General features: G+C 44.6%; 7 protein-coding genes across 8 annotated transcripts in view; 3 read left to right on the top strand and 4 right to left on the bottom strand.

Moving 5' to 3' along the window:
* The first annotated feature begins 14,848 nt into the window (after positions 1 to 14,848).
* On the top strand, positions 14,849 to 28,075 carry sh2d3cb (SH2 domain containing 3Cb). The gene is made up of 13 exons (XM_078086394.1): positions 14,849 to 14,923; positions 15,383 to 15,604; positions 17,128 to 17,782; positions 19,289 to 19,328; positions 19,871 to 19,999; positions 20,321 to 20,712; positions 20,991 to 21,073; positions 25,275 to 25,582; positions 25,812 to 25,927; positions 26,112 to 26,283; positions 26,387 to 26,498; positions 26,576 to 26,782; positions 26,960 to 28,075. The coding sequence occupies exons 2-13, from the start codon at positions 15,484 to 15,486 to the stop codon at positions 27,127 to 27,129; spliced, it is 2,505 nt and encodes an 834-aa protein (XP_077942520.1). The 5' UTR covers positions 14,849 to 14,923; positions 15,383 to 15,483; the 3' UTR covers positions 27,130 to 28,075.
* Positions 21,590 to 25,276, bottom strand: LOC120830157 (UDP-glucuronosyltransferase 2B31). 2 transcript variants are annotated; one of them, XM_040194659.2, is made up of 2 exons: positions 24,768 to 25,276; positions 21,590 to 23,646 (listed from the first exon to the last, which is right to left on the bottom strand). In XM_040194659.2, the coding sequence occupies exon 2, from the start codon at positions 23,630 to 23,632 to the stop codon at positions 22,052 to 22,054; it is 1,581 nt and encodes a 526-aa protein (XP_040050593.2). In that variant the 5' UTR covers positions 23,633 to 23,646; positions 24,768 to 25,276; the 3' UTR covers positions 21,590 to 22,051. The 2 variants fall into 2 exon arrangements, with proteins under 2 accessions (XP_040050593.2, XP_040050594.2); XM_040194660.2 differs by lacking the exon at positions 24,768 to 25,276 and adding an exon at positions 24,178 to 24,423.
* Positions 28,076 to 28,121: 46 nt separating the features above from the next.
* tor2a (torsin family 2, member A) lies at positions 28,122 to 32,011 on the top strand. The gene is made up of 5 exons (XM_040194673.2): positions 28,122 to 28,400; positions 29,006 to 29,271; positions 29,393 to 29,568; positions 30,022 to 30,149; positions 30,629 to 32,011. The coding sequence occupies exons 1-5, from the start codon at positions 28,244 to 28,246 to the stop codon at positions 30,871 to 30,873; spliced, it is 972 nt and encodes a 323-aa protein (XP_040050607.2). The 5' UTR covers positions 28,122 to 28,243; the 3' UTR covers positions 30,874 to 32,011.
* A 9,586-nt stretch (positions 32,012 to 41,597) lies between these two features.
* Positions 41,598 to 47,441, bottom strand: ptrh1 (peptidyl-tRNA hydrolase 1 homolog). The gene is made up of 5 exons (XM_040194677.2): positions 47,035 to 47,441; positions 45,702 to 45,921; positions 45,000 to 45,099; positions 44,110 to 44,155; positions 41,598 to 43,989 (listed from the first exon to the last, which is right to left on the bottom strand). Exons 1-5 carry the CDS (start codon positions 47,290 to 47,292, stop codon positions 43,780 to 43,782), a joined length of 834 nt encoding a protein of 277 aa, XP_040050611.2. The 5' UTR covers positions 47,293 to 47,441; the 3' UTR covers positions 41,598 to 43,779.
* Positions 47,442 to 47,914: 473 nt separating this feature from the next.
* On the bottom strand, positions 47,915 to 50,565 carry LOC120830163 (natterin-3). Its single transcript, XM_040194668.2, has 3 exons — positions 50,517 to 50,565; positions 49,474 to 49,576; positions 47,915 to 49,335 (listed from the first exon to the last, which is right to left on the bottom strand). The coding sequence occupies exons 2-3, from the start codon at positions 49,574 to 49,576 to the stop codon at positions 48,245 to 48,247; spliced, it is 1,194 nt and encodes a 397-aa protein (XP_040050602.2). The 5' UTR covers positions 50,517 to 50,565; the 3' UTR covers positions 47,915 to 48,244.
* A 1,827-nt stretch (positions 50,566 to 52,392) lies between these two features.
* Positions 52,393 to 54,888, bottom strand: LOC120830164 (natterin-3). The gene is made up of 3 exons (XM_040194669.2): positions 54,327 to 54,888; positions 53,717 to 53,810; positions 52,393 to 53,553 (listed from the first exon to the last, which is right to left on the bottom strand). The coding sequence occupies exons 2-3, from the start codon at positions 53,808 to 53,810 to the stop codon at positions 52,466 to 52,468; spliced, it is 1,182 nt and encodes a 393-aa protein (XP_040050603.1). The 5' UTR covers positions 54,327 to 54,888; the 3' UTR covers positions 52,393 to 52,465.
* A 15,040-nt stretch (positions 54,889 to 69,928) lies between these two features.
* Positions 69,929 to 70,158, top strand: part of LOC120813839 (ecto-ADP-ribosyltransferase 5-like) — a 1,357-nt gene continuing 1,127 nt past the window's right edge. The window contains exon 1 of the mRNA XM_040169479.2: positions 69,929 to 70,088. Within this exon, the coding sequence (XP_040025413.2) occupies positions 70,008 to 70,088 (81 nt within the window). The 5' untranslated portion in view covers positions 69,929 to 70,007. The remainder of the gene's footprint in view (positions 70,089 to 70,158) is intronic.

Raw genomic sequence — 70,158 nt, 5'->3', positions numbered from 1 at the left:
TGCCAGGAAAACAAAAGGAGTGATCTTCATAGGGAACCAGTGGGAGGATGAATGGTGAAAAAAAAATATTCAAAAAAATATTCAAAAAGATATTCAAAAAAATATTCAAAAAAATAATAAAAAAATATTCACGGAAACATTCACGGAAATATTCATGAAAATATTCAAGAAATATTCAAAGGAATGTTTCATTACAAAGAGTATTACATTTGATAAGGGGGTAAGGAAACCTGTGTTTGCCACATATCTTGCGTTCTACAACATTGCCAGGAAAACAAAAGGAGTGATCTTCATAGGGAACCAGTGGGAGGATGGATGGTGAAAAAAAAATATTTAAAAAAATATTCAAAAAAATAATCAAAAAACATTCAGGGAAATATTCAGGGAAATATTCATGAAAAGATTCAAGAAATATTCGAAGGAATGTTTGATTACAAAGAGTATTACATTTGATAAGGGGGGAAGGAAACCTGTGTTTGCCACATTTCTTGCGTTCTACAACATTGCCAGGAAAACAAAAGGAGTGATCTTCATCGGGAACCAGTGGGAGGATGGATGGTGAAAAAAAAATATTCAAAAAAATAATGAAAAAAATATTCCCGGAAACATTCACGGAAATATTCACGGAAATATTCATGAAAATATTCAAGAAATATTCAAAGGAATGTTTGATTACAAAGAGTATTACATTTGATAAGGGGGGGAAGGAAACCTGTGTTTGCCACATTTCTTGCGTTCTACAACATTGCCAGGAAAACAAAAGGAGTGATCTTCATAGGGAACCAGTGGGAGGATGAATGGTGAAAAAAAAATATTCAAAAAAATAATAAAAAAATATTCACGGAAACATTCACGGAAATATTCATGAAAATATTCAAGAAATATTCAAAGGAATGTTTCATTACAAAGAGTATTACATTTGATAAGGGGGTAAGGAAACCTGTGTTTGCCACATATCTTGCGTTCTACAACATTGCCAGGAAAACAAAAGGAGTGATCTTCATAGGGAACCAGTAGGAGGATGTATGGTGAAAAAAATATATTAAAAAAAATATTCAAAAAAATAATCAAAAAATATTCAGGGAAATATTCAGGGAAATATTCATGAAAATATTCAAGAAATTATCGAAGGAATGTTTGATTACAAAGAGTATTACATTTGATAAGGGGAAAAGGAAACCTGTGTTTGCCACATATCTTGCATTCTACAACATTGCCAGGAAAACAAAAGGAGTGATCTTCATAGGGAACCAGTGGGAGGATGGATGGTGAAAAAAAAATATTCAAAAAAATAATCAAAAAATATTCAGGGAAATATTCAGGGAAATATTCATGAAAATATTCAAGACATATTCGAAGGAATGTTTGATTACAAAGAGTATTACATTTGATAAGGGGGAAAGGAAACCTGTGTTTGCCACATATCTTGCGTTCTACAACATTACCAGGAAAACAAAAGGAGTGATCTTCATAGGGAACCAGTGGGAGGATGGATGGTGAAAAAAAAATATTCAAAAAAATAATCAAAAAATATTCACGGAAATATTCACGGAAATATTCATGAAAATATTCAAGAAATATTCGAAGGAATGTTTGATTACAAAGAGTATTACATTTGATAAGGGGGGAAGGAAACCTGTGTTTGCCACATTTCTTGCGTTCTACAACATTGCCAGGAAAACAAAAGGAGTGATCTTCATAGGGAACCAGTGGGAGGATGAATGGTGAAAAAAAAATATTCAAAAAAATATTCAAAAAGATATTCAAAAAAATATTCAAAAAAAGAATAAAAAAATATTCACGGAAACATTCACGGAAATATTCACGGAAATATTCATGAAAATATTCAAGAAATTTTCAAAGGAATGTTTGATTACAAAGAGTATTACATTTGATAAGGGGGAAAGGAAACCTGTGTTTGCCACATATCTTGCGTTCTACAACATTGCCAGGAAAACAAAAGGAGTGATCTTCATAGGGAACCAGTGGGAGGATGGATGGTGAAAAAAAAATATTCAAAAAAATAATCAAAAAAATATTCAGGGAAATATTCAGGGAAATATTCATGAAAATATTCAAGAAATATTCAAAGGAATGTTTCATTACAAAGAGTATTACATTTGATAAGGGGGGAAGGAAACCTGTGTTTGCCACATATCTTGCGTTCTACAACATTGCCAGGAAAACAAAAGGAGTGATCTTCATAGGGAACCAGTGGGAGGATGGATGGTGAAAAAAAAATATTCAAAAAAATATTCAAAAAAATAATCAAAAAATATTCAGGGAAATATTCATGAAAATATTCAAGAAATATTCGAAGGAATGTTTGATTACAAAGAGTATTACATTTGATAAGGGGGTAAGGAAACCTGTGTTTGCCACATATCTTGCGTTCTACAACATTGCCAGGAAAACAAAAGGAGTGATCTTAATAGGGAACCAGTGGGAGGATGGATGGTGAAAAAAAATATTCAAAAAAATATTCAAAAAAATAATAAAAAAATATTCACGGAAACATTCACGAAAATATTCACGGAAATATTCATGAAAATATTCAAGAAATATTCAAAGGAATGTTTCATTACAAAGAGTATTACATTTGATAAGGGGGAAAGGAAACCTGTGTTTGCCACATATCTTGCGTTCTACAACATTGCCAGGAAAACAAAAGGAGTGATCTTCATTGGGAACCAGTGGGAGGATGGATGGTGAAAAAAAAATATTCAAAAAAATATTCAAAAAAATAATCAAAAAATATTCAGGGAAATATTCAGGGAAATATTCATGAAAATATTCAAGAAATATTCGAAGAAATGTTTGATTACAAAGAGTATTACATTTGATAAGGGGGGAAGGAAACCTGTGTTTGCCACATATCTTGCGTTCTACAACATTGCCAGGAAAACAAAAGGAGTGATCTTCATAGGGAACCAGTGGGAGGATGGATGGTGAAAAAAAAATATTCAAAAAAATATTCAAAAAAATAATCAAAAAATATTCAGGGAAATATTCATGAAAATATTCAAGAAATATTCGAAGGAATGTTTGATTACAAAGAGTATTACATTTGATAAGGGGGTAAGGAAACCTGTGTTTGCCACATATCTTGCGTTCTACAACATTGCCAGGAAAACAAAAGGAGTGATCTTAATAGGGAACCAGTGGGAGGATGGATGGTGAAAAAAAATATTCAAAAAAATATTCAAAAAAATAATAAAAAAATATTCACGGAAACATTCACGAAAATATTCACGGAAATATTCATGAAAATATTCAAGAAATATTCAAAGGAATGTTTCATTACAAAGAGTATTACATTTGATAAGGGGGAAAGGAAACCTGTGTTTGCCACATATCTTGCGTTCTACAACATTGCCAGGAAAACAAAAGGAGTGATCTTCATTGGGAACCAGTGGGAGGATGGATGGTGAAAAAAAAATATTCAAAAAAATATTCAAAAAAATAATCAAAAAATATTCAGGGAAATATTCAGGGAAATATTCATGAAAATATTCAAGAAATATTCGAAGAAATGTTTGATTACAAAGAGTATTACATTTGATAAGGGGGGAAGGAAACCTGTGTTTGCTACATATCTTGCGTTCTACAACATTGCCAGGAAAACAAAAGGAGTGATCTTCATCGGGAACCAGTGGGAGGATGGATGGTGAAAAAAAAATATTCAAAAAAATAATAGAAAATATTCAGGGAAATATTCAGGGAAATATTCATGAAAATATTCAAAAAATATTCGAAGGAATGTTTGATTACAAAGAGTATTACATTTGATAAGGGGGGAAGGAAACCTGTGTTTGCCACATTTCTTGCGTTCTACAACATTGCCAGGAAAACAAAAGGAGTGATCTTCATCGGGAACCAGTGGGAGGATGGATGGTGAAAAAAAAATATTCAAAAAAATAATAAAAAAATATTCCCGGAAACATTCACGGAAATATTCACGGAAATATTCATGAAAATATTCAAGAAATATTCAAAGGAATGTTTGATTACAAAGAGTATTACATTTGATAAGGGGGGGAAGGAAACCTGTGTTTGCCACATTTCTTGCGTTCTACAACATTGCCAGGAAAACAAAAGGAGTGATCTTCATAGGGAACCAGTGGGAGGATGGATGGTGAAAAAAAAATATTCAAAAAAATAATCAAAAAATATTCACGGAAATATTCACGGAAATATTCATGAAAATATTCAAGAAATATTCGAAGGAATGTTTGATTACAAAGAGTATTACATTTGATAAGGGGGGAAGGAAACCTGTGTTTGCCACATTTCTTGCGTTCTACAACATTGCCAGGAAAACAAAAGGAGTGATCTTCATAGGGAACCAGTGGGAGGATGAATGGTGAAAAAAAAATATTCAAAAAAATATTCAAAAAGATATTCAAAAAAATATTCAAAAAAATAATAAAAAAATATTCACGGAAACATTCACGGAAATATTCATGAAAATATTCAAGAAATATTCAAAGGAATGTTTCATTACAAAGAGTATTACATTTGATAAGGGGGTAAGGAAACCTGTGTTTGCCACATATCTTGCGTTCTACAACATTGCCAGGAAAACAAAAGGAGTGATCTTCATAGGGAACCAGTGGGAGGATGGATGGTGAAAAAAAAATATTTAAAAAAATATTCAAAAAAATAATCAAAAAACATTCAGGGAAATATTCAGGGAAATATTCATGAAAAGATTCAAGAAATATTCGAAGGAATGTTTGATTACAAAGAGTATTACATTTGATAAGGGGGGAAGGAAACCTGTGTTTGCCACATTTCTTGCGTTCTACAACATTGCCAGGAAAACAAAAGGAGTGATCTTCATCGGGAACCAGTGGGAGGATGGATGGTGAAAAAAAAATATTCAAAAAAATAATAAAAAAATATTCCCGGAAACATTCACGGAAATATTCACGGAAATATTCATGAAAATATTCAAGAAATATTCAAAGGAATGTTTGATTACAAAGAGTATTACATTTGATAAGGGGGGGAAGGAAACCTGTGTTTGCCACATTTCTTGCGTTCTACAACATTGCCAGGAAAACAAAAGGAGTGATCTTCATAGGGAACCAGTGGGAGGATGAATGGTGAAAAAAAAATATTCAAAAAAATATTCAAAAAGATATTCAAAAAAATATTCAAAAAAATAATAAAAAAATATTCACGGAAACATTCACGGAAATATTCATGAAAATATTCAAGAAATATTCAAAGGAATGTTTCATTACAAAGAGTATTACATTTGATAAGGGGGTAAGGAAACCTGTGTTTGCCACATATCTTGCGTTCTACAACATTGCCAGGAAAACAAAAGGAGTGATCTTCATAGGGAACCAGTAGGAGGATGTATGGTGAAAAAAATATATTAAAAAAAATATTCAAAAAAATAATCAAAAAATATTCAGGGAAATATTCAGGGAAATATTCATGAAAATATTCAAGAAATATTCGAAGGAATGTTTGATTACAAAGAGTATTACATTTGATGAGGGGGAAAGGAAACCTGTGTTTGCCACATATCTTGCGTTCTACAACATTGCCAGGAAAACAAAAGGAGTGATCTTCATAGGGAACCAGTGGGAGGATGGATGGTGAAAAAAAAATATTCAAAAAAATATTCAAAAAAATAATCAAAAAATATTCAGGGAAATATTCAGGGAAATATTCATGAAAATATTCAAGAAATTATCGAAGGAATGTTTGATTACAAAGAGTATTACATTTGATAAGGGGAAAAGGAAACCTGTGTTTGCCACATATCTTGCATTCTACAACATTGCCAGGAAAACAAAAGGAGTGATCTTCATAGGGAACCAGTGGGAGGATGGATGGTGAAAAAAAAATATTCAAAAAAATAATCAAAAAATATTCAGGGAAATATTCAGGGAAATATTCATGAAAATATTCAAGACATATTCGAAGGAATGTTTGATTACAAAGAGTATTACATTTGATAAGGGGGAAAGGAAACCTGTGTTTGCCACATATCTTGCGTTCTACAACATTACCAGGAAAACAAAAGGAGTGATCTTCATAGGGAACCAGTGGGAGGATGGATGGTGAAAAAAAAATATTCAAAAAAATAATCAAAAAATATTCACGGAAATATTCACGGAAATATTCATGAAAATATTCAAGAAATATTCGAAGGAATGTTTGATTACAAAGAGTATTACATTTGATAAGGGGGGAAGGAAACCTGTGTTTGCCACATTTCTTGCGTTCTACAACATTGCCAGGAAAACAAAAGGAGTGATCTTCATAGGGAACCAGTGGGAGGATGAATGGTGAAAAAAAAATATTCAAAAAAATATTCAAAAAGATATTCAAAAAAATATTCAAAAAAAGAATAAAAAAATATTCACGGAAACATTCACGGAAATATTCACGGAAATATTCATGAAAATATTCAAGAAATTTTCAAAGGAATGTTTGATTACAAAGAGTATTACATTTGATAAGGGGGAAAGGAAACCTGTGTTTGCCACATATCTTGCGTTCTACAACATTGCCAGGAAAACAAAAGGAGTGATCTTCATAGGGAACCAGTGGGAGGATGGATGGTGAAAAAAAAATATTCAAAAAAATAATCAAAAAAATATTCAGGGAAATATTCAGGGAAATATTCATGAAAATATTCAAGAAATATTCAAAGGAATGTTTCATTACAAAGAGTATTACATTTGATAAGGGGGGAAGGAAACCTGTGTTTGCCACATATCTTGCGTTCTACAACATTGCCAGGAAAACAAAAGGAGTGATCTTCATAGGGAACCAGTGGGAGGATGGATGGTGAAAAAAAAATATTCAAAAAAATATTCAAAAAAATAATCAAAAAATATTCAGGGAAATATTCATGAAAATATTCAAGAAATATTCGAAGGAATGTTTGATTACAAAGAGTATTACATTTGATAAGGGGGTAAGGAAACCTGTGTTTGCCACATATCTTGCGTTCTACAACATTGCCAGGAAAACAAAAGGAGTGATCTTAATAGGGAACCAGTGGGAGGATGGATGGTGAAAAAAAATATTCAAAAAAATATTCAAAAAAATAATAAAAAAATATTCACGGAAACATTCACGAAAATATTCACGGAAATATTCATGAAAATATTCAAGAAATATTCAAAGGAATGTTTCATTACAAAGAGTATTACATTTGATAAGGGGGAAAGGAAACCTGTGTTTGCCACATATCTTGCGTTCTACAACATTGCCAGGAAAACAAAAGGAGTGATCTTCATTGGGAACCAGTGGGAGGATGGATGGTGAAAAAAAAATATTCAAAAAAATATTCAAAAAAATAATCAAAAAATATTCAGGGAAATATTCAGGGAAATATTCATGAAAATATTCAAGAAATATTCGAAGAAATGTTTGATTACAAAGAGTATTACATTTGATAAGGGGGGAAGGAAACCTGTGTTTGCCACATATCTTGCGTTCTACAACATTGCCAGGAAAACAAAAGGAGTGATCTTCATCGGGAACCAGTGGGAGGATGGATGGAAAAAAAAAAATATTCAAAAAAATAATAGAAAATATTCAGGGAAATATTCAGGGAAATATTCATGAAAATATTCAAAAAATATTCGAAGGAATGTTTGATTACAAAGAGTATTACATTTGATAAGGGGGGAAGGAAACCTGTGTTTGCCACATTTCTTGCGTTCTACAACATTGCCAGGAAAACAAAAGGAGTGATCTTCATCGGGAACCAGTGGGAGGATGGATGGTGAAAAAAAAATATTCAAAAAAATAATAAAAAAATATTCCCGGAAACATTCACGGAAATATTCACGGAAATATTCATGAAAATATTCAAGAAATATTCAAAGGAATGTTTGATTACAAAGAGTATTACATTTGATAAGGGGGGGAAGGAAACCTGTGTTTGCCACATTTCTTGCGTTCTACAACATTGCCAGGAAAACAAAAGGAGTGATCTTCATAGGGAACCAGTGGGAGGATGAATGGTGAACAAAAAATATTCAAAAAAATATTCAAAAAGATATTCAAAAAAATATTCAAAAAAATAATAAAAAAATATTCACGGAAACATTCACGGAAATATTCATGAAAATATTCAAGAAATATTCAAAGGAATGTTTCATTACAAAGAGTATTACATTTGATAAGGGGGTAAGGAAACCTGTGTTTGCCACATATCTTGCGTTCTACAACATTGCCAGGAAAACAAAAGGAGTGATCTTCATAGGGAACCAGTGGGAGGATGGATGGTGAAAAAAAAATATTTAAAAAAATATTCAAAAAAATAATCAAAAAACATTCAGGGAAATATTCAGGGAAATATTCATGAAAAGATTCAAGAAATATTCGAAGGAATGTTTGATTACAAAGAGTATTACATTTGATAAATGGGAAAGGAAACCTGTGTTTGCCACATATCTTGCGTTCTACAACATTGCCAGGAAAACAAAAGGAGTGATCTTCATAGGGAACCAGTGGGAGGATGGATGGTGAAAAAAAAATATTTAAAAAAATATTCAAAAAAATAATCAAAAAATATTCAGGGAAATATTCAGGGAAATATTCATGAAAAGATTCAAGAAATATTCGAAGGAATGTTTGATTACAAAGAGTATTACATTTGATAAATGGGAAAGGAAACCTGTGTTTGCCACATATCTTGCGTTCTACAACATTGCCAGGAAAACAAAAGGAGTGATCTTCATCGGGAACCAGTGAGAGGATGGATGGTGAAAAAAAAATATTCAAAAAAATATTCAAAAAGATATTCAAAAAAATATTCAAAAAAATAATAAAAAAATATTCACGGAAACATTCACGGAAATATTCACGGAAATATTCATGAAAATATTCAAGAAATATTCAAAGGAATGTTTCATTACAAAGAGTATTACATTTGATAAGGGGGTAAGGAAACCGTTGTTTGCCACATATCTTGCGTTCTACAACATTGCCAGGAAAACAAAAGGAGTGATCTTCATAGGGAACCAGTGGGAGGATGGATGGTGGAAAAAAAATATTCAAAAAAATAATCAAAAAATTTTCACAGAAATATTCATAAAAATATTCAAGAAAAATTCGAAGGAATGATTGATTACAAAGAGTATTACATTCTATAAGGGGGGAAGGAAAGCTGTGTTTGCCACATATCTTGCGTTCTACAACATTGCCAGGAAAACAAAAGGAGTTATCTTCCAAGGGAACCAGTGGGAGGGTGGATGGTGAAATAAAAAATATTGTAGAACGCAAGATATGTGGCAAACACAGCTTTCCTTCCCCCCTTAATCAATCTTTCATATATCATTCCTTTGACTATTTCTTGAATATTGTCTTGAATATTTTAGTGAATATTTCGGTGAATATTTTTTTTTATATTTTTTTTATATTTTTTTATATTTTTTTTTAATATTTATTTTTCACCATCCATCCTCCCAGTGGTTCCCTATGAAGATAACTCCTTTTTGTTTTCCTGGCAATGTTGTAGAACGCAAGATATGTGGCAAACACAGGTTTCCTTCCCCCCTTGCTAAATGTAATACTCTTTGTAATCAATCATTCCTTCGAATATTTCCGTGAGTATTTTTTGATTATTTTTTTGAATATTTTTATTTTACCATCCATCATTCCACTGGTTCCCTATGAAGATCACTCCTTTTGATTTCCTGGCAATATTGTAGAACGCAAGATATGTAGCAAACACAGGTTTCCTTCCCCCCTCATCACATATAACAATCTTTCATATATCATTTCTTTGACTATTTCTTGAATATTGTCATGAATATTTTAGTGAAGATTTTTCGAATATTTTTTTGAATATTTCTTGAATATTTGTTAAATATTTGTTGAATATTTTTTGAATATTTTTTGAATATTTTTTTGAATATTTCTTTTTCACCATCCATCCTCCCACTGCTCCCCTATGAAGATTACTCCTTTTGTTTCCCTGACAGTGTTGTAGAACGCAAGATATGTGGCAAACACAGGTTTCTTTCCCCCTTTATCAAATGTTATACTCTTTGTAATCAATCATTCCTTAGAATATTTCTTGAATATTTTCATAAATACTTCCGTGGATATTTCCGTGAATATTTTTTGATTATTTATTTGAATATTTTTTTAAATGTTTTTTTTTTCACCATCCATCATCCCACTGGTTCCCTATGAAGATCACTCCTTTTGTTTTCATGGCAATGTTGTAGAACACAAGATATGTGGCAAACACAGGTTTCCTTCCCCCCTTATCAAATGTAATACTCTTTGTTATCAATCATTCCTTTGAATATTTCTTGAATATCTTCGTGAACATTTACGTGAATATTTTTTTGAATATTTTTTTTTATTTATTTTTTTCAGCATCCATCATCCCACTGGTTCCCTATGAAGGTCACTCCTTTTGTTTTCTTGGCAATATTGTAGAACGCAAGATATGTGGCAAACACAGGTTTCCTTCCCTCCTTATCAAATGTAATACTCTTTGTAATCAATCATTCCTTTGAATATTTCTTGAATATTTTCGTGAAAATTTTTGAGGGGTTAGAGAAGGTGTGCTGGGAAGCACAAGGTTGGTGGTTCGAGTCCAGGCTGCCCCATGTTCCATGTCGAAGTGTCCCCGAGCAAGACACTTAACCCCTAATTGCTCCCCAGGCAAAAATGTGAAAAAGCCATGGGTTTAAAGTGTAATTTAAGTCGCTTTGGATAAAAGCGTCTGCTAAATGACCTGTAATGTAATATAAAGTCCCTCTGCAGCCAAAATAAAATCTTTTTTCATCCTCTGAATCCTGCTTTTGAGGTCAACCTTCGTTCTGGCTATCACCCCATGACAGATCCAGATTTTTAAAAAAGTAATCCAATCCATATTTTGATGCCAACTGTACTTTTAGTCCACTTTTCAGTCCATTTCGGGAGAAAGGTGGAGAAGGTAGATTTAATAAAGTATAAAGTTGAGGGACTTTTCTTGATTATTTGCACTTTAACTTCTTCAACTTCTCAAGAGAAAATAAACTCACTTCACTCCATTTAATTCATTGAACAACCTTCACATCCACAACACGTTCATCTCTGTAGCAAGACTTTTATGACGAAGCTCTGGAGGGGACATTTGCATCTGAGAGACAAACTTCTTCTTTTTAGTTTTATTAAGTGCTCATTGGTTTTGGGATTCGCTCAAAATGAAAATTGTGAATATCTCCACATCCTCCATCAGCTCTTCAGTGGGACAGTGGACAACCAGCAGGAGGAGCACCTTCTACCAGCCAGTCACTCATCAAGTCACCCAGCACTAAATGATACCCTGTTTGGTGGAAGGTTTTAAAACATTCTATAAAGTATCAGGTGTCATAGTACTTTAAAAGAAATCCATTTTAGCAACCATCAGAGGACATGACACAGAGAGCGTCCTCGTTCACATGATCAGGTTTGTTCTGAACAAGAACCTTTTGAAAGCTTCAGCAAACCTCTAAAAAATAATGACTCAATCAATCAATGACAAATAATATCAGGTAGGTCCATCTGTTTTTATTAACTGTAATATAATAGTACAACATATATTACTTTGGAATATACAGCAATATATTTTCTAATGTTAAGAAATTACTTTTATTATAAACTGTGTCATTAACGGGCGGCATCGTGGCGGTTACCACTGTGGTTTACGGCGGTTGCTGCGCCGGTTCCCGCGGCGGCGCGTTGGTTGCCGCTGCGGCGCGGCGGTTAGCACAGCGGCGTGCTGGTGGTCAGCACTTGGCCCTGGATATTTATCACAAGGACACGACATAGAATCGGGCTCAGAGGACGATGCTGCATCGCTTACGTCCACATCGGGCTCGTGTGGCTGGTTGTCCACAAAGTAGTCCCTTTCAAGCAACGCCTTCAACATCGCTAAACGGCTGCGTTCGTCTGGCAGGATCTCGCACAGCCGCTTGTAGTCCCAACATCGGTTGAGTTCAAAATGCCGGCTGGAGGCCTTCATTCTCTGCAGCTCACTCGTCCTTTCTTCTGCCGTGTTGGATCTCATACACGCCCGTCTAAGATGCACAGCCAGGTTCTCAAACCCCTTATGGCAGTGCACCACAGACCTTCAAGGTGCTAGTGATAGAAATGTGATAGAAATGAACCACATTGAATGAAACGAGTTCTTCACTAAAACATTCAGAAGATTTACTAAAGGGATGTCACGGTTTGGGTCAATGTCTGGTTTTATTTTGTAGGTTCTTGCCTCTGTTCTCCCTGGGTCATGTCACTTCCTGCCTTGTCCTGTCCTCCCCTGTGATTGTCTGTCATGTCATGATTGTTTCCACCTGTGTCCAATCACATGCACCTCCCTAGTGTATTCAAGCAGTGTGTGTCTCTTGTCACTTGTCGCGTCATTGTCAATCGTCCTGGATGTTCGTAGTTCCCGCTTGCCGTTTTTCCTCCAGTTCCTGTGTGTGTGACTGGGTGGGGCTGAATGGGACAATCCAGAGAGTCGGGGTTGGGCCATCAAGGAGGAAGGCTCATCCCTTTTGTCTCTATATTTTAAAAATAACCTTCTATGTCTGGCTAACATTATCTGATTAACTACATCATAAAGCTCAGCTTCAGGCCTTTTCAACGATACCAAACATTTCCTTCTTTTAACGTTTATAGAGACAATTTTAACTTTTAAACAGACCAAACTAAACTCCACTTGTTGATGGCTTAGAGATGCCAATCTTAGTGTTTCTGAGGGCTGCACATGAGCTGTAACAGGCAGTGTGAGTTTACTCAATCCGATCAGCACAGACAGAAAAACAACATTATTTGAAATATAAAAAATACTCACCAAAACATTTGCCTCACTCCGCCACCAACAAAAGAGTTTGTAGCCGCCGAATATCAACAATGAGATGGAGATGGGACCCCCTTAGAGAGGGGGGGTCACCCCCCACTTCTGGAATGTTCTTATTAATTAGCAATTCGCAGAGTAGAATCAACGGCTACTTGATTCCTGAGTCAGCACCTACTGCACCTCCCACATCTCAACGTTGTTCTTTTTGAGAGCCAGATTATATACAGCATGAAGATTGATTATTAATTCATGTTGCATTCCTGTATCAACGCAAAGTGCTTAAAATCCAAAAAGCTAAAACTCACTCATCTAAAAGATTCGGGTAGAATGTGAGAACTGGACTCATCTTGCTGGACCTCAGTGCTGCGTTTGACACCATTTTGTGGAACCAGCTTTCACTTTCAGTCTGGGGGGCAGATTCCGTCAGCTATTTTAAGATAAAGCTTAAAAAAGCTAAAAGCTTTCTGAGGTTAGCCCGGACCAGCGCTTAGTTAAGCTGCTACAGGCTTAGACTGCCGGGGGACTTGAGGACACAGCGAGCTCCTCTCTCACTCTGTAATACCTCACTTCTCATTAATGCACATCACTAACTTTGTTTATTCCACAGAGTATTTGTGCTTTCTTGCCTCACAGGTTTCTAGGGGTGGGAATCTCCTGGCACCTCACGATTCGATTCGCTTGCTCTTAGTCAATGATAAGAAGAAGACTTCAAACACAAAATGCCCTTATTATGGGTAATAAGCAGCATATCCCTGAGACAGAAAATAAGTTACGCTACACAATAATACGCTACTTTATGGCGTTTGCATTTCAACACATTGTACAGCGTTGGTATGGCTGTGTCGGTGAAGTATCGCCAAGAAGGTATTTTGTACTTCGGCTCCAGTGTATTCACCATTCCCCGAAAACCCACCTTCTCCACAACTGCCCACTGCGCAATGTGACGTCAGTGTGACGTCTTTTCTAGGTCATTTTGGACGTCCAATTTTGGTCCACTGAAGGGGTTGTGACGTCTTTTTTTGACGTCTACTGCACGTCTAATGTTCATATCCGTGGGACCTCCATATAAGGGCTATTTATGGTACAAATGTGGTCGTTTTCGATGTCTTTTCAACATCAAATTTAGACTAATTTTAGACGTTAGACTACTTCTATAACTAAGAGGTAGGGGACATGTTTTCTGTACCAGTTAATTTCCTTTTGTTTAGCTAACGCAAAATAAAAATGTGTGTCGTTAAGGCATGCTTTGCCATTCGCTACGATATAGGGCATGGACATAGAATTCACTAGGCTTATCGAACTTACCTTCAATTTAGTGTAAATTCACGCTCAATCGTGCTAAATGTTTGGCATGTTGCCTTGACCGAGTGGCATTTACATGATGTGTGTGCTTCAGCCAATCAGAGTGACGTTGACTGGTTTTCAAATGACATTACATTACAGGTCATTTAGCAGACGCTTTTATCCAAAGCGACTTACATCACACTTTAAACCCATGGCTTTTTCACATTTTTGCCTGGGGAGCAATTAAGGCTTAGGTGTCTTGGCTCAGGGACACTTCGACATGGAACATGGGGCAGCCTGGAATCGAACCACCAACCTTGTGCTTCCCAGCACACCTTCTCTAACCCCTGCACCACGACGACCCATCTCTGGTGGAAATCCAAAGCCCGTCCTCGGCTGTGACTTTTCTGCTGTTGTTGGTTATTTTGAGATCAGTGGTCCCCGCCCGCCGGGCCGCCCGCCAGAGTTTCCCTGGTGGTCCGACCAACGTCTCGGGTAACCCTCCCCCCCACCCCTTGTTTGCTCTAGTGTTGGCCGTCTGGAATTCGGCCTTTGAGGGGGGGGGTACTGTCACGGTGTGGTTCACTTCCTGTCTTATTTTGTAGTTTTCTGCCACTCGTGTCCCCGGGTAACTTCACTTCCTGCCTTGTCCCGTCATCCCCTGTGATCGTCTAATAGTTTCCACCTGTGTCCAATCACCTGCACCTCCCTTGTGTATTTAAGCCGTGTGTCTCTTGTGTCACTTGTCGCGTCATTGTCTATCGTCGTGGATGTTACGTAGGACGTAGTTTCCTGCCTGCTGGGTTTCCCCTGGTTCCTGTGTGTTTTTGCCCCTTGGCCCTTTGCTTTTGCCTTGTGACTATTAAAGTCTTTTGTTTTTTGAGAAGTCTGCATTTGAGTCCTGCCTCCTCCACGCATCCCTGACAGATCTACTTAAGTCAGATTGTATTTTAAAGCTCATATTCAGGCCGTTGTATAAATATCACACTTGCCTAAAAAAATGATGACTTTAATGAAAACCAGTAATATAAACAGACATTGGCCTGTTAAGTCTCTCTGAGAAGACCTGAACCTGAGCTTTGAATGTAGTTTGTCTTTAGTTAATCAGATCATTTTAGCCAGACATAGAAGGTTTCTTTTAAATAAATATTCACCAAACACCCAAGTAAAAGTTTTTTATTTAAAACGTCACTGGTGTAAAAGTTCACATTAAAGAAAGTTTGTAAAAATTTGTCACAACATCACGCTGATTAATCGATGAGTTTTTCCTGTTCTCAGGTCAGTTCCACGATGACTCTTCAAGCTGAAGAAAGTCGCCTGAAACGACCGTGAGCTCCGTCCATTAGTCACGAAATGACTTCTCACCTGATTGCATCACCATGAGCACTTCCTGTCAGCTCTTCAGAGGACAGGAAGTGGAGTTCTCAGCACGCCGCAGAAACTGTTTTCTGTACAAAGGAAACGTCTCACGAAGTCGAACCATGAACAGACGAAAACTGAGTAAGTTCTATTTACTTTGTTTGATTAAAGTATCATGGAGAAAGTACCAATACAGATGTTTCTGTATGTATACACATAGTACACGCAGAGTACTTCTACTCTGAGATCTGATGCTCCAGTTTGAAGTACTTTAGTCAGAAAGTTCAGTTCAGTACTTGAGTATTTTTCCTTCTCCTTCACTACATCTCAGACTCCGATGACGTACATGGACTCAACGGTCTCTTTAAAAACAGCGTCTGAAGCGGTTTTTCATTTGTGTCTCCTCCAAATTGTCTAGTTTCTTTATTTCTTCTTTGGGACAAAATAAAGCTTACAGAAATACTTCATGACTGTGTACTATTTAAACACAGTTACAACACACTGCACACAGTACTTAGTACACATATTTAATTACCTTCCACATTTGGAAAAATTAAGACTTCAAAGATGAGTCAGCAGAAAAGAGACAGATAAAGTTTGTTTGTGTAATCGTATGAAAGACACTGAACTGGTGTGTGTGTGTGTGTGTGTGTGTGTGTGTGTGTGCGCTGGCTCTTCACTTTATGTTTATTGTAAATGAAGCACAGTTGTGTCTCTGTGTCCTCTGGACGCACAGCTGAGAGTTCAACAAACAGACGTCTCCTGAAAGGACAACGGTCTCTTCTTCTGCAGTCTGACTCCGTCGTTGTTCACACGTTACCCATGATGCATCTGGTGTTCGTTGACGTTATGACATTATACTTGATTTACTTCAAATATTCGTTGCATCCATCATCTCCCTCCTCCAAAGCACCAGTTCATGTTCAGCAGAGATAATAAATACCCATTGAGGGGGTTTCAGAGCCTAAGCGGTCGCCCAGGAAGGGGGGGGAGGGATCAGGGGGTGAGGGGTGGGGGTTGTAAGCGACCTCGTTAGGGGGGTGGACAGAATCACAGGTTGTGATCCAAACAGCCCGATAGTCACAGTCAACTGGTCGGGTGTTTTCAGCGTGTCAGTGAAGGCAACACGCCGCCCCGCTTGGAGGAACAGGAAGTGGTTTCGGTCATTTCAGAGTGTCTCAACATTAAGGTCACGACCTGCCTGATGCTCTGCAGGTCTCGCCTGTGCTCCTAAAATCCATCCAGAAGGGAATTTATGAGACAAACACGACATGTTCATGTTTTTGGAGATCTGCTCCGATCGGAGGATGTAAAGTTCCGCAGAATAGTAAAAAAATCACCTTCTTTCTTCTTCAGAAACGCTTATTACAATATTTAAAGAAGAATTCTTATAGAAAGAGACTCCGACTGCACGTAAACTCGTATAACGGAGTGATGGACTTTAAGCTCGTTATGTTACGTAGCTGCTCATCAGATCTCATCATTTAGTGACTAATAATGTCCGAAGCAACTTGAAGACGACTGATTCGACGACTGATTCGACGACTGATTCGACGTCTGATTCGACGTCTGATTCGACGTCTGATTCAACAGCTTCAGAAGTAGAAACAAGTTGCTTTCATTGGTATTTTGCATCGACGAGGGACATTTTTCTGTCTCTGCAGGTCTCCGATGGTTTGGGAGCCTGACCAATCTGTCCATCCGCCGCCCGTCAGAGAAGACCAGCGTCACAGCGACCCCAGAGCATCATGGGAGCCTCGGGGGCGCCAAACAGTCGGTGGACGACGTGGACGCCTGCCTCCGAAGCCCCGGGTACGCCCACTCCAGCCAGATGTACACACATGTGGGCACTGTGCCACGCAGCCAGTCCCAGAAGAAGAGCAGCAGGGGGCTGAAGGAGAAGAAGAGGAAGAAGAAGGAGGAGGAGGAGGAGGAGGAGGAGGATCGGAGCCGGCGGAGGGCGGGGGAGCACGTCCGAGACTCCCCTCTGCTCAGTGCGCTGTCCAGCCTCAGTCTGACCAGACTGGACCAGACCAGACCTCCGCCCACCAACACCACCACCATCACCCCACCCGGCCCGGCTTCACCTCTGACCTCGGCACACGGAAGCCGCTTCGATGATCCTCCCGCGGACCCCTTAAAGAGGAGCGGGGGGGCTTTAGAAAGGGAGCCTGTTAACATGGCGACCAGTGGCCCCAGAGCGGCGTCCTCGCAGGACCTCTACGTGCCCATGGACCCGATAGCCGAAGCAGCTCGCCGCCAAACGCAGAAAACCATGACGGGCGCGAGCGGCCGGCAGGAGGCGGAGCCCGAGGACAGGTGAGCACATTCTGTCGTTAATTTACGGTGACGAGGCCAAAAATGTTAATATTTGTTTCCGACCTGCATAAAAAAGTAGTTTATGGCTCTGAAGCCACGATAATGTGTCACTGCAGTGAGATGAGAAGCAGCCTGAAGAATGTCAGCGTCTTAGTTCTTAAAAGAAAGAGCAAATATACCTTTAATTAATTAAATAATATAGACTTTAAACAATTGAAAAGAATTAATTCTAACTCTAATATGGGAAACAGTTCCCATATCCTTTGGATGCTGTTTTAATTGCTATAGATTTGATTAAACAATATGATCAACATCGTTTAATTTAATTCATGTGCTTCTGCTACAGTTTGTAAGAAACACAATAAATGGTGGAATGAGTTCATAACAATAATTCTAATATTATAAAGGCGCAGGCGCTTTTACCTGCACAGTCAGATTCATTCATTTATACTGTTTATTTTGTGTTGCTTGAAAATAAGCGGGGAGCGGGAGAGAAGGTGAGAAAAAAGTACCCAGAGGAAGTACTTGAAGTACTACAAGTACTTAGAAAGAACTTAACGGCCGGTCGCTGTCAGAGGAGGAATGTGCGGAATGTGGCTCGGTGGGACTCGGTACCGAACACCGGAAACACGTGAGAGAGACGAGGAGACCAGTCAGGGGTTTGGGGGGGTTTGGGGTGGGGGGCAAACAGCATGTTCTCATGTAGATTGGTGGATGTAACCAGCAGATACATTATTTTAATGCAGGAATTTATTTTAAATTAGTATCGGGCCAGTTTGGATGATTTGAAAAGGTCATTTATTATCACACTGCATTTAATTATCACGGCACCAAACTGTAAGTGCAGTAAGTATTACCTGTGAAGGAATATCGCGTCTTACTGAACCTTGTCAGTAAGACGCGATGCAGGACTGCATCGCGCTTTTGAACGCAGTTTTTCTGACTCTCTGGAGTTTCTCATGCATCGGGTTTTACTTGTGTGATCACGTGTGTGTGTTTGTTCGTTGTGTTTGTGTTTGGGAACAGAAGGTCACCGCCCTCGTCGTTGCTCATGGAAACACGACCAACAGAGAAGTTTCACATCCCTCCGGCCACAGAGAAACCACGCAACTGCACTTTCTATTTCTGTTAAGAAAGCATATTTTTAACGTTGCTCTGAAAGTGTGTAGAGGTCTGAGATACTTGGGGGAGGGATGGTGGTGGTGGGGGGGCGATTGGGGGTAAACGTGGCTCCCTGAACAACACGTACATGGTTGTCGTCTTCCCACAGCAGCAGAAGAGCTTCGTCGGGTGGCGTCTGCTGCTGTCACAGAGTTTTCAACCGGACGGAGAGAAAGACTCGAGTGTACTGCTGATACCACTGTTACTGCTACCAGTACTGCTGTAGTATTCTACTCAACCTCAGTACTCCTTTGTGGGGAAACAAAATGTTTGTGTTGCACTGAGAGACAAAGACTGACAGAGTGAAAGTTGATGAATTACTTTGTGTTTTTGTTTGTCTGTCAGTCGGCAGGACGTGACGGACAGCAGTGGAGAATATGTGAAGGTGAACTTCCTCTTTATTAGACTTTCACTGCTTTCTTGTAACATCGTCTCTCAGTCTGCTGCTGATTGTTAACAACAGTCACTTTCCTCAGTGAACCTTAGATGAAAACTCTCCAACAGCAACAGCAACAGCAACTGTTGTGTGCGTTTTTGTTTTTGTGTGAACGTGCGTCCCCCCTGAAACAAAAGCGTCCCGGCGCCTCGTCAACGAAACTCTGGATACAAAGTATTCGCTTGTGTTTGTATGAAGACGCGTCGGGACAAAAGCACCAGTGAGCGACGCCGCCCCTCCGTCCTCGCACACTCACACATAAAACAGCTGACTTACTCACAATGCCCCCCCCCCCCCCCCCCTCCTGCCCCCCTCATGCCCCCAAAGGAATATTTAAAGACTTTTCTTAAGAAAGCGACAGGAGTTTGGTTTGGAAACCAGAAGCAGAAGATTCTACCTGAATGTTCTATGCTGATGTTATTGTTTTCTTTTGCTGTTGTTGTTGTTGTTGTTGTTTGTGTCTGATGGCGCGCCTGCGATGCTATTTTAAGTTCTCCAAGGAGAAGTTCTGGATGGAGGCGCCGCCAGAGGAACTGAGGAAGCAGCTGGAGGAGGAGCTGAAGCTGAGCAGCAGCAACCTGCAGAGTCACGCCTGGTACCACGGACGCGTCCCCTGGAAGGTGACACGCACACGCGCACACACACACGCTCACACACGCACACACGCACACACACGTGTTTGTCAACTAGAAAGCAATAAACCAAATCTAGTCTAGAAAAGCTCGATAGATATTAAAACACAACGTGTCATCAGACGTTGCAGGGTGATTGATTTACACACATTTTGGAAGATGAATCACATCCTGTGTGAATGGAAAATAAATACTTTGAATCATTTCTTCATTATATGATTTAAACCTAAACATGGGAGACGCTTGAGACGTTTGCACCAGTTGGACAACCTTCCTTCGGTCCACATCAACCCCTTCACGTCCCGTCAGGTGTCCGAGAGCCTGGTGGTGAACCACGGCGACTTCCTGCTCAGAGACTCTCAGTCCCGCCGGGGCGACTTCGTCCTCACCGTCCGCTGGGAGCAGAAGACCCTTCACTTCGTCGTCACGGCGACAGCGGCCGTGCGGTCCTCGGAGACGGACCCTGGGGTCCGGTACGGCCTCGGGGCCGAGGCCTTCGACTGCCTGCCGGACCTGGTCGGCTTCTTCGCCGGCAGCGGGGCGGCTCTGAGCCGGTGGAGCGCCGCTCGGATCCTTCGGCCCGTGAACAGGACGCTGCCGCTGGGATACCTGGAGACGGCGTTCGGCGCCGCCGTCAGCCCGCCGTCCTGCCGCAGGGGGCTGAAGGACGGGAGCAGCGAGGAGGAGGTCCGTCCGGGGAGGTGAGGTCTCACCGGCAGGATGTACAGAAGGAGAATAAAATGCAGCATTTATGATGAGTGATGTCTTATTCTGTCTGTCTACATTTCCCATTATTTTCTACATACATTCTCAATAAAAAACAAGCTCAATGTAAATAATAAGAAACGTACACAGACACCAGTGAAACTACTACTGAAACTACAAAAACAGAAAAAGCATTCTTAATATATCATTGAATCAAACCTAAATAATGAAACAAAGCTACTTAATAAATAAGCGTCTCTCTCTCTGCATGCAGTGCTTCCTCTCTCCACCAGAGGGGGGCGGATGTCAGCGAGCTGTCTGCTGGAGGATCCTCGCTCTCTGCGCTGCACATCCACCGTGAGCTTATTCCTCCTCTTTGCTGCGACGCGCTGAACCACTCAAATAGTTTTAGCATTAATTTATATCACTGTTGAATTATTTAATGAAATGAAATTGTTAGCACTCCCATTGAGTTCACTAGGAAGGTCTGTTTTACTTTGGAGGCCTAGTTGGTGCCCAGATGGTTACAGAGGGCGTGAACTGTTATGGTTCAGCTATGGAGGGAATACTTGATATCTTCCCCCAAACCAAATATTACATCGTTACATCATTCGGGACGTGTCTGTAGTGGGTCTTGGGACTTCAGTGCAAATTATGGAGACTTACTTTGGACGTGTGAAACAGTGACTTGGTTCCACCTCAAAAATAGATTTAATGGATTTTAGCTCAAATAAAGCAAAATGGGAATTTATGACAGCGTATTATATCTCAACATACGGTGGCATATGATAATACATACAAATAATCATTCAATGTGTGTAAAAGTACTCCAAAAATAAACCAAATCAATCAATCAACTAACCCATCAACAAATCATTTTGGTACTGTTTATTTACAGCCTGAAATCATTACTTCAAAAACACACATTTGTAGAAACATTTTCAATAATTTCATTGATAATCACAAGATACACGTCGCACTGTTTTTATAAAATGAATCATATTTAATTCCATTAAATTGAGTGCAGTGGTTATTAGGAATTATTATTTATGTGTTTTTTAAATGCCCGCAAAAGGTATATTCCTGTGTATTGAATGAGAACTGATCACCGACCCAACACCAAAATGTCATTGTAAATTATTTACGGATGTTTGAGGTATTCTGCTATCCGACAAACAAAACAAGCAAAAACAACGTAAACGGGACCTCTGGGCTGAAATCGTTGGGTAATATAAGGTTTGTGATTTCTTTTAGCGACACACTGAGGCACGTTAAGTTACTGATGTAAGAACACTCGAGTGTTTTCTTCTATTTAACTGTCCAGCGGCTCATTCTTCATTCCTTTTTGACTTTGCTTCCGGAGAAAACTCTTCGCCACAAAAACATAACTGCACAAACAAAAACGGCAAATACGAGCAGAATAACCGCCAGCAGAAACGCCACCACGTCAATCGAGTGGTACTGGATCGTTGACATCTTGTAGGAGTCCGTCCTCAGGTGTGCCGCCCCCTTGTGCCTCATGACGAACTCGATCCAGAACATGGCCCGGTCCAGCGGCTTCATGGGCTGGTCGCGGTGCAGGCCGGACAGCACCTTCATCTTCTCCATGTAGGTCGGATCGTACAGTACGTCCTTCAGAGCCTCCAGGAAGTTTTCTTTGTTCACGGTCGCGATGTCCAGGACTTTGGCCACGCCTCTCGTCTTCATCCTGAAGAAGTTGTCCGGCTGGTCGAACATGAGGGGCAGGCCGACCAGGGGCACCCCGTGGTAGATGGCCTCCTGGATCCCGTTGGTACCCCCGTGGGCCACGAACACTCTGGTCTTTGGGTGGCCCAGGAGGTCGTTTTGAGGCAGCCAGTCCAGCAGTAAGGTGTTGTTGCCGACGGTGGAGGGTCTTTTGCCTTTGTGCCTCCAAATCACCTTCTGAGGAAGTTGGGCGAAAGCGGCGGCGATTTCCTCCGTGATGTCCTCGGGAAGTTTGGCCACCAGGGTTCCCAATGTCATAACGATGACGCCGTGTTCACCAGAGCTCTGGACAAAGTCCTCTAGTTCTTTAGACAGCGGCTTGGAGGGCTTGCACTGGAATCCTGACATGTAGACGACGTTGGGCATTGTGGGTCGCGGGAACTCAAAGGTGAAATCGTTCCGCATCAGCCAGATGTCCGCCGCCTGAAACAGCTCCATGTAATGCACATCGTCTCCGAAGTAACGGCGGACGAACGGCTTGTAGTTTGAATCCGTGACATACCATGTCTGGAAACAGGTGAAGAAAAAGTAGAGCAGGTTCTTGACCCGTTGGGGAAACGTCATCTTGTCGCTCAGCTCTGCGCCTGGAATTGGGACGTACGACAGCGGCGAAGGCGCAATGGCACGGTGCCCCTCCCCCTGGACAGTCCACCTCACGTTGAAGACGAGAGGAAGACCCAAGCGGTGACCCAGAAGCACCCCCGCACCGATGGCAGGGTCCGTCAGGAACAGGTCGTATTTGGCGTCGGTGAGGCTCTGCATCAGTTTGGTGTTCTCAAACATCTTCCCCACCATCTCAATCACCTCTTTATTCATCTGATAGAACTTCTCCACCAGTTCAAACTCCAGAGAAATGCGAGCCCAGAGCGAGGCGCCTTTCCGCCGCATGTTCATCATTGTGTCTACAAACAACCCGAAGCCTTCCTCGTCGAACCCGGCAGAGGAGTTTACCGTGATGGACCGGTAGTGGGGGGACTCGGGCTTGATGTACCAGCTGTCGGACGACCTCATCACTGTGATCTCGTGGCCTCTGGCGTGGAGCTCCTCGACGAGGACTTTCATGTTGATCCAGTGGCTTCCGTCCACGGGGAACACTAAGATTTTCCCTCCGTTCACCGGGAGTGAGGAGCAGAGCAGCACTGCGAGTGCCGCCAAGGCCGGTCGGTACATCCCTGAAAACGATTCTGGGGAGAGACGCGAGGACGTTAGATTCAAGAGCTCGCATCGACTTAACAACCTTCAAGGGGACGTCTCATTTGAGACATTTGAGCATCCAAAAAAGAAGCAAGACAACGTCCGTTGAAGGCGCGGGGGGCTTATCTAATCAGGTGCATCAGACTGGATAGACGTCTAAATGGACATGGAGACATGTCGCCTGGTGCACGGATGGCGTTTACGACTTTAACTTTGGCCGCTGAGCGGACAGCAGCAAACATATCCAGCGTTTTCTATTTGCACCCAGATAAGAATAGTCACATGGCAGCAATAAAGCATCTGCTTTCTGCCTGCAGGCTCTGATTTAGTAGAGTAGAAGCACACAGAGCAACACGTGTGTGCAGAAGCTCCTGGTTGAATGTGGGACTCGTAGAGTCCCGTGTTTAGCATCTTATTTACTTACTTATTTAATTTAGACCACAAAAGTAATTCTACTACGTAGCCATAAACACTGTGTGCATATCCCACTTAAACATTCTATGTACGAGAAGTTATTTTACCTCTTCAGCAGTCTACAGAAAGGCGACGCACATCACTATGAGGGTTTTCTGCTCTTCAGACTTACATAACTTCAGGTATTTCCGAATTACACAAGTCTCTCCGTGTGAGAACTGATTCCCAGGAGGTTTACAAGCGCTTTGGGATTTACAAGATGTTCCCTGCTCAGGTTTCACAGCTTTTGTTTGTGTTCCCGATGGGTGTGGAGCAATGAAAGGGTTTAAACAGCAGCCCGTCTTCCATGCAGTGGGACAAAGGTCAAACAAGCTTCTACACATGGTGCTAATAAGAGTGAGAAGCTGTGACTCCCTGATGGACTCAGTTCGGAGTCTACCTGGGACAAATGTTCTCTGTATGACCGAGAGAACACACAACCTTCTACAAAATAATACAATGCTCTCGCTTGAATTCTCATTTTGTTGATCGTCTGGTCTTTAAACGAAGCCGACCCGGGGAACGCGCAGCGTTAGAAGACCGAGTGTCTCGTGCCGCTCGCCAGCAAACATCTGCAAGTACTCAGCGTTGAGCTGCAGCCTCGTCCACCACGGGGACACGGACTAACGCGCGGCTCTGCAGCTTTGCAGACACTCACCGATGCGTCCGCAGTCCTCGGGTCCCTCGCGCGTGCAGCCTCCCTCGCAGCAGACGGCCGACTGGCCCGAGCTCCGGCAGCGCGGCGTCACCGCGGGGCCAAAGTTCAGGCCGCGCGTCGCACGCAGGTCGGTTACGCAACGCAGAGCCGGACGACCACCAGATGTAGTACGGAGATAAGAAATGACCCGTGGACTTCGTTTCTTATTCAGGGGCTTTTTAAACACGAGCAGCAAAAGTCAACGTTGGTTTTTAAAACAAAAAATAAAGAAGGACTGGGAGCTAAAAAAATGGATTTGATTTAAATAATAACTGAACAAAAAAACAAAGTAAATGAAATGATCTTCGTCATGTTGGTTCAGCGCCTGCTTATCTGACTGCAAACTACACAAATGATTCACCACGAGAACAATAAATCACCCGTCCAAACGCGCTTCACCCGCAAGCAACTTTACTCGAGAACTAAATGACATTTTCCCTCAAGAGTTTTTATATTCTGCATTTGTAGCCTCAGACTCCAGGAGCCGCGGCCCGAGCCGGGAGGCCCCGCCCCCCGATGACCCGGGGAGCTGCTACACGGAGCTGCAGCCCGGCCCCCGGAGCTACGTGGGGAGGCTGCGGGCGGAGGGCGGGAATGCGTACCAATCGCCGGTGGTGGAGACGGCCTCCTCCTTCGCACCGAGCAGGTACCGCTCGCCGCTGATGCCCGCGGAGAACCGACCCCTGGAGGCGGGGGTCCTGCGGCGGGTGAAGGAGCTGCTGGCCGAGGTCGACGCCCGCACGGCGGCCAGGCACATCACGGCGGCTGACTGCAGGGTACAGTCTGACGGGGTCCCTCTGTGGGGGGGGGGGGGGGGACACGACCTTTCAGGTGCAGCCGGAAGCAGAAACAACGCAGTTCACGACTCGTCAGAGGAGGAAGCGGTAAAGCGGTAGACGAGCGGCACCGACCGTCCAGCTGTGAGAGGACGGTCCGGGCGTCTCTATCTACGGACAGAGACACATTCAGGGGGACAGCAGTGAATATTCGTTTGTGTTTTCCCAGGTGGCCAGAATTCTGGAGGTGACTCCCGAGGCGCAAAGGATGATGGGAGTTAGTTCTGGGATGGAGCTGCTCACGCTGCCACACGGCCAGCGGCTGCGACTGGACCTGCTGGAGAGGTCGGTGACCTTTTACACAACGGGGGGCTTCAGCCCGTCAATATCATCTCTACAAATGTTCTGTTTTTGTTGAGCGGGTGAGACGCGAGCGGGACGCAGAGCGTTATTGCTCCTCCGATAACGTAACGGACCCCCTGGAGCCTCGCAGGACTCCGTGTGATCGCGTCTCTCCGGCCTCCTGCAGGTTCCAGACCATGGCGACCACGCTGGCGGTGGACGTGTTGGGCTGCACGGGGACGACCGAGGAGCGGGCCGGCCTGCTGCACAAAATCATCCAGGTCGCGGCGGAGCTGAAGGGCACCACGGGCGACATGTTCGGCTTCGCCGCCGTCATGAGGGCGCTGGAGCTGCCGCAGGTGAGGCGGCAGAAAGAGAGTTACGAGCCACAGCTTGTGACGTTGACTACAAATGGTTTCCTTTTATAAGAGCAGAGGAAGAAATCTTTGGTCGTCTCCTCAGGTGTCCCGTCTGGAGCAGACCTGGACGGCGCTGCGGCAGCGCCACACCGAGGGCGCCATCCTCTACGAGAAGACGCTGAGGCCCTTCATGAAGAGCCTGAACGACGGCAGAGGTACGTGTCCGCTCGCCACTCAAACTCCTCTCCGATGAAAGACGCCAACCGCGCCTTTTGTCTCCGCCCCCTCCCAGAGAGCTGCCCGCTGGCCGGCACCACCTTCCCCCACGTCCTGCCCCTCCTCTCCCTGCTGGAGAAGGGCGTGACGGTGGGCGAGTGGGCGGAGCCGTGGGAGACGGCGGAGGCCGGGCTGGACGTGGTCATGTTCCACCTGGGGGCCGCCAGGACCATCGCTCAGCTGGGGGGCGTCTACCGCTCCAACGCCGAGAGCAAGCTCCAAGGTGAGAGGCCGCTCCCGCTGCATTGAGTGAATAGGCTGCTCCGCCCTCTGGTGCCCCCCTGTGGTGACCCCCTGTGGTGACCCCCTGTGGTGACCCCCTGTGGCGACCCGCGGATCACAACGTCTCTGGTGTCACCCGGCGGCGTGGTCCTTATCGTTGTTGTTGTTGACGTCGCAGGTTTCCCGGAGCAGCCGGAGGTCCTGGAGCTCTTCCTGACCGACTTCCAGATGAGGCTGCTGTGGGGGAGCAGGGGCGCCGAGGAGAGCCAGGCCCTGCGACACGCCAAGTTCGACCAGGTGCTGACCGCCTTGTCCAACCGGCTGGAGCCGCCTGTGCGGCCGCGCTGACCCCCCCGACCTCTCTCGGTTGTCTCTGTTCGGATGGGCGGACCCCCGGGAGCCTCGGAGCTCACGGTCTGCACGTCTGACTTGATGGTTTGTTGACCATCTGACTTGATCTCGCCGCTACCAAGACCTCCTCCATCCAACTGTGCACCAGGATGGAACATGGAAGTCCTTTGTGTACGTGTGCAGCACCGGGTTCTTTTGCTTTTGGGCTGTGGAAACAAAAGCGGAAGTTGTTTTCTTGTTTTGGTGACGATGAGGCTGAGCCTCCGTGTGCGAGAAATGTCTCTGTGTCTGGAGGCCGGACCGTCCCCTCAACCTGCCGACTTGTCATATTGTTTGACACAATAACAGAATAGATTCCTCATGTGAATAAAGTGATGCTGACGCCTTCATCCTGTTCAGAACTTCAGTTTGATTCCAGGTTAATAATTTATTTACTTATTTCCCGGACTTAACTAAAACCGATTCACCCGCAAGACTGTTTAGAAGGAATGTGGGAATTATTTCCAGAAAACTAGACGGTTGTTTCGGTCCTCTGAGGCCCTTGGTGCTGGATGGCGAGAAGGAAAACGCGTTAGGAACATCGCGACAACCTTTAAAACACAAAGACCACAGACTTGTTCGCTCCTAATTAAAACACGTCTTTCTTAAGTGTTTGTCAAAAGCTTGTATTCCCTCTAAGGTGATGTGTCATGAATGGATAAATAAATAAAACAAAAGCATGCAAAAACCTTCATATTCAGTTTTTACCATCTCAGGCCACTTTCCTATAAATACTCAATACGTTTGATTTTGAATGACCAGTTATTACAAATGTGTACCTAAGTTTATTTTTGTTGAATTACTTACTAATAACACATGTTTTGTATTCAGTGTAACAAACATATGTTCATGATAAACTGTTAGATAAACAGTAACACAATAAAACGGGACTTTTCTTTCCAGACGTTGTGTTTACTGCTTTGTGGACCGTGTTCTTCCAACGCGTCCACACGCGTAACGCCCCATGACAGGAGATGCATGCTGGGAAACGTAGTCCCCTCGCTCGCCTCGTTACGCGTCCCTGGACGGGCTCCCGAGAGGCGGAAGAACTACGGGCTCACCGCGGGTCGCTATGGAGACGATTCCTCCGGCTCTTCTCCCGGCCAACATGCTGGCCGTCCTGTCGGTGCTGCTCCTGTACCCGTATAACCCGGCCAGTGGCGTTTTCCAGAGGCTTTACTGCAGCTTGTCGGACAGCTGCGAGTGCGACTTCAAGCCGAACATCAGAGGTGAGAAGGCGCCGCCGCTGCGTGGCTAACGTTAGCTAGCAGGCTAGCAGGCGCCGCTTCATGCTAACAGCCAGCCGGTGTGACAATTCGAAGAGAGAGTATCGTGTGTATGTTTCTCCAGTAACTGCGAGATATGTATGCGAGATATGTATGTATGTCACATGTATGTTACACTGCAGCTGGCGGTTTTAGTGTAACGTTTCCCCGAGGAGTGTTGTAATCACTGCTTAGCTGTTATGCTAGCTAGCGCCTCACCGGAAGTCCGTTCGCTCAACAGTTGACGGCGTTCTTCTTCTAATGTTTAAAGTGACTCAGTGTGGTGAATGGAAATGATGTAATACCGTTATATCATTTGATGATCTTTGAATAGACACTTGAATATTATACTTTTGTACAACATCTTAGAGGTTAGACATGACAGAACAATAAATAAAAACCCATATAAAGTGCCACACGAATAACAATAATAAGTTATTAAAATGGAAAAAAACATATTTAAAGGTACTTTTTACTCCACTACTTCTGAACTTTAAATCTTAGTGCTGCAAAAGCAAGTTGTGGAGCTGATGGTCGATAACATGAAACTCTCCTTTCCTGCCAACCAGACCTCGAGTGGGACCTCTACAAGAACGTGTTCGGGCAACCTCTGGCCCAGGACATCGTGTCAGAGGAGGTAGCCAGGTTCCTACAAAATAAAAGCCCGGATCGACCCCTGGTGCTGTCCTTCCATGGCTCCTCCGGGACGGGAAAGACGCTGGTCAGCTCCATGTTGGGAAAGCATCTGTTTGGCTCGGCCATGAGCAGCCCTTACGTCCACCAGTTCATCCCCACGCTGCACTTCCCCCGTCCCGACCGGGTGCAGGAGTACAGGGTGAGTCGGGGGGGCGTTGGTAATCTCCATTTAGGCCCTTTAAATTGTATTGTTCGTTTCCCTTGGAGCTGCTGTCGGGACTACATGCCCCCCCCCGCCCCTCTCCCTTTGCTGTTGACAGGAGGAGCTGAAGAGTTGGGTGAAGGGAAACCTGACGGAGTGCGCTCGCTCCGTCTTCCTGTTCGATGAGATGGAGAAGATGCCTCCGGGACTCATTGACGTCCTGGAGCCCTTCCTGGGTCCCTCACACGTGGTGTTTCGCACCAACTACCGCAAGGCCATCTACGTCTTCATCGGGTACACACACACACACACACACACACACACACACACACTGGATCTAAGGATCTGTTTCTTTCATTTATTAAAGAGACCAAATCATCCTGCTGGTGAACTGGGCGAACTGTTTTTCTAGAATGATCCAAATCACACCAATAAAAACAGAAGCTTTGTTTCCATCTGAACTCCTGAAAGCTGGTTACAGTGATTCTAAAGACAAGTGAACACGAGTCACTCCCCGACCACACGGGCCAGTCCCCTTCATACAACCAATGGGGGTTGACCTCTGACCTCTGAAGTCTGATATTATATGAGACTTAATATCTCACCGTGGCTGCAGGTTTGCAGATTTTAATTAGTGACTTTGATTAAAGTATTCCTCTGAATGCTTCTTAATAATGGATGTTTGATGCAAGCTGCTCCACATCACGAACTCGTATTACATGTTTAATGGTGTGTGTGGTCCTGCAGCACCTCTGGAGAGGAGGTGATCAACAGAAAGGCTCTGGAGAGCCGGCAGGCTGGTCGGGACCGAGAGGAGATCACGTGGGCCGACTTACAGGACGACATCGCGCAGGCGATCTACAACAGCACGACTAGTGAGTGTCCTCTGGGGCTGAACCCGTTCAAACTCGCCTAGTAAACGGGGAACGTTTCTCCCCGCTTTTCTTTTTCATGACTTTGAAGAATTTAAGTCTTTGCACAGTCAAAGATATTCAGTTATTATGTAATAATGACGGAGAGATTTATTCACGAAGCTCCTTTAATAACATCAGATGCAGCTTGAGGTGAAGTGAGTCGAATCAGTAAAATACAGATGAAATGGGATAATTGCAGTTGATGGTGGTTGAAGCTCTTTTAAGGTACAAAAACAAGCCGGAGGATGAAGTTCGGTAGGAAATAAAAAGCAGCAGAATGAAGTTTGGTAGGAAATAAAAAGCAGCAGAATGATGACTTTAAACCGACAGACGCAGCTTGTCTGATTTGTTCCAAACACATTGATCTTATCAGAATGACATAACGGCACAGCAGCGACTCTGGGTGGTAAACGAAGCCCTTCCTCCCGTCTGCCCCCCAGGCGGATTCTTCCGGTCCTCCGTGGTGCTCCAGCGGCTCGTCGGGCGCTTCGTGCCCTTCCTGCCGCTCAGCCGGCGCCACGTGGAGCGCTGCGTCCGCGCGCAGCTCTGCCAGCGCGGCAGCTGCGGCCGCGGCGACGTGGTGGAGGCGGTGGCCGGCGGAATGACCTACGCCCCCGTCCCGGGACACTACTTCTCCACCGCCGGCTGCAAGGCCGTCCCCGCCAAAATAAACTTCTTCCTGTGAGGCCGGGCAAGAGAAGTCGTTCAGAGAAGACGGAGAGCGAGTGAGGAGGTTTCGGGGGGGCCTCGGCAATCCAACTTGCAGCTTTGTTCAGCGGCCGGTTCCCTGAAGGCATCGTCGGTCACGTGACCCTCCACCACGACTCCTCCTTCAACTTATGAGAGGCGGTGCTTTCACCTTTCAGTATTTATAGACCTCCACCCGCTTTTACTCTGATGGGGTTCCACTGGTCTGCTCCCAGTACTCCCACAGACTGGGGCAGGAAGGCGGGGCAAGGAGCGGCGCCGCCTCCTTTTGATTGGGCGTTCGACTAAAAGGGATTGACACTTATTTTATTTTTTAGGTTTTTGTTGATTTTAATACATCTGAATGTTTTAATTTGTGGAAAAAAAAGACCATTAAGAAGAATATTTGCTGAGTGAATCAGTTTAATTCCCATTTCATAAGAAATGTGTTTTTGAGCTGAACGATGCTGCAGCAAGTCACTCAACTCACTCAAGAAATATCATCATCGTCGTCATGGCAATAAACCAAATGAATGAATGTAGTTTAACAATATACACTAATTCACATGGACACATTTCTCATTAAAATATCAGCTTTGTACTGAACTACTTGCATTTGAACAAAAAGAAGAGTGTTTTTGTGAGGAAGAATTCTGCAGCAGAAGATGAATTTGACTCGTCCGTCCTCAGTGTCGTCCAGCGCAGACTCATCTCTGCCAGCAGGGGGCACTATCGACTCAGATTGACTGTTTATTGGAGATATTATTAAGTTATTGTAACACAAAGTGCACTTTACTGCCTCAGCCTTTGTGGAGGCAGAGTTTGTGTTGGTTTCAAAAATATAAATGGAAATTATGAAGATTTTAAAATGTGACAAATCAAGTTTTATTGAAGTTAAAAGGGAACAAGAACAGACTGGAGCTCATCACCTTTAATCTTTCATTTCCCCTTTTTTCAAGACTCATCTTGACAGAAGTTTTATTTATTTCTCTGTGTTGAATAAGAGGGTGAGGAAGCCGCTGTACTCGTACACAGTGGTACTTTTACACAGTGGTACTTGTACACAGCATCGGGTGTATTCCTGTTCTGAGGAGAAGCAGTGAGGCCTGTTGGAGGAATAAAAGAATATCACTTCACAGTCTGTTGATCCTTTCGTAGTGTTTATATCTCCATCTCCCTCTTGTGTACCTTGATGACCACTTCTCTCAGCCGCACACATTAAAACTTAAAGTTGAGTATTGTGATCAACAATTTGACCAAACTGATTACTTACAAATTTAAAAGATTAAAGATGTTTCACACCCTGATTAAAAAGATTTACCTTAAACGTAAAAACGGCTTCAATAAGTAACATAAATAGCAGAGCGGTTCGTCACGTCTCGTCTTCCTCTCACGCGTTTCTATGGAATATTTAATCTTAAGCGATGATGTTTGTGAGTAAATTAAACACAGGGTCCTCTTCTGGAAAGTCCCGTAAAAAGGGCTCTGAGAGTCTTCAAACACTCTGACCGAGGACGTGATCTTCTGTGAAGACGTCTCATGAGGTCCTATCAGGGCCGCAGTGGGGACACTTTTCAGGTCCAAGACCGGCACACTTTTTCCATGGAAGTGGAAATTGGATAAACAAAGCAAGAGTTCAGCTCTTACTATCCTGTAGTTTAGTTTTTTTTTATTAATACCATGGTTCAACAAATAATGTTATGGTTAAATAATAATCCACTTAAGCTGAGAAGTTAACAAAAGTATTCCACAAGGATACGTTGATAAATGAACAAAAGCAGAAATAAATAAAGCATTATAAACGTATCCCACTCTTCAACAAAGAGGCATATTGAACTAATGTTTAACTCACAGTTACATTGCGAAAGCATCTACAGCATCAGTAAGCGCCGGAGCAGCTCTGCTTGTATACGTGAGGATTTCCTTCTCTGTGCACATTAACATGGAAGCCTCCAAGTTGTCCTGAATCAATGAGCTTCGTAGACTGTTCTTCACTAATGTTACTCCTTTACTACACCCACTTCTGAGCAAACACTCTGATATCCTCTCTACCCGTCCGTGGCCTCCTCATTGCACAGTTCAGGCTCATCAAGTTCAGCAGGAGGCTCATCTGCTGCTCAGAAGCTACAAAGAAGCATTAAGAGTCATTTTACTGCATACACAGATCAAGTTGGATCCCCCAGGCCTGCGTTCTATGAAGACTTCTCATGGTGAAGACTTCTCCTAATGTTCTATGAAGACTTCTCATGGTGAAGACTTCTCCTAATGTTCTATGAAGACTTCTCATGGTGAAGACTGCTCGTAATGTTCTATGATGACATCTCATAATGTTCTATGAAGACTTGTCATAATGTTCTACAAAGACTTCTCATGATGTTCTATGAAGACTTCTCATAATGTTCTATGAAGACATCTCAATGTTCTATGAAGATTTTTCATGATATTCTATGAAGACTTCTCATAATGTTCTATGAAGACTTCTCATGGTGAAGACTTCTCCTAATGTTCTAGAAGACTTCTCATGGTGAAGACTTCTCATAATGTCCTGTGAAGACTTCTCATGATGTTCTACAAAGACTTTTCATGATGTTCTATGAGGCTATGAACTAAGATGGTGACAGATAACATATCAAACTGCAAGCTCCAACAGCATTCCACCAGCCAGAGGGTGTCATCATGGTGACCTCTTCTCTTCTCATGGTCCATCACATATTAAACTTTTGGTAGTAAACCTCAGGTGGTCCAGAGGTGTTGTACACTTCAGTTTTTATTCCATTGTGATGATTTGAAACACAGAAGTGTGACAACAAATGAATGTTGTTTAATCAGGATATCAATAAAGATCCGACCATCGTTTTCACAGCCGAGTCTTTTAATGAAACCTTGAAAGGTCTTTTGTGGACCTTCAGGTCAAACCCACTGGAAACGCACGACAGAAGCTTTAACTTTCTTTAGCTTTTCTTTTCTCATCTTCTTTCTGTTCTCATCATTCTTCTCCTTCAAATCACTTTAAAGTTAAAAGTTGGTTTTGACTCCGCCCCCGTCGACTCGCTCTCCACGTACCTGCAGGAAGGTGACGTTTCCTGCACCGCATCGCCTCCCTGTCTGCCACATCTCTCTCCGCCACCCTGGCGTGATGACTTCATTGCCCCCCCTAACCCAGCCCCCCACCACCTCACGGGCGGCGTGAGGATGAGGAGGGGTCCAAAGGTCAGTTTAGAGGCCTCTGCAGGCCCAGCTGCAGACGGACGCACACACACGCACATGTATGTACGCACACACGCACACACCTCTCGTGACGAGTGGGCTGTTTTCAGGCTCCCTGCAGAACATCTGGATCAGCCGCTCTGTTGGACTGAATTTTTCTCCTCTGATTCCACAGATCGAGTGAATAAAGACACTTCCACCTCCTTGCTTTACCTCTGCACCTCGTCCCGAGCCCTCGCTTCTTTCCTCCCCTCCATCAGTGGTTGTGTGGGGGGGGGGGACAACAAAGGGACGCTGCCCCTACCCCCCCACCTCCACATCTGTGAGTGCCCCTCCCTCCCTCCATTATTGGGCCTCTTTCACTTGTAAATGTGGCCAGCGATACTTCTGATGGGTCTTTTATGCACACGGCCGGGGTCAGGATAGGACGGGGGGGGTTTGTGTGTGTGGGGGGGCGTATACAATGAGGGGCTGGGTTAGGGTTGATGGGTGAGGGGTGAGGGGGGGCTTAGGGAGTCTTGTGCAGGACCGGAGTGTGAGGGAACAATTGTGACAAAGCGTTAAATCCTTTTTTGTGTGTGCAGTCATTTGGGACGGTTTGGGACCAGCTCTCCGCCTCGCATTCCTGAGCCCCCCCTGCCCCCCCCCCCCCTCCCGGCAGGACGGGGGAGAAACGGGACGACGAGGGGCAGGAAGGACCACGGTGAAAGATCAACAGGCAGATGTTGCGTCGGAGGACAGAGGTGCAACAGGTGATGGACTCCGGTGGTGCTGTGCAGGAGGAGGGGTAGGGGGGGGGGGGGGGGGGGCGTGGGGCAGGGTGTCACGGCCCGGCTGGTGTTCTGTGGGATTATCTGTAATTTTAGCTCCTGCTCTGACCCCCTAACACACACACACACACACACACACACACACACAGAGGGGTGGTCTCAGTGGCAATCGAGTCACCGGGACAACAGGTGGACAAAGGGGACGCAGCGCGGGGAATGTGAGGCGAGGAGGAGGGGGGGGGGAGGGGGGGGGTCTCCTGGAGAGGGCTGATGGGAGGTGATGAGATGGGGTGTGTGTGTGTGGGGGGGGGTTCATGGAGGGGGGGGAGTAGGCTGACCTTGGCCTCTGTTCCGTGGTCAGATGGGGTGCGAAGGCCGTAAAGGAGGATGATGATGATGAGGAGGATGATGAGGATGAAGGCCTCTCGCGCTCTTCAAACCGATTTGATTAATGACTAAACACACTCTCACACACACACACACACACACACACACAGACCCCGGTTGACCCCTCTCAGCCTGCTGCTCAAACAAGCGGCCCCGGGGTCTTTGGCGTGGTCACTTTCCCAACGCCTCTGATTGATGAGCGATTCCTTTCCCACCGCAAATTATGGTAATAACGGCGAAAGAGGCAAAGCGGCTGCAGCCCTGCAGCTGCTCTGCCGCTCGGCCTTCTGGGAGAGTCTACTTGGTCAGCAATCTTTTAAGTTGAGACGCATGCATGTTTGTTTCTCCTTTGTACAGCTGATGTAAATTAGCATTCCTGCTGAATCTGTTCATGTAGTGCATTTCAACTATTGTGGATTCTGGTGGAATCGTATGTTCTATTTAATGCTGAGGTTTTTCACAGGTTCCTGACAACTGTTCTAAAAGTACATCGATGTGAGTGAGGATGAATGAGGTCAGATGTTTAAGAAGTCACAGACGTTAGCACCACCAACTGCTAGTACCACTAGCTGCTAGCACCACCATCTGCTAGTACCATTAGCTGCTAGCACCACCATCTGCTAGTACCACTAGCTGCTAGCACCACCATCTGCTAGTACCATTAGCTGCTAGCACCACCAACTGCTAGTACCACTAGCTGCTAGCACCACCATCTGCTAGTACCACTAGCTGCTAGCACCACCATCTGCTAATACCACCATCTGCTAATACCACTAGCTGCTAGCACCACTATCTGCTAATACCACTAGCTGCTAGCACCACTAGCTGCTAATACCACTAGCTGCTAGCACCACTATCTGCTAGTACCACTAGCTGCTAATACCACTATCTGCTAGTACCATGATCCGCTAGTACCACTAGCTGCTAATACCACTAGCTGCTAGCACCACTAGCTGCTAGCACCACTATCTGCTAGTACCACTAGCTGCTAATACCACTAGCTGCTAGCACCACTAGCTGCTAGCACCACTAGGTGCTAGCACCACTATCTGCTAGTACCACTAGCTGCTAATACCACTAGCTGCTAGCACCACTATCTGCTAGCTGCTAATGCCACTAGCTTCACAGGAAAAAGATAGTTACGGTGAAGAAGAGATCGTTCTTTGTGTTATTTTTCGCAGGAAGACGCCAGCCTGCCGCGTCTGGCTTGTGTCCAAAATGTCCCTAATGTGTCCACGTAGAAAAAAAGACCAAAGTTTCACCGTTTGACCTGCACCTCGTTTGCATGATAGTGTTCAAAATATTGCAAATTTAGGGAGTCGACTGCCTCGTACCCGCCGTGGTGGAGCTCCGCCTCCAAACCAGCATCATTGACCTGCGTTTGACCTCGCCTTGTGTGCTGATGAGTTATGAAGACATCCAACATTTTACCGCAAACCGCCGGGAGACGACGCCTCAAATAAGCAGAAGCAGACGATTGGCCGGGAGGGAGGAGGAGGCGGTGATGTCACAGCGGCCCGGCTGGACCGCAGCTGGCGCCGAATATTGGTGCAGTGTGTGTGTCTGTGTGTGTGTGTGTAAGAGTGTGTGTGTGCATGTGTGTGCGTGTGCATGATATGTGTTTGTGTGTGTGTAATGGGGGATTCTGATCTCAATCATTACAGAGGAGACGCATGTCAGTTTTCGTCAAACATGGCCGATTGTCATGTCTTCGTGTGTGTGTGTGTGTGTCCATGTGTGTGTCTGTGTGATGTTTAACTCGTTTCAGTTTCGGTGGCGAGTCGCCTCCAGCGGTACCCGTGGACAATGTGGAGAATACACATGAGTTTTTTATCCAAACAACACTCACACAAACACACACACACACACACACTTACACGCAAACGCACTTGTGCACACAAACACACACCAATGGCGTCCTCGCTCGTGGCTCATCGAGGCGCCGCGCTGGTGGAGCCGGAAGGTCATTTTCCAGCGACAGATCCTGGTGCAGCTTTCCTAAGATGCTGCTGTGTGTGATGGTAGAGGAGGGATGGAGGAAGGAAGGAAGGAAGGAAGGAAGGAAGGAAAGAAAGAAGGAAGGAAGGTAGGGAGGGAGGTTGTGATGTGATGCCCCCTCCTCACCGCCCACATCCGGTTCCCCTCCCTTTATGTCCTCCTCCATCCTCCCTGTCTTTGCTTTGCGGCGGCGTGCGCGCTCGTGTCATGGTGGCACATGACTGTGGTGGCGGGAGGAGGAGGAGGAAGAGGAGGAGGAGGAGGAGGAGGAGGAGGAAGTGAATGACCTGGAAAGGTCAACATGGAAGCCAAAACAGGAAGTGGAAACTGGGTTTATGAAAGGTTTCAGCGCTGCGTCGACGTCTGTAATCACATCAACAACACCATCAATACCATCAATACGTTCAATACCATTATAACCATCAATACCATTAATACAATCAATACCACCAATGCGTTCAATACCATTATAACCATCAATACACCAATACCATTAATACCATCAATACCATTAATACAATCAATACCACCAATGCGTTCAATACCATTATAACCATCAATACCACTAATACGTTAAATACCATTATAACCATCAATACCACCAACACCATTATAACCATCAATACCACCAATACCTTAAATATCATTATAGCCATTAATACCATCAATACCATTGATTGCTCTCTGACGGACTGAAGAGCAGCTTCACCTCTGAGCTCATGAAACACGTCGTTGTCTTCAATCACAATCCTTTTGTCTTCATACAAACACTATTGTAATTTGGGAGATTTTTAATGAATATTTTTTGGAGTTTTTAAATATAAAATGACTGAACAAAACAAATCACCTCAACTTTGATTTATGTTGAACGGAATAACATCTGCATGCGCGCACACACACACACACACACACACACACACACACACACACATACACACGCACACACATATATATATATATATATATATATATATATATATATATATATATATATATATATTTACACATTTACATATTTGTGTACATATAAAACGGGTTTTGTCTTGATTGTTTTGTTATTTTGTTGCTTAAATATTGTTGTAAGACAGAGGTTCCCAACCTCTGGCTCGGGGCCCTCAGACACTCACTGGGTTAGTTGTTTTATTTAAGACTTTGACTTTCAGGTGAGTTACTGAATAATTCTTTCTTCTCTCTTAATGTTCAAGCCTCTTGGAAAATAAATAACAATATGAGGAGATTGTTTATGTTGTTTTAAACTTTCTGCTCACTTTTATGTTCTACAATGACCAAAAAAGCGATAACCTCTAATAAGATAATAAGAAATAACCGAGTATTCTGATTTGTATGTTGCCATAATTCTTTAAATCAAACCTTTGAAATTATATTTGTGTATTAAAATTTTATGTTCAACAAATGTTCAACATTTTAGATTTTTTGGGGACGTCGTTTGAGTTCTGGATTATTTCGTTCAGTGAGCGCAGACGCGTCTCTTCGTGGTGGTGCGTTCACTGGCACTCCGTCAACAGAAAACCTCTTTACTTGAACCCGCTGAGCCGCTCCTCGGGCGTCGCGCGGAGGACGGATCACAGCAGCAAATCGAGAAGACCCCGAAGCATCCGAGCCCGGCTGAGGCCGCGGTGTAAAAATCAAACAGACCCCTGTGTGGAGCGCGCGGGAGGCCGAAGTCAAAGGGAGGGTTCGGTTTACCGACGAGCCTTCAGATTCCTGCTTCACAAGGACTCCAAACAACATCTAATATCTTCAGGAAAATGTTTCACTTCAAATATATTTAAACTAATTCTAAAAGAAATATGTAAAACACGGAATTTCAATATGACAAATATGGTTTGAACATTTTAAATATCAATCACAATTAATTATCAGGTCGTTTTTTTCCAGTCATATAGTGAATTTTATTTTTCTGAAAACAGATAAAGCAGTTAATTTCAGAGAAAATACGATTTTCTGCATCTTTTGGTCACGTGATTGAAACTCCCAAAAATACTAAACATGCGGCATGTTTCCACAAAGAATTAAAAAAAAGAAATGCAATAATTTAGTTATTTTCAAGCATTTAACCTGCTCAACCTTTCAAGAAATGCACATGCACGATAACAACCCGAACAACAAATACAAAATTAACCGTAAAAAAAAATAAAAAAAAATAAAAGCTGATGATCAAAGATGATTAATTCTTTATTATTCACCAACAGTAGAAACAACACAAACGAATTCCTCTTTATTGGCTTGTAATGGCATCTTCTTTTTATCAAAGGGTCACGAGGCTTGAAAAAAGGTCACGGTTTGTTAAACAAAATTAAAATGATACATTCCTGGAGAATTATGCTAATTATAATCCCCCAAAACGCCAACAAAAGGCGGCAACAAAAGCTCCCCAGTGGAGCGAAATAAACCTGCAGGAAAAGAGTGAATATTAGTCTCACTCCAACAAGTTGTCTCTGCTTGAGGACACTCTTCTGTCCCCGGGTCGCATCCCGATGGCCGTCAGCCAAAGGAGCGCGAACACACCGCGATCACAATAAAAACACCGAAATAGAGAAAAAGATGCTCAAAAGAACTTACTGACGTGCATGTTGCTGCCGGTGGAAGAGGAGCGACCAGCGACAGATGTCCAGGCACAATTCTCGGGTTTGCATTTGAGATTTTACAAGAATTGCGTTTGGACAATCAGCAGCTAGAGCTCAGAAGACCTGGACATCTACAGATCCACAGATCTCCATGTATCTACAGATACATCTACAGATCCACAGATCTCCATGTATCCACAGATACATCTACAGATCCACAGATCTCCATGTATCCACAGATACATCTACAGATCCACAGATCTCCATGTATCTACAGATACATCTACAGATCCACAGATCTCCATGTATCCACAGATACATCTACAGATCCACAGATCTCCATGTATCTACAGATACATCTACAGATCCACAGATCTCCATGTATCCACAGATACATCTACAGATCCACAGATCTCCATGTATCTACAGATACATCTACAGATCCACAGATCTCCATGTATCTACAGATACATCTACAGATCCACAGATCTCCATGTATCTACAGATACATCTACAGATCCACAGATCTACAGATACATCTACAGATCCACAGATCTCCATGTATCTACAGATACATCTACAGATCACACCTATAGCCATGCATACATACACAGTCTCCTCCCGCTTCAGAGGCCTTATTATGCAATCACAGCCGCTAATGAGCCTCCTCTTCACCGGGAAGAGTCCCAACTAATGAGCCTCCTCTTCATCAGGAAGAGTCCCAACTAATGAGCCTCCTCTTCATCAGGAAGAGTCCCAACTAATGAGCCTTCTCTTCATCGGGAAGAGTCCCAACAGGAAAAACACAATCTGAGGACACAACTTTTGAAAAATGAAACGAGGGATCCCGTGAATCAGAGCAGCTGCTCTCCTCCTCTTCGCCACGTTAGGACGCATCTCTCTTCCTCTTGTGAAAAATAAGAAAGAAGGTTCAAATACCGTCTGCAAGCTCCTTTCTGCTGCACGAAGAAGAAGGCGTGCGCGCGCGCGCGTGTGTGTGTGTGTGTGTGTGTTGGGGGGTTGCAGGTCGCGTGGTGGTGCACCTGCTCCTCCGCGCGTAGTTCGTGCTCCTCCTGCGGGAAGACGGTGGTGATGGAGCGCAGGCTGGACGCTTCTCTCTCCGCCCTCCTGGATGGTCGCCGGGGGGGGGGGGGGGGGGCGTCACAACCGCCGCCGCCGGTCCCCTTCTGTCCGCTCCCTGTCCTCCCTCCTCCCTCCCTCCTCCCTCCCTCCTCCCTCCCTCCTCCCGACCTCTCTCTCACTGGCCGATCTTGGGGGGCTTTTTTCTGGGGCTCCTCCGACAACGAGCCCCGGTGCGTCCGTGTCATCGCCCGGGGGACACGCAGTGAGGACGGTCCGCTCTTGGTACTGAGACCTGAATAAGACACGCACACACATTCACACGGGCACGCGCACGCAACCACACCGCGGGGAGGGGGGGGGGGGGGGGGGGGGGGGGGGTGATGATACATGCCCATTGTGCAAGAAGAGAAGTAATGAATCTGCACAGAGACACAGAGAGGACCAACAAACCTTTTAAAGACACAAGGGTCTCATTCTATTTCTCTTTTTTTGTTTTTTCGTCATTTTCAATTACAATCGAAACCCTGTTAACCTACAGACACTGTAATGTTACACACACACACACACACACACACACAGTCGGAGGTGATGATGGCATTCATTTAATATAAACTCACACAAACGAAATTCATTTAAAAAGTAGAAAGCTTTTAATCATTCGTTTAAAGGAAATAGATATTAAAACAAGATGTTCTTGAAGTATTTTTATTGAACTGTTTCAATGTTAAAACACTTTATTTCGTTTTATGATTAGTCGGCATTGAACAAAAGTAATTATTATAAAGTTCAGGTGTGTCATACATGTTCACAGATGAATATCATGTGATGTGAATGAGACATAATTCTTTTATTTAAATGAACCCATTGTTTTTTTTTACTCATAGGATCATAAAAAATAAAAAGTCCTTTAAGAATATATGTCCTTAGAACACTTATTACACAAATTACATAATCATTGTACCACGTGATCATAACTCAAATAAAACTGTGAAATCAATTAACAAGTTACATTAAGTTCAACAATCAGGAAGTCATCTTCTGCATTGCTTAATAAATCCGTTTAAAAAAATATATATATATTGATGAAAAATCCCAATAAAATATGCAGTGAAAACAAAATAATAATAAAAAGGTCAAATCAAAGAATTTACAGGTCTCTGAAATGTGAATTTGTTTCTCTTTCTATGAAGCTAGGCTAGCAGTTCCCCCTGCTTCCAGTGTTTGGGCTAAGATAGGCTAAGCTAGGCTAAACTAGGCTAATCCTGGGTGATAATTCAAAAACAGTAAAATAAATGTTTTTTAATTGGTCAATGATCACAAATCGACCCGCACGATTACCAAGAAAGGTGTGACCAGTTCAGCAGTGCCGCCACACAGGAGGCCCAGATCCCAGAAGGGGGCGTGGCATGAGGAGAGGGGGGGGGCACTGGAGACGCATAAATCATTTTTACATTAACGTTGTAAAAGTACAATCACAAGACGGCTGCGCTGTTTTACGGTTTGCGACAGTACGAGTCCGTCATTTGGAGCTTTGAGCTTTCTTTCGTTTAGTGAGCACGACTGTGGGAAGACCCCCCAACGGGCCCGCCGGGAGGGCGGGGGGGGGCTAAGGTTGGAGGTCCCATTCTTGAATAAATTTTAGGGTCCAGGTGTCCGGCGACCTCTGACCTGCTGTAGAAAAACAGTCATTGAGAGCCGCGTGGTGAAGCTCGCTGACCGGCAAGGAGGAGGTGCTGGGAAAGAGGGGAGGGGGGGGGGGTTTAAGAGTGTGTTTGTGTGAAGGAGTTCCCTTTGTGCCCCCCCCCTCCACCTCGTCTCCACAAGTGTGTCCCCTGCAGCCTTTGTGACTGAGGGACAGAGGGACTCGGACAATGTTTGGCTCCCTTTTGTTTCTGGCCTTTCTTCCTCGAGCTCCATCGCAATCTACGACCTCCTTTGTATCGATGGTCCTCCTTCAGCGGCCTCTTTTCCACTCTTTTATATGCTCTTCCCTTGTGGGGGGGGGGGGGGGGGGGGGGGGGGGGGGGGTTGGTGCCCCCCCACCTGCCCTCCGGTATCCTCTGCTGAGTGAGAGAAAGCACAGCGCCTCTTGACTGGAAGCAACTCATTAAAGACGCCTAATGGATGAGGAGCGTAATTAGTGGGGCAATTGGGAAAAGAGGAGGGGGGACGGGGGGCAATGTGGTTGTTGGGTTTATTTGTTTTTTTAGCCAAAAAAGCCACAATCAAGGAGGATGAGATGGAAAGATGAGGATGAGATGAGGAGGATGAGTTGAGGAGGATGAGATGAGGAGGAGAATGAGATGGAGAGGAGGAGGATGAGTTGAGGAGAGGAGGATGAGATAAAGGAGAGCAGGATGAGCTGGAGGATGAGTTCAGGAGAGAAGGATGAGATGAGGAGGAGAATGAGATGGAGATGAGGAGGATGAGGAGAGGAGGAGAATGAGCTGGAGGATGAGTTGAGGAGAGGAGGATGAGATAAAGGAGAGCAGGATGAGATGAGGAGGAGAATGAGATGAGGAGGATGAGCTGGAGGATGAGTTGAGAGGAGGATGAAGAAAGGAGGAGATGAGGATGAGGAGAGGAGGATGAGCTGGAGGATGAGTTGAGGAGAGGAGGATGAGATAAAGGAGAGCAGGATGAGATGAGGAGGAGAATGAGATGGAAACTATATGTTTTGTTCACAAAAGAGGAGAAATTGAGCCTTGAGTTATAAAATAAATATCTAGAGACTTAATTTCAGTCTCTTTAATTTATGGAGAATAAATGAACAAACAGGTGTTGAGCAAATCCCTGGTTTGTTTCATCAGATGTGCTGCACAGAGGAGACTTTTATTCTGAAATGGTGAAGGTCTTCTCCCTGCCAGAGCTTCACGTCTTGGAGCTCTCCCTCCCGCCCCCTGCTGGCGAGGAGGAGGCGGAGGGAGGGGGGGAGAGCTGGGCGAGGAGGAGGTCCACGCTCTGCTCCAGAACGGACTCCAGGACCTTCCTCTCCTCCGAGGAGAAGCGGCCGAGGACGTGCCGCTCCACCGGCGTCTTCCCCTGCGGGCGCCCGATCCCGACGCGGAGGCGGAGCATCACCTGCGAGGGAGACGGGGACGTTTTAACAACATAAACACACATTAATTAACGTTGTACACAATTAACATAATTGTCTCTTAAACACGCGGCTTCACATCAAACCAGTGGAGCGTCACTCACATCCGTCTGCAGACAGTCGACACAGGAACGGACGCCGTTGTGACCTCTGAGAGACGACATGGGGTCAAAGGTCACTTCACATCCTTACTGGAACCTTTAAACAGCTGAGACATTTTATTGCACAACATGTTACATTAAGAATCCCACTATTTATTACATCTGTGATTATGTTCATCTCTACACCTCACACGATATACAGGAAGCTCAGTCAGGAAGACCGGTTCCCTGGTGGCCTCCTCTCTCCCTGGGGGGTCACGGCCAGCTGATTGGGGGCGGGGCCGGGAAGCACCAGCCAACCAGACGTGGGGGTCGTTACCGTGAACCAACTGCATCGGTGCAGGTAAACGTTAAAAAGCGTTCCCCTCTCGTTTGCTGTCAGTTGTCATGTCAGCACGCAACCCGCCCCCCCTGACACCTCCGACCGACAGCAGAACCTGGCATATGAGGAGCAACTTATCCTTTACCACCAGGGTCTGGACTCCCAAAGGGGGGGACACGCCTCGTCAGGGTCTCGGCATCCCGGCCCCTGGTCCTACGGCAGGATGGAGTCCAAGCCCCAAACAACTTGGCAATATAAATATTTATGCCTGTTATAATAAAGCATTGTTCAAATTTCAACAAGTCTGTCTGGATTGTTGCCGCCGCAAGGCATTGTGGGAATGATCTACTATCCTTTGATTAAGGACAGTCCAGAGTTTCCTATGCTAAAGGAGCGAATAAAGGAAGCATTGAAGCACCTTTCCTTCCTACCTCCTAGTGGAGTCAGACAGCTTTTGTCACAAAGGACACTTAGATACTTCAGCGAGGAACCTTCATGAGATAAAACGGACCCAGAAAAGAAACCTGGCGACAGGAAGCAGGAAACAGGAAGTAGGAAGCAGGAAACCCACCTGGCACTTCCTCCGTGCTTGATGACCACTTTCCCCAGAGGCTTGTCCAGCTCGTCGTGGACCAGCACGATGTCCTCGGGCTTGATACCAAATTTACCAGCTGGGACGCACAAAGGCAGAGTTTAGGTCACATGACATCAGATTCCTTCCAACATCCACCCAGATGTTTCTATAGTCTATCTATAGTCTATTTATAGTTATTTAGTCTAGTCATCGTTATTTATAGTCTATATGTAGTCTATTTATGGTCTATTTATAGTTATTTAGTCTAGTCATCGTTATTTATAGTCTATATGTAGTCTATTTATAGTTATTTATAGTCTATTTATGGTCTATTTATAGTTATTTAGTCTAGTCATAGTTATGTATAGTCTATCTATAGTTTATTTATAGTTATTTATAGTCTATTATAGTTATTTATAGTCTATCTATAGTTATTTATGGTCTATTTATAGTTATTTAGTCTAGTCATAGTTATTTATAGTCTATCTATAGTGTAGTTATTTATAGTCTATCTAAAGTCTATTTATAGTTATTTATAGTCTATTTATAGTCTATGGTCTATCTATAGTCTATTTAGTTATTTATAGTCTATAGTCTATTTACAGTTATAGTCAATCTATAGACCCAGCAGTGGGAGCAGCTTCAGGATATAAATAAACTAAACGAACTGTAAAATAATAATAATAATAATGACCTCACCCGCTTTGGCCACCGACACGCCGTTGACGTTCATCAGCAGCCGCGGGCGGAGCAGCACCACGTGCGTCCGCTCCACCTCTGACACCACCACCTCGCCGGACACGCGCCCGTCGCCGCGCCAACGGTCGGCGGCGCCGAGCCGGGCGGCGAGCGCGCCGAGCACCGCCATGCCGACGCTGTGCCGGGTGCCCTCCATGCCCGGGTTGCCCAACCCCACCACCTGGGACACGAGCAACGTTATTATGCTATGAATACAACATATACATGTAAAATGTACATAACTCACGTACATGACTCAAGATTATTGAGCTCTTCTGGTGATTTAGTCTATTATTTCGTATATTATCTTTGCATTTCTTTTAATGTATCTTTAATACGTATATTGTGTTTTTCTTTGTTTCGACCACATTCTGAGAACCTCGGTGAAGATACACAAATAAATAAATGCAGCATGAAACAATGATTTCATCCACTTTAAAGTCTGACACATGTTGCAGATTTTGTTTTTTGTTCTCCAAACTTTAAATGACGCTTAAAATGCATAAATGTTTTTATTTCTGTTGTGTATTTTTGGTGCAGCGCTGTGAGCTGGTCCGTATAGAACGTTGTCCTCCTCCTTACAGACTCCGTTGTGCTTCTTTTAGCCTCATGAGGTCGACACACATTCAAAGAAAAGCTTCAGGAACGACTGCTTCTACACGGCCAGATGTTCCTCTAAAACAAGAGATGTGCAGCCGCCGCCTGGCACTGACGGTACTGATGGTGCTGATGGCACTGATGGTACTGATGGTGCTGACGGTACTGATGGTGCTGACGGTGCTGTTGCACGCGTCGCGTCAGACTCCATAGCTGCTGACACACTGCACACATTGTGCGCCGCCTCCACACACCACAGCTTGTATTTGTTTGAATGGGACTTAACTAAGAGAATGACAGATTATTAAAAATTGAATGTTATAGTACTTGATTATCATATTTTGTCTGTGGTTGATCCCATTGTGCAAACTGCCCCTTTAAAGATAGTGAGGAGCCGAGAGGAAGAGCCACCAGACTCCATTCTACAACCCATCCATTTAAGGCCGACACAGGACATATGACACGCGCTCAGAATGCAGCCGATGAAACACACGGCCACTATAGACGTGACAGGAGACGGATCCAGGCAGAGCCTTTAAACGTATATTATGGGATGGATACTTTGTCCATCAGGCGTGTGGACGCGTTTGGTCAGGTTGCTGACAGGAGCCACGGAGCAGTGGACCCGATGCAGATGTGAGGAGGTCGATGCAGATGTGTGGAGGTCGATGCAGATGTGGGGAGCTCTCTCACTCACCAGCCTCCGGCGGCCCTCCGTGTGCATCTCCGCCTCGACGCGCATCGCCGGGGCGACCGGCCCGCTCAGCAGAACCCGGTTCAGGACTCTGGTCAAGAGTCGCCGCATCGTGACGAAGCTCCGCAGCTTCTTGATCAGGAGAGAAAAATAACGGCACAAAGTGCTGAAAACGGGGACGTCGTTAGATCGGCCCGTGGACGGACGGCCAGCTGGTGTCGATAGAGTCACATTTGAGACTTTTTCAGCATTTAGCGGCATGAAACGAGGCTTCCGGTCCGAAAGGATTTACTTTAAATGTATTTAATTTATTTAAAATAGAACCGAGTGGGAGTCATTGTGTGAAGGAGCTCCTGCAGGAGAAGAGGAGCCGTTTGCTTGGTTTGTTTGTCACATTGTATTGAAAGTGGTTAACGTGCTAGCCGGCTAGTAGGGTTAGCTTACTGTAGCTTGTCGGCTAGCTCACAGACAACAACAACAACAACAGCAGCTAATTGCGTCCAAACCGGCGCGGCTGACAAACACGCCGATAACAAACAAACGGGGAGTTTAAATGACTGTAAAGTCTCACGCGAGGTGACATCAGCCGCTCGTCCTGCTCACGCGCTCGCACGCCAAAGAGGTTCAAAGACCAACGCTGTGTGCTGGTCTGCGCTGCCGAGGCACCGCAGCGCCCCCCGGCGGCGCGGCAGGGAACTGCACGGCAACATACACACGTTCACATGCTGTACATTCATATACATATAATCATATCATCTTATACATATTCATATACATATATTCTTATTCATCTTATACATATAGACAATATGTCTAGACATGTGTACTTCAAGGACATTATATAACCATACAATATAATAATAAATAAATAACTAATCAAAGGTTGACTTGGTTGAAAGTTATTTATTTTGTTGTCTTTCAGTGTAATTATGAAAACATTAATGAACCATGTGATTCAAGGGGTTGAATGAATAATCTGATAATAACTTTCATTGGGCAAGAAATTGTAATAAAGAATTGAGGGGAGGGATTTAAAAAATATAACGTACATCCGTGTAATTTGAGTAGTAATTAAATAAATAATCAGAAATCTACTTTCAAGCTGCAATTAACTGTCGACAAAGAGAAAATACCTTTATTTTCATGATAGGATTTTATTTTGAAAATTTTTATTTTTGAAAACAGAGTTATGTTCTTTCCAGCGGACCGGCGGTCAGCCTCCAGTCGGCGAGCAGGGAACGGAGTCCGCCACCGGCTGACACCGCTCCACCACGGCGTTGATCTCGCCGACGCTCACGCCGTCGTAGACGCCCGTGATGTAGGTCCAGCGCGTGTCCCCGTTGCGGTTGGTCCGGCTCAGCCTGCCGGTGAAGGGGATGTCGGCCGTCATCTTCCTGCCGTCCATCCTCACGGCGCACGAGTGGTTGGGCGGCACCAGCAGCTCCACGGAGACAAAGTGGCTGATGGATTCCACCACGCTGGTTCCCTCCGAGAAGGTCACGGTCTGCTCCTTGGTGAAGTCCACGGTCCCGGGGCCCAGGATGGGCACCTTGGCCTGCATGGTGGAGACGGACCCGTTGCGGGTCTCCCTGCCGATGTCCCAGGTCTTCCCCACCGAGCTAGTCTTCTCCAGCCGCACCGTCTTCGCCACGTCTCTGCACTCCAGGTTGGTGACCGTGGCGAGCTGCAGGGCCTCGGGGGGGTGGTGGAAGAGCTCCATCTGGTCGACGCCGTACTCCACGTGAGAGACGTGCTGGCTGTAGCCGTCCCGGTTGACGGCCAGGACCTGGTAGCTCTTGTACCAGTACTCGTCCCCCTCCCAGGGGAGGAAGAAGGCCTTGTGCTGGGCCACCACTTTGCCCAGGCCGTACTTGTTTTTGCCCACGAAGATGTCGGAGCCGGGGCAGGTCCTGACGGCGTAACCCGGCACCGACCCGTACGACCCCTCCACCCACTCCAGGAACTCGAAGTGGTCCACGTTGACCAGCATCTGGAATGTGGCGGAGGCGTACTCCTGGTCGGCGTACGGGTAGCGGCAGAGGCTCCCTTTGTCAGGCGAGTAGAAGCCGGACTGGCAGTTGACTTTGCACACGTAGTCGGTGCGTTCGGCGTAGCCGTTGAAGATGGCCACGGCGCCGCTCGGGAGTTGGCCGGTCCACGTCACCCACTTGAGGTTGGCGTGTTCACCGAACATGGGGGCGGAGCGGGAGGACGCCTCCGTTTCTGGGATCTCACTGATTTTGGGGGGCCGGGCGGCTTCCCGTGAAGGGACGGCGTCTTCCAGCGCGGCGTTCAGCCACGGCTCTGCAACGACAGGGAGAAACCAGGAGACGCCTCATACATCCGGCAGCATGAATACTTCAAAATAAAAGGCTGGAAACCAACGCCTGCTGCGGCCATTATGAGCGACATGGTGAGGTGGTGTTGCCGAGCGCGACTCACTGCTGGGTTCTTCTTGCCCGTCCTGCTGCCGGGACACGTGGAGCAGCGCCGGGCTGCACAGCTGCAGCACCGCCAAGAGGACCGCGACGCACCACCTGAACATCTGGAGACACGCAGGAAGCACACGCGGCGTCAAACAAACAGAGGAGGGAGGCACCGGGTGGAGGATGGAGGGTGGAGGGTGGAGGTGTGAAGGGGGTCGCCTCCTTCTTCAGGAGTCCATCGATGAGGCCGCTGGCCGACGTTTTGCACCGACATATTTAATCAAAGGGAAACTTGCCTGATGAATTACTCATTTTAAAACGGTGCATTATTTTGAAAATCCTGCTTTGTTGTGAAAGTTAACGTTTGATTTGAGGAGCATTGAAGGAGATGAGCCACGCACACAAAGCAAAAACCAGGACCCGTCCAGGCCGTCATTAAAGGTTAGACGCCGCGTAACGCTCCTTTAAAAAGGGTCCAACATTTTTTTATCTATTTAAAATATTCAAAAGGGGATCATCTCACTTAACAACATGCAGAGAATACAGATTGTTACACTGAAAAACTGATTGAATTTGTGATGTTAACAATAGTAATAAGTTTATATCTTCACATGAAGGAATCTGCATTTTGTTCAAAACTCAATCACTTCTTATTTCTTCTCCATGACATCACGTATTTACATCATTTACAGAGAGTTTTGTTGTTTTATTTCAAACTAACAACAACATTTAATTCAGTAGATGCAGAATATATTTAATAACTGAGTAATACTATAAACCACGTGCAATGATTAAATATAATAAACACAAATGGTGTCGCTGCATTAGATGAATAACACGTTTAGACAATTGTTACATTATGAATAACTTGATGCCATTTCACGCCTTGTCACTTCAATACGTTATTATCTGTTCCAGCATGAAAAAAACAATAGAAATAATTGTTTCTGGTTTGCGTATTTTACAGCAACTTATTATTAATTCTGATCGTCAATCAATTCATAGAAATCAGAGAGAGAAAAGTTGTCGTTGTCAGAGTGTCAGAGAAGCAGCTTTTACCTCGACAGGTTCCTCCTGCTGTGACGCCGCCTGCAGCTTGAGGCGAGTTTTAAAACCTCCCGCAGACAAAGCTGGGGGGGTAGAATGGGGGAGGGGGGGGGGGGGGTATTTATGAAGTTTTTAGATAGTTTTACAAAATATTTTGTTTATATGTGGGTTAAATAAAAACAGCTTTTAAAATAAGGCTGTTTTTTTCTCTTTGGGATGCTTTATCCAGTAGTTATTTCTCAGAAAGCAATAAAGATACACAATAAATAACACAGTAATTATAGTAGTTTATAAACCTTGGTAAATGAATATGAATACAGTTTTTTGTATCATTTATTTATTGTAAACAATCATTAACATAAATAGGTTAAAAATCGATTGAATAACGCTGTTTGAGAGAGAACCGCCCCCCCTTCAGGAAAGGCTCAGAATGGTTCAGTCCGCTGTGCTGCAGTGGGATTCACCCCATGAAGGCTCATCGATCGGCCAGAACATCTCTAGAGATTCAAAGCTCCACACAGAGACCCACATCCACCCGCTGATGATGATGATCAGCGTGTGAAACGTCCTCAGAAAGACGTTTCCTTTGGTTGCTTCTGCAGAACCAGATTTGTATCAGGCTTCTGACCTTCTTTGTCCTCGGCTTGGAAACGTGCTGCAGTGAAAGGTTTATGATAATGATAAGAGGCCTCTTTATTGATCCCTTAGAACAGCAGCCCTCCTCCTGCTGTGAATGGACTCTTTTATTCCCCTAATAGAGCTGAGTAAATGATTGGCCTGGACTTGAGGTCCGGTATCTCTGCGGGGCGACAGAGGTCCAAAGTGCCGCGGCGCTCTTCGTCCTCCGATGGCGAGATACTGTAAAGTTTAGATAAGCTCCAGCAGGAAGATTACAGGAGACATTGTTGTGCACGCACAGCGCGACGGTGGAGACGCCACGGCCACCCTGAGGCCCGTCGCAAGGCCACTGGTCATCAATTTACTCCAGTCTGAATGAGGTCCCTTACATCCACCAATAAGGCCCGAGGGACCCTGGGAGCCGTCCTGTGAACTAAAGAAAGAAATGTCTACTGAGACATGGCTGTGCTTTGGGCTAAATGCTAAGCTAAGCACCCTATAGACATGGTACAGACATTAGGGGAAGACTCTTTCTCTGCAGATGGAGTCTAATATCTCCACGGATGCTCCGGTGTCCTCGTTGTGCTTTTTAAACACCACTGACGTTCTCTTCTGAAGGTCACCAGGCAACACGGTCGCTCGTTGGAGTGAAACCTGCTGCTTTGAAACAGTCGCGATCCGGTCGGGACTCTGCAGGACTTGAGCATGGAAACTCATCAACGGATGTCACTATCAAAGCATATGTACGTGTTTGCATGTCATGTCTTCATTTTTCTTATTAGAAGTATTGTTGTGATGGTTTTAGTTTGAGCAAATCCCCAAAAACTGGAGTCATTCAAACTTGCTGAATATATTTTATTCATGACGAGTTAACTCATAACTCTGGCTCTGCATTTGCAAAAAGATTCATTAGGCATCTTTCAGGTAATGATGTGATAAAAGTGAACAATGCCGTTTGTATGCAGACCCCTTTAACTTATTGTGCATTTCTTTTCATTATTTATTCACATGCGTTTCTTTTGTACAACTTATCCAGTAGTGATTCCAGCTGTCAGAAAGATACAAATCATCGTTTGTGTAAGTTGTTTATCTAATATCATATATTGTAAAAATGTCATTTTCAATGGGAAGACATTTAAAGTAATGAAAAAGAAAAAAGTTCCAGATGATTTTTTAATTCCTTTAATATATTTCCCCCATTTTCTTTCAGCAAGCAGCTGAGACAAAATATATTCCACACACACACACAGACACAGAGACACACAAGACGTCTTTGTCGTTATGTTTTATTTTGCTTTTGACATCAGATTTTGACGTGTTTGGTGCGTTCCTCCATCAGTCTTTCAGGCGCACGGCAGCGCGTCGGCCACCGGCTCGCAGCGGTCCACCACGGCGCGGACCTCTCCGATCTGGACGCCGTCGTACGTCCCGGAGACGGACGTCCACTGGGTCTCTCCGTTGCGGTAGGTGCGGCTGAGGCGAGCCGTGTACGGGATGTCGGCTTTCATCTTGCGCCCCTCCATGCGGACTCTGCAGGAGTGGTTCGGCGGGACGGAGAGCTCCACGGACACGGAGTGGCTGATGGACTCCACCACCGTGGTTCCCCTGGAGAACTGCAGCGTCTTCTCGGCGCCAAGCTCGATGCCGCCGGAGCCGATGAAGGGGATCTTGGCGGAGATGCTGCCAGTGATGCCCAGCATGGTGGATCGGCCTATGTTCCAGGTGGTCTCCACGTCCGTGGTCTTTGAGATGGTGACCGTCTTCACCACCGTCTGGCACTCGTTGTTGGTGACCCCGGAGATGCGCATGGTCTCGGGAGGATACTGGAAGATGGCGACCTCGTCGATGGCGTACTTGACGTCGGTGATGTGCTGGCTGTAGGCGTCCTTGTTGATGGTCAGGACCTGGTACTTCTTGTACCAATACTCGTCTCCCTCCCAAGGCAGGAAGAAGGCGTCGAACTGAGGAACGACCTTCCCGAGGCCGTACTTGTTCTTCCCGACGTAGATGCCAACCCCCGGGCAGGTCCTGACTGAATACTGCGGCACTGAACCGTACGAACCCTCCTTCCACTCCAGGAACTCAAAGTTGTCTTTGTTGGCCAGGATCTCGAACTCGGCGGCGAGGTACTCGCTCTCCCCGTAGGGGTAGCGGCAGTAGGGGCCCAGGCTCGGGTTGTAGAAGCCGGCCTCGCACTTGTACTTGCAAACGTAGTCGGTGCGCTCGGTGTAGCCGTTGTAGATGGCGACGGCGCCGTTGGGCACGGAGCCGCCCCAGGTCAGCCACTCCAGGTTGACGTTGTCGCCGAACAGGAAGGAGGAAGGCAAGTCCTGCTGCTGCTCCAGCTCAGCGGGAGTCAGAGGACCCGCCGCCGCCTGGTGACCCGTCGGTTCGGGCACCTTACCCTCCAGCTCGGGGTTCAGGAGGGAAGCTGTGCGAAGGAGACAAACGGATGAAAGGCTCATGAGATGAGCTCAGCAGGGGTGAGAGGACGCGACTGGAGACATTTACTGCAGAATGTGTTTTGCCAGTTACACTACAAAAACGAGGCAGTTATCGGTATCAATGAACGTGGCACAAACAGGACGGAGTACCTTCTCTGTGCTGTGAGCTCTTCTTCACGATGTCCTGCAGACTGGCGGAGGACAGAGCCAGCAGGGCCGGCAGAAACAACACGGACAGCTTCATCTGTGGACGGGACGCAAAAGACCTTCTGTGAGCTCAACGCGGGGACGAGCGAAGTGGCATCATGGGATCAATGGCTTCAAAACCACCTTCAGGACGAAGACTAAAAGGGTCCAAATCTTTTGATAGTCAATATTAAAGTTGAATGGATGATATCTGTGAAGATTCTACAAGTCACCTATAACCTCTCACGTCATATATAGTCCACTCCTTCCATTCTGGTAAGAATGCTGATAATAACTTATGTATTTATCAGTTTTAAAGATATTTTTGACAACACATTTTTTGATAAAAACACAAAATCACAACTAACGTCATCAATCATTTGTTTTATAAATGGAGCATAATTTCAACTAAGTAACTGAAAGTGATTTTTCTTTAAACATTAAACAATAAATGATTTCCACATCGAATAATGTCAAGAAACTGTAAATGAGGACAGAATCCACATTGATTCCTGAGACAATGCCGTCGTAATAACGGCTGATTGATGGTGAACAGACACTGAACAGCACTCACCTTTCCAGTCGCTCCCCACTGAGTCCACTCGGCTCGTCACCTCCAGGTTTATACCTCCGGCTTTATGACCCGACCATAAAGACATTTCCCTCGGCCTGCAAATAAACAGACCTCCATATTCGTTTCGTGCATTGATTTTACGCATAGTAAAATATATTTGGCAAATCTGAGGCAATGAGTCCGTCCACCATCAACTATCAAACTCAGACTGGAGTGTATTTCTTTATGGTAAGATCTGGTGTACATAGACAATAAATCACTTTAACCTCCATAGAATTGAGGGTGGGGTCAATTTTTGGAGGAACGTTGGCACCATCTTGTTTTTAAAAATGGTGGTGGGGACAAATCCCTGAACTAAATAAGAAACTTATTACCCGAAAAGAGATTTGGATGAACCATCTGTCAATGAAACTCTTGCTGAAGCCAGTCGAGCAAGATGAAAAACATCTTCTCCATCAGTGCCAATAAATACCCCCCAGCTGAAGGATGACGGGCGCTGTTGGTGCAGCCCAGGCTTCTCCAGGTTGATTTCCAGTTGCTCCGTTGACGTCTGTCGTCGGATAAAGTGTCTGAAAGTTCCGAGGAATGTGGAACTGACTGCAGCACCGTGCAGAACAATCTAGAACCTCACAGAAAAGGGGGGGGGTTAGGAACCAAGTCGGCAACAGAAGATGTTTCAGAGACCTTGTTTCTGTGACTTTAGAAAATAAACACAATGAAAATAATAAGTGCACAGCAATATTCTCATGTTAAACAGAAGGAAACCCACAGGTTGTGAAACTCGAGGTGCGAGGTGACCTTGAATGAAATGCAGCCAGAAAAACATTACAGGTCATTTAGCAGACGCTTTTATCCAAAGCGACTTACATTAATTACACTTTAAACCCATGGCTTTTTAAAAAACCTTTTTGCCTGTGGAGCAATTAGGGGTTAGGTGTCTTGTTCAGGGACACTTCAACATGGAACATGGGGCAGCCTGGACTCGAACCACCAACCCTTCCCAGATCACCTTCTCTAACCACTGCGCCACGACGACCCCCCAAAATCATACATCAATTCTGTTAGAATTATGTGTGAGCAATGAAGCTGTGAAGTACATCACAATGTGTATTTTGGATGATTTCTTTGTACGAGACATAATTCTGGCTTTAGCGTCATGTTGTGTTCACGCTGATCTCACGACGCATTATAAAACCACTGAGGATAAGATCCAGGATTATTAACCGGTAGAGAAACACGCTGATTAGACAACAACTTATCAGCGACCTGCAACCTTGGATCAGTGACCTTCAGTGGTCACGTGTCTTCTGTCCTTCAGAACAACTCAAAAGACACATCGCCTCGTACGAGCAAACGTAGAGCAAACAGAGCAAACGTAGGAACGAACATAGGAGCAAACAGAGCAAACGTAGAGCAAACGTAGGAGCAAACAGAGCAAACGTAGGAGCAAACGTAGGAGCAAACAGAGCAAACGTAGAGCAAACGTAGGAGCAAACAGAGCAAACGTAGAGCAAACGTAGGAGCAAACAGAGCAAACGTAGAGCAAACGTAGGAGCAAACAGAGCAAACGTAAAGCAAACAGAGCAAATGTAAAGCAAACAGAGCAAACGTAGGAGCAAACGTAGGAGCACAGGCCGGTTAGATCGCCTCCATTAGGTTTTACATTCAGTCATTTAACCAAAAGAGACACAACACATTTTGGGACTCAAAAAGAAGCATAAAACTCACTGACTTGGTTTTCACGTGACCCAACAAGCAGCTCACGCTCATACGCTCATTTCTTAGAAACAAAAGTATTTCACTTTCTCTTCAAATGACAGAAATATCATAAAAGTTCATTTAAGTAAAACAGGAATTGTTGTCAGTATTTCTCCATTCCAATAGATGCGTGGTTAAACTTTGGTTATGTGTCAGTAGGTGTTAAGATGTCATTTTTTAGAAATGATTGATCCTTTACTGCCACCCGCTGGATATCTCAGATAGTTCAAGAATCAGGAATCAGAAAACATTTATTGCCAAAATATGTCAAACATACAAGAAATTTGTTTTTGCGGTTGGCAGTAGACATAAAACAGACAACAGACAACAAGACAGCAGTGCACAAGTAATAAAATCAAATGCTAATGCAATGGGTTAGTATAATAAGGCTATGGGTTAGTATTAAATAAGAGTAAAGTTAAAGTTAAAAATGTAAAATAATTAAAAAGTTAAAAAAATATTAAAAATAAAGTGCACTATCGAACAAGTGACAAAGTGACGAGTGACGACAAAGTGATGAATGACAGTTAAAGTGACGTGTGCAGTGTGAAGGGGAGCGACCGGTGGACTGTTATAGTCAGTCAGTGGGGGACCGGCTCTGTTGATGAGCCCCACTGCAAGAAACTGTTGGTGTGGCGGGAGGTCTTAGTCCTGATGGACCTCAGCCTCCTGCCAGATGGAAGGGGCACAAACCGGTTTTGTCCGGGGTGAGAGGGGTCGGCTACCATCTTTTTAGCTGCTTCAGAGACCTGGAAGCGAACAAGTCCTGCAGGGACGGCAGATTGCAGCCGATCACCCTCTCTGCAGAGCGGAGGACACGCTGCAGCCTGCCCTTGTCCTTGGCTGTGGCTGCAGCGTACCAGACGCTGATGGAGGAGCAGAGGATGGACTCCATGATGGCCGTGTAGAAGTGGACCATCATCGTCTTTGGCAGGTTGAATTTCTTCAGCTGCCTGAGGAAGAACAACCTCTGCTGAGCCTTCTTGGTGATGGAGATGATGTTCAGCTCCCACTTGAGGTCCTGGGTGATGATGGAGCCCAGGAAACGGAAGGAATCCACAATAATGACGGGGGGGTCACACAGGGTGATGGGGGAGAATGGGGCTCTGTTCCGCCGGAAATCCACAACCATCTCCACTGTCTTAGTGGCTGGGAGAGTTTGTCCTGCAGCAGAGACGGGATGATGGTGTTGAAAGCGGAGCTGAAGTCCACAAACAGGATCCTGGAGTAGGTTCCTGGGGAAAATCAATATTGGTTTTGTACTTTAACCCCACTGTTTATTTGTTGAAATCAGATTACGGTTTGCAGGACCTCATTTAGGCCCATCGAAAGTCCCCCGTGGCTTCCCCGAACTCCGCCCCCATCCGCTGCTCTCTCCCAATGAGCCCTCTGCAGGTCTCTCCATCATCGTCCACGTGAGCGTCGTCTGAAAATGAGCAGCTCAACCGGGTTGATGAGGGATTACGCAATCTGAGAGGAGCGGCCCAATAGGGTTAGGGTCGACAGTTTCTTATGTTTCTTATGTTATTTACTACCTTGCAATCCCTTCTTTACGTTTGGACGGTTTGTCTCTTTTATGCGAAGCACCTTGAATCGCCTTGTTGTTGAAATATGTAAACCATAGAAAATTGCCTTGCCTGACATAACATATGTTAATAAAAGTGCCATTCGCTGTGAGTGTATGAAAATGGCTGTAATACTCTGAAAGAGGCGACGCCGGGAGGGGAAGATTGCACACTTTTCCATGTGTAGCTTAATCAAACCTTGATCCATTTGCAAGGAAATAAACAGAAGACTCTGAGACTTTACTCATGATGCCCATTACATGAGAAAATCTACCACCACATTACCTACTTTTGTTGCCTGAACACCGCCTCGATAGTTTCAGGTTAATGACGTACATATAGTGGTTAAACTTATATTTTCAATTTAACTCATTTCTGAGAACACACTTTTACCAAGAAGAAGATGTCAGACTCCTTCAAGCTAAAGTCTTTCACTAGTTTTAGTTGTATTTAGTTTCACAACAATCATAAGACATCATCTGTCACGGAGGGAGCTCTTGAGGAGGACCTGGACGCAGAGTAGATGTTCAGCTGATGCTTTTATTTCCAAACAAAAAGACACAGGGAAATCCCTGGAAAGAAAAAACTCCTACGAAGAGGAATGAACGGGGAAATGCTCTGAATAAACTAATAGAGCTGGGCAATATTAAATGACGGGAAGCAAACAAACAAAAGTTCAACTAAAAATGCTCTGATTTAAGCTGAATAGTCAGAATTTGCAAAACCAAAATCTCTCTTCGGATCCAAGATGGCGCCGTTGATGGCCGCGACGGTGCTTCGGTGCGCTTCGTTTTTTGTTGTTTTTGTTGTTAATTACGTTTACTGCTGCGATTCCCGGAGCTCTTTCACCAGAAATGAGCTCTTGAACATCCGTGGAACAACTCCAGCGGAGTTACTCCCAACTTTCCTGCAATCTTCCGTGGAATTACGACGACGGTCAGGAGTTGCAATGAGATAATTTTCCTCTGAAAGTTTCTCAACCACAATATGTGGACCTGTAAACTTTGCTTGAAATGGTGAGTTGATAATTGGCAACAGAGCCAGATCACCAGACTGAAGTCCCGTCGTTCAGCCCGCCGATCATAAGAGCGCTTCATTTTCACTTGAGCCCTTGCAAAAGTTCTCTTTACCCATTGAACCCGCCACTTACAACTTCTGCCTGAACCCATTGACAAAAGTCAGATTTTTAGGAAGGTCGGGAGCCTTAAAATTGTCATAAAGCAGTGCAAGCGGGCCACGGACTAAATAACCAAAGACCAACTAATTTGGACTAAACCCGGTACCCTCTGGCCCCCTTCACCTGGCAGGGGCATGGCATATATAGCTTAGGAGACACCGGGCCCAGGTGCTCTCCATTAGCCATTAAGACGAGGCCCCACCCAGGCTCACCTATAGGGCGACAGTTAGGTAGACTCCTGCGTGTGGGGAATGAGAGACGTGGTTCACCACCTTGAAGCTTGAAAAAATATTGAACTGTGAGTGTGGTGCTTTGGCAAAATACCACAATTCACCATAAAAGTGAAGTGGTTTTAACCAAAAATGATCTGCTCCGTAGTTCTCATGTCATGAAAACCTTACACTATAGACATCCATATGATCATTTTTTATCCTAGTCATAGCGCCACCCAGTGGCAACAGGAAGTGGATACTTATATTTTACACCCTGCTCCTCGCAGATTACAGTTTTTTTCGGTTGCTAATCAGCGGACACAACTGGAGTCACGTGTGCAAAACTCTCCAGTCTGCACAGCAGCAGACTATCAGTCCATAAGTGAAGCCCTTATTTCATCTGAAATAACAGCTCTTTGTCTTCTTTGTCTCCCTCCACCAACCCGTCTTCCTTCTTCCACTTCCAAAATGCAAAGTGCTGTAAATCCACAGTGTTGTGCAGGTTGTGGAGACGTCATGTGATCAGTGTGTAGACTTTTGAAAACTGTGTTCAAGCAATGAAAAGTGATCTAGAGTTCGGTCCTCATGAACTGCTGCTGTGCAGACTGGAGAGTTTTATATTGAACTCACAGTTCAATATTTTTTCAAGCTTCAAGGTTTTAAGATCACACTCCCCAAATGTGAAAAGAATCAGGTTTCATTTCTGGGAGGAGTTTGATCTTTTACAACTCCAATAAACAACGACAATAGCCAAAAAATGGCTAAAAATCCAGATTTTTAGCCAGATTCCAGAAAATATCACATTTTCACCAGTCCTGATATGCGTGCCGTTCCTCTCCGACTAGACGGACAGTTACAGATACGGGCGAACAACAAGGAACTAAGTGGACACGCCTCATTACTCAGCTCAACTAAAGCAGCTTCAAACAAAGCCCAGTAGACACTACTTTAATTTATGTGACACGGTTTCGCCCCATGTTACTTCTTCTTACGCTCACTGTTTAACTTCCTTTACTTCCTGCGGGCGTCTCTGACAAAGAACGCATGGTCACAGAGTTGAAGCGTGTGCGGTTTGTTAAGGACGTGCTCTTTGTAAGAGGCCTAACGCTGCAGGCGCTTTCCTCTGGTTAATAATAACCAATAATGTGAAATTAAATCGTTGATATCAAAAGAATTATAAATCATCTAAAAGATAATTCACAAAATAAATAAATAACGGGTCACCACACAAAAAGGGACATGTGTTTGTATGATGAAGAAGTTGCATTACAGACGCCACTGTGGATGTTTGCAGATCGGGTTCCACCCTCCACCAACCCGTCTTCCTTCTTCCATTTCAAAATGAGTCTTTCTGAGCTCTACCTATATATATATATATATATATATATATATATATATATATATATATATATATATATATATATTTATATGTATGTAAGTACGTATATATATATATATATATGTATATATATGTATGTATACACATGTATATATGTGTGTGTGTTCACTAACAAGTCTAAAACAAGACACCTGCTCAGCCTTTCAGTTCACAGTTCTTCAGTGGTTCACAGTTCTGACAGCAGTGTGTTGCATTTGAACAAAGTGCTGTAAATCCACAGTGTTGTGCAGGTTGTGGAGACGTCATGTGATCAGTGAGTAGAGTTTTGAAAACTGTGTTCAAGCAATGAAAAGGATCTAGAGTTCGGTCCTCATGAACTGCTGCTGTGCAGACTGGAGAGTTTTGCACATGTGACTCCAGTTGTGTCCGCTGACGTTTAGCAACCGGAAAAAACTGTAATTTATGCTCCTGTTTATGTGACACGGTTTCGCCCCATTTGACTTCTTCTCACGCTCACTTTTTAACTTCCTTTATTTCCTGCGAGAGTTGAAACGTGTGCGGTTTGCTAAGGACGTGGTCTTTGTAAGGGCGTCTGGTGCGCTGCAGCCACAGCCAAGGACAAGGGCAGGCTGCAGCGTGTCATCCCCTCTGCAAAGAGGGTGATCGGCTGAAACCTGCCCTCCCTGCAGGACTTGTTCGCTTCCAGGTCTCTGAAGCGAGCTAAAAAGATGGTAGCCGACCCCTCTCACCCCAGACAGCCTCCTGCCAGATGAAAGGGGCACAAACAGGTTTTGTCCGGGGACAGAACAGGCCATGGCAGTCAACGCCAGTCTACAAAAAAAAACATCAGAAATTAGATAGGGCTCTGAACAGGAGCACGAGACAACGCATCCGACACCACATTATCCTTCCCTTTAATGTGCCTGATATCCAGAGCAAAGGACTGCAGAAACAAAGACCACCTAATACGCCTTTGGTTCGGACACTTAAGTGAGTCCAGAAATGTAAGTGGTTTGTGATGTGTAACAGGTACCCCAGACCCAACACAGACACTAAAATGCCCCAAAGCCCACACCAGTGCCAATGCTTCCTTCTCAAATCACAGAATAATTAAGCTGATGCTTATTAAACTTGGAAAAAAAACAGCCCGGCCTGTCCACCCCTCCACCGTCAGCCTGCTCCAACATGACTCGCATCAACCTGCAGCTTGAACTGTCGATCCATGCGAGGAGCTGCCAACGCTGGAGCAGAACACAACAAGATCTTAGCATTTCGGAATGCTTGCTGACAGCGGGTGGACCAGCCAAACTTGACCTTGTCCTTGAGAAGATCAGTAAGCGGACAGACCACAGATAAAGTTTTTGCAGAAACTTCTATAGTACCCAATTAACCCCAAGAAGCGCCTAAGTTCCCTCTCAGTAGCAGGAGGAGGGTAAGACTCCACAGCAGCGACCTTCGCCTGTACAGGACGGACCTCCCCCTGACCGACCACATGGCTAAGGTATGTGACTGTTGTATGAGCAAATTCACATTTTGCGAGATTCACTGTTAACCCCGCATCAGTCAACCTCTGAAAGAGAGCGCGAACACGAGCAATGTGACAGTCCCAGGTATCACTGAAAACCACACAATCATCCAAGTAAACGGCCATGCCCTCAAGGTCACCAACAACCTTATTCATGAGGCGTTGAAACGTCGCCGGTGCATTTCTCAACCCAAATGGCATAACTTTATATGAATAAAGACCCAATGGAGTAATACATGATGCCATCTCACAAGCTCTCTTTGAAAGCATGACTTGCCAATATCCCTTCAACATATCAAATTTGCTGACGAATCTGTCCGACCCAACCTGATCAATACAATCATCCATTCTAGGCAACGGAAAGGCATCTGGTCGTGTCACGTTGTTAATTTTCCGAAAATCTGCCCCCTCTGGGTCTGCCCCCTCTGGCCCCCTTCACCTGGCAGGGGCATGGCATATATAGCTTAGGAGACACCGGGCCCAGTTGCTCTCCATTAGCCATCAAGACGAGGCCCCACCCAGGCTCACCTATAGGGCGACAGTTAGGTAGACTCATACGTGTGGGGAATGAGAGACGTGGTTCACCACATGGTCTATAAGTGAAGCCCTTATTGTATCTGAAATAACAGCTCTTTGTCTTCTTTGTCTCCCTCCACCAACCCGTCTTCCTTGTTCCACTTCCAAAATGAGTCTTTGAGCTCTACTTGTATATACTGTATATATATATATATAACAAAGTGCTGCAAATCCACAGTGTTGTGCAGGTTGTGGATACGTCATGTGATCAGTGTGTAGACTTTTGAAAACTGTGTTCAAGCAATGAAAAGCGATCTAGAGTTTGGTCCTCATGAACTGCTGCTGTGAAGACTGGAGAGTTTTGCACATGTGACTCCAGTTGTGTCCGCTGACGTTTAGCAACCGAAAAAAACTAATCTGCGAGGAGCAGGGTGTAAAATATAAGTATACACTTCCTGTTGCCACTGGGTGGCGCTATGACTAGGATAAAAATAGTCATATGGATGTCTATAGTGTAAGGTTTTCATGACTACGGAGCAGATAATTTTTGGTTAAAACCATTTCACTTTCATGGCGAATTGTGGTATTTTGCCAAAGCACCACACTCATAGTTCAATATTTTTTCAAGCTTCAAGGTTTTAAGATCACACTCCCCAAATGTGAAAAGAATCAGGTTTCATTTCTGGGAGGAGTTTGATCTTTTACAACTCCAATAAACAACGACAATAGCCAAAAAATGGCTAAAAATCCAGATCTTGAGCGATTAACTGCCGCCTCTTTAGTCTTCAAATATTACTTGAAAACGAGGCTTGGTTAGGGGCGCAAATATACATATGCTACAAATTTGGTGAGGGCACGCCACGTCATTTGGAAGATATGTGTCTGGCCATATTAAGCCACACCCCTTAAAAGTTCATTGGTCCACATCTTTTCAAATCAATGAGATAAACAACAATAACATGAACAATTTTTGTTTTTATTCAGGTGGACATTGAACCAATAATGATCCACAGAAAATGTCTTGAGAATTGTGAACAGTGTTTAAGTTAAATGGACAAAAACATGTTTTTGACCAGATTCTAAATGGCTGAAAATATAATTAGGCGCATTTGTTTACCATGGTTGAGTTTTTTATATGTCCAAGAGCACATGTGTGTCAGATTTCAACTCAATCAGGCATCGCAGAAAACACTGAGCTACTGAGGTACTTTTCACATTTCTAGGGAGCGCTACAGAAACATTTCTTTATACCCAGATGTGAGACCTCAAAAATATCACATTTTCACCAGTCCTGATATGCGTGCCGTTCCTCTCCGACTAGACGGACAGTTACAGATACGGGCGAACAACAAGGAACTAAGTGGACACGCCTCATTACTCAGCTCAACTAAAGCAGCTTCAAACAAAGCCCAGTAGACACTACTTTAATTTATGTGACACGGTTTCGCCCCATGTTACTTCTTCTTACGCTCACTGTTTAACTTCCTTTACTTCCTGCGGGCGTCTCTGACAAAGAACGCATGGTCACAGAGTTGAAGCGTGTGCGGTTTGTTAAGGACGTGCTCTTTGTAAGAGGCCTAACGCTGCAGGCGCTTTCCTCTGGTTAATAATAACCAATAATGTGAAATTAAATCGTTGATATCAAAAGAATTATAAATCATCTAAAAGATAATTCACAAAATAAATAAATAACGGGTCACCACACAAAAAGGGACATGTGTTTGTATGATGGAGAAGTTGCATTACAGACGCCACTGTGGATGTTTGCAGATCGGGTTCCACCCTCCACGCTCTCAGTGAGAGACGTGGTTCACCACATGGTTTATAAGTGAAGCCTTATTCCATCTGAAGTAACAGCTCTTTGTCTTCTTTGTCTCCACCAACCCGTCTTCCTTCTTCCACTTCAAAATGAGTCTTTCTGAGCTCTACCTATATATATATATTTATATGTATATATGTGTATATATGTACGTATATATATATATATATATCCATCCATCCATCCATCCATTGTCAAACCGCTTATCCTGCACACAGGGTCGCGGGGGGGCTGGAGTCCATCCCAGCCAACTTCGGGCGATAGACAGGGTACACCCTGGATTGGTCGCCAGCCAATCGCAGGGCCTATGTATATATATATATATATATATATATGTGTATATATATATATATATATATATATATATGTGTATATATATATATATATGTATACATATATATATATATATATATATATATATATATGTGTATATATATATATGTACGTATATATATGTATGTATGTATACACATGTATATATGTGTGTGTGTTCACTAACAAGCCTAAAACAAGACACCTGCTCAGCCTTTCAGTTCACAGTTCTTTTACATTACATCACATTACAGGTCATTTAGCAGACGCTTTTATCCAAAGCGACTTACATTACACTTTTAAACCCATGGCCTTTTCACATTTTTGCCCGGGGAGCAATTAGGGGTTAGGTGTCTTGCTCAGGGACACTTCGACGTGGAACATGGGGCAGCCTGGAATCGAAGTTCTGACAGCAGTGTGTTGCATTTGAACAAAGTGCTGTAAATCCACAGTGTTGTGCAGGTTGTGGAGACGTCATGTGATCAGTGTGTAGACTTTTGAAAACTGTGTTCAAGCAATGAAAAGGATCTAGAGTTCGGTCCTCATGAACTGCTGCTGTGCAGACTGGAGAGTTTTGCACATGTGACTCCAGTTGTGTCCGCTGACGTTTAGCAACCGGAACAAACTGTAATTTATGCTCCTGTTTATGTGACACGGTTTCGCCCCATTTGACTTCTTCTTACGCTCACTTTTTAACTTCCTTTATTTCCTGCGAGAGTTGAAACGTGTGCGGTTTGTTAAGGACGTGGTCTTTGTAAGAGGCCTTCGTTGGGAACGCTGCAGGCGCTTTCTTCTGGTTAATAATAGATAGATAGATAGATACTTTATTGATCCCTCAAGAGGGAAATTTTGGTATCACAGCAGCATGTACAGGGAAGAAAATAGAATAAAAAGATACACATTATATACAACATAATAAGGTAGAAATATTAAATTACTAAATTAAATTAAAAAAACTGAAACAAAATAATAACCTTCCAAAAGAGACAATAATAATAATTTGTAAAAGAGGAAGAGGAAGAGCAGCAACATCACAGCAGTACAGGGTTGTTATTGTCATTATTTAGCCTGGGATGATTTATTGTAGAGTGTTATTGCACTGGGCAGGAATGATCTCCTGTATCCTTGTGACAGCGGAGCTGAAGGAGTCTGTTGGAGGACGTGCTCCGCTGTCCCTGTAGCAGGTGGTGGAGGGGGTGGTCAGGATTATCCACTATGGATAACAGTTTCTTCAGTGACCTCCACCACCTTTTCCAAGCTGTCCTGTGTGCTGCCAATCAGGGAGCCGGCCTTCTTAACAAGTTTGTTAAGTCTGTTGGTGTCACCGGCTCCAATGCTGCTCCCCCAGCAGACCACGGCGAAGTACAAAGCACCGGACACAACAGACTGATGGAACATCTCCAACATCTCGCTGCACACATGGAAGGATCGAAGCTTCCTCAGGAAAAAGAGTCGACTCATTCCCTTCCTGTAGACGCCGTTGATGTTGGTCTTCCAGTTCAGTCTGTTGTCGATGGAGACACCCAGGTACTTGTAGTCCTCGACCATGGCCACCTCCTCTCCCAGAACCCTCAGCGGTAGCGGAGGGTGCACAACTCACTGCAAGCAACACAACTCTTAACACAAACAGGCTCAGTGCAGCAAACACTGAGAACACACACTGTCACTCACACACTGAGAGTACAAACACATAAAATACTCACTGTTCATCTTTACACTTTGAACCATTTCAGTGACGTCATACAAAGTAAGATTTTCTTCAAAGAAAAGAGTCACATTCTTTCACATGATTTATTACATTTTTAGAACATAACAATTCTTTAAGGTAAATGAAAATTAGCCGTTTGCTTCAATCGTCTGTAGTAATTTACAGAATTACAGTAATGAGAAAAAGGTAGAAAGTAAAAGTACAGACTGTAATGTGAACAAATAAGTGAGGGCTGATCCTGCCTCTCTGGCATCAGGACACAGGTTCTCATCACCATCACATCTGATGTTCTCTCTCCATCAACCTGGGGAAGAACCTTCTGGAAGCCTCATCCATCCCTGGCCGTCCTCTGGACTCGTGTCCTCACATCCGGCTTCCCAAAGAGACATCTGGTCATGTGGGTGGAGACCAAACACCTTCCACCTCCAGGCAGAGAGAAACTCCTCTCACCTGTTTGTGTGGTGGAGAAGTTGCATCACAGACGCCACTGTGGATGTTTGCAGATCGGGTTCCACCCTCAACGCTCTCAGTGAGAGACGTGGTTCACCACATGGTCCATAAGTGAAGCCTTATTCCATCTGAAGTAACAGCTCTTTGTCTTCTTTGTCTCACTCCACCAACCCGTCTTCCTTCTTCCACTTCCAGAATAAGTCTTTCTGAGCTCTACCTGTATATACTGTAATATACTGTACTCTTTTTCTGCTTATATCTCTGCTGCCAAAAGCTCTTTCTACCAATCCAGAAACAAATCTTAATTTTCTAACCCCAAAAAACAATTTTCGATCTTCTCCAACCTCCTCGAACCCCCTAGTCCTCCTCCCCCCTCCACCCTTCTTCCGGGTGACTTTGTCAACTACTTTACCAAGAAATTAGCTGACATACGCTCCTCTTTCTCAAACCCACCTCCTACTTCTTGCATCCAACTGGCTTCACCTCTATCACCCTCACTTTCCTCTTTTACCCCTCTGTCTCCTAACCAAATTCTTACCCTAGTAACCTGCACATACTCAGACCTCAGGTACGACACGCATTGGACCCACTACAGTTCGCATACCAGGAGAAGGTAGGAGTGGACGATGCGATCACATACCTGCTGCATAGGACGCACACTCACCTGGACAAAGGGGAAAGTGCTGTGAGAATCATGTTCTTTGATTTCTCCTGTGCTTTTAACACCATCCGACCCCTCAGACTGGGAGACAGGCTCATGCAAACTACCTGACAGGGCAGCCACAGTTTGTCAGACTGAAGGACTGCCTGTCTGACAGTGTGGTCTGCAGCACCGGAGCAGCACAGGGAACTGTGCTCCCTCCTGCTCTGTTCACCCTGTACACTTCTGACTTCTGTTACAATACAGAGTCTTGCCACATGCAGACGTTTTGAGACGACACTGCAGATGTGGGGTGTGTCAGGGATAACCAGGGATGGGAGTACGTGAGCCTGGTGGAGGACTTTGTGCAATGGTGCAAGCACAACCAATTACAACTGAACACTGCTAAGACCAAGGAAATGGTGGTGGATTTCCGCAGGTCTCAGCCCACCATGCTAGAAATTTCCATTGAGGGGGTCAATGTGGAGGTGGAGGAGGCACATACAAGTATCTTGGGGTGATCCTGGACAATAAACTGGATTGGTCTGCCAACACTGACGCAATCTACAAGAAAGGGCAGAGCCGGCTGTACTTTCTGAGGAGGCTGCGGTAATTCAACGTCTGCAGAAAACTCCTCCAGATGTTTTACCAGTCTGTCGTCGCCAGCGTCCTCTTCTACGCGGTGGTGTGCTGGGGAGGAAGCACTAAGGGGAAGGATGCAGGGCGACTGGATAGGCTGGTGAAGAAGGCTGCCTCTGTGGTTGGTGCTGAACTGGAGTGCATCACTTCAGTCACAGACAAAAGGAGCCTCACCAAACTGCTCACCATCATGGACAATGGAAACCATCCTCTCCACAGCACGATCAGTCGACAGAAGAGTCTGATCAGCAGGAGACTGCTCTCGCTGCCATGTAGGACTGATAGACTGTATAAATCATTCATCCCCAGAGCCATACAACTGTACAATAACACAACCGGCCAACCAAAGCTACCTCACTAGAAAAACTCTAGTGAGCCATGTTTACTGGCTATGTTAGCCTTTGCACAGCCCCCCCCTGACTACTGGCTATGTTGGCCCTCTGCACAACCCTCTGAGACAACACCATCCTGTAGATACTCGCTCTACAACATCAGGAGAACACGTCCTCTTCTCACTCAGAAGGCTGCTCAGGTACTGATTCAGGCTCTTGTCGTCTCCCTCCTGGACTACTGTAACTCTCTCCTGCAGGTCTCCTGCTACCACCATTCCACCTCTGCAGCTCATCCAGAATGCAGCAGCTCCACTGGTCTGTAACCTTCCTAAGTTCTCCCACACTCCTCCACTCCTCTGCTCTCTTCACTGGTACCGGTGGCTCATCCAGTTCTAAACATGGTGCTCAGGTACCAGGCTGTGAATGGATGGGGTCCAGCTTACATCCAGGACCTGGTCCAACCCGACACCCCGACCCGCACTCTCCGCTCTGCATGTGATAAACTGCTTGTTCCTCCTCACTGAGAGCAAAACACTCGACTAGATCTCCACTCTTTGCTGTCCTGCTCCTAAATGGTGGAAGGAGGTCTCTGAAGACACCAGGACCACAGAGAGCCTTCACATCTTCAGACTAAAGACACACATCTTCAGACTCTACCTCCACTAACACACTAACTAACTGTAGCACTTATTGGACTTATAATGGTTCTTATCTATAGCAAATTGTAAATTGGGTTATTTGAGGAGATTGCACTTTGCACTTGGATAAAAGCGTCAGCTAAATGACAAAGAAAGAAAATCTTACTTTGTATGACGTCACTGAAATGGTTCAAAGTGTAAAGATGAACAGTGAGTATTTTGTGTGCTGGTGTTTGTACTCTCAGTGTGTGAGTGACAGTGTGTGTTCTCTGTTTGGAGTCGTGTGTTAAGAGTTGTGTTGCTTGCAGTGAGTTGTGCAGGTGATGTGAGCGGTTGAGCTCAGGTGACTGTTGCTGCTGCAGACTGGAGTCAGAGTTTTGCACATGTGACTCCAGTTGTGTCCGCTGACGTTTAGCAACCGGAAAAAACTGTAAGTGTGTGTTTGTGTAGTTAAACCTCCGTCTGTAAGTTAATCTGAGTAAATGCTAAAAGTAAGAAGAAAAGCCAAAAAGTAAAAAGTAAATCTACAGCTGTGGGGGAACACGCGTAAGCTAGTAAATGCTAAAATAAAAGTACGAAGGAAACACTCGAAGCAGAGAAGTCAGGAGACTGTGGGTGAGTTGGGTCGTCCTCCAATCAGAGGGTTGGCGGTTTGATTCCAGGCTCAGCTAACCCGCATGTCCATGAGTATCTCAAGGGTTTGTATTAGAATACATGTTCAAATATTAAACAAAATAGAGTGTGAGATGAAGTTAAAAGGAATAAACTGGACACGCCTCATTATTCAGCTCCACTGAAGCAGCTTCGTCAGAGACGTTAGAGACATCTTCCTCAAACGAAGCTCACCAGCCACTACTTTACCTTTTATGGTGCTGTTTATCCGACACATCGATTTGCCCCATTTCTCTTCTTCTTACACTCACTGTTTAACTTCCTTTATGGTCACGATGACAGTTCACTCCCCCAATGACATTTGTCTCTGCTCCACTCCATAAATACCCAGAGATGGTTTCCTCCGTCAATCGCTGTCTGCAGGTGTCTGTGCAGGACGATGAGGATGAAGATGATGATGGCAGTGACGGTGCTGTGGGTGGTGCTCCTCCCGTACGGCGTCTCTGGAGCAAACTTGATGGTAAAGTACAAGCTGGTTTGTTTCACTGTAACATTTGCTGATGGGTCAATGTATTCTCATGATTCCATTT

Source organism: Gasterosteus aculeatus, chromosome 13 (assembly GCF_964276395.1).
Source record: "Gasterosteus aculeatus chromosome 13, fGasAcu3.hap1.1, whole genome shotgun sequence".
In the NCBI taxonomy this organism is placed as follows: domain Eukaryota; kingdom Metazoa; phylum Chordata; class Actinopteri; order Perciformes; family Gasterosteidae; genus Gasterosteus; species Gasterosteus aculeatus.
The sequence above is the reverse complement of the archived record's forward strand: the minus strand, read 5'-3'. Positions and strand labels throughout refer to the sequence as shown.

Excerpts from the sequence above, each read along its gene's own strand:
- sh2d3cb (XM_078086394.1), top strand. The coding sequence starts at position 15,484 with ATGAGCACTTCCTGTCAGCTCTTCAGAGGACAGGAAGTGGAGTTCTCA. Across the intron at positions 17,783-19,288 it reads GAGGCGGAGCCCGAGGACAG|TCGGCAGGACGTGACGGACA; the intron begins GTGAGCACATTC and ends TTTGTCTGTCAG. Across the intron at positions 26,499-26,575 it reads GAGCCTGAACGACGGCAGAG|AGAGCTGCCCGCTGGCCGGC; the intron begins GTACGTGTCCGC and ends GCCCCCTCCCAG.
- LOC120830157 (XM_040194659.2), bottom strand. The coding sequence starts at position 23,632 with ATGTACCGACCGGCCTTGGCGGCACTCGCAGTGCTGCTCTGCTCCTCA.
- tor2a (XM_040194673.2), top strand. The coding sequence starts at position 28,244 with ATGGAGACGATTCCTCCGGCTCTTCTCCCGGCCAACATGCTGGCCGTC. Across the intron at positions 28,401-29,005 it reads CTTCAAGCCGAACATCAGAG|ACCTCGAGTGGGACCTCTAC; the intron begins GTGAGAAGGCGC and ends CCTGCCAACCAG. Across the intron at positions 29,272-29,392 it reads ACCGGGTGCAGGAGTACAGG|GAGGAGCTGAAGAGTTGGGT; the intron begins GTGAGTCGGGGG and ends TGCTGTTGACAG.
- ptrh1 (XM_040194677.2), bottom strand. The coding sequence starts at position 47,292 with ATGCCGCTAAATGCTGAAAAAGTCTCAAATGTGACTCTATCGACACCA. Across the intron at positions 45,100-45,701 it reads CGTGTCGGTGGCCAAAGCGG|CTGGTAAATTTGGTATCAAG; the intron begins GTGAGGTCATTA and ends TGTGCGTCCCAG. Across the intron at positions 43,990-44,109 it reads TCGACTGTCTGCAGACGGAT|GTGATGCTCCGCCTCCGCGT; the intron begins GTGAGTGACGCT and ends TCTCCCTCGCAG.
- LOC120830163 (XM_040194668.2), bottom strand. The coding sequence starts at position 49,576 with ATGTTCAGGTGGTGCGTCGCGGTCCTCTTGGCGGTGCTGCAGCTGTGC. Across the intron at positions 49,336-49,473 it reads CGGGCAAGAAGAACCCAGCA|AGCCGTGGCTGAACGCCGCG; the intron begins GTGAGTCGCGCT and ends CTGTCGTTGCAG.
- LOC120830164 (XM_040194669.2), bottom strand. The coding sequence starts at position 53,810 with ATGAAGCTGTCCGTGTTGTTTCTGCCGGCCCTGCTGGCTCTGTCCTCC. Across the intron at positions 53,554-53,716 it reads GAGCTCACAGCACAGAGAAG|CTTCCCTCCTGAACCCCGAG; the intron begins GTACTCCGTCCT and ends TCCTTCGCACAG.